The sequence below is a fragment of the Polypterus senegalus genome, chromosome 7 (assembly GCF_016835505.1).
Source record: "Polypterus senegalus isolate Bchr_013 chromosome 7, ASM1683550v1, whole genome shotgun sequence".
Classification (NCBI taxonomy): domain Eukaryota; kingdom Metazoa; phylum Chordata; class Cladistia; order Polypteriformes; family Polypteridae; genus Polypterus; species Polypterus senegalus.
The window spans coordinates 134,777,503-134,847,343 of record NC_053160.1 but is presented as its reverse complement, the minus strand read 5'-3'; the positions used below and the strand labels follow the sequence as shown (position 1 = coordinate 134,847,343).

The window sequence follows — 69,841 nt, the reverse complement described above, 5'->3', positions numbered from 1 at the left end:
TTACCTTTCAGACAGCCATGGACTCACAATCCCTCCTAACCCATTAGATAGATAGATAGATAGATAGATAGATAGATAGATAGATAGATAGATAGATAGATAGATAGATAGATAGATAGATAGATAGATAGATAGATAGATAGATAGATAGATACTTTATTAATCCCAAGGGGAAATTCACATAATCCAGCAGCAGTATACTGATACAAAGAAACAATATTAAATTAAATAGTAATAAAAATTAAAAAATGAAAAAATAAAATAAAAAAGCAGACAATAACTGAGTAATGTTAGCATTTACTCCCCCGGGTGGAATTGAAGAGTTGCATAGTGTGGGGGAGGAACGATCTCCTCAGTCTGTCAGTGGAGCAGGACAGTGACAAAAGTCTGTCACTGAAGCTACTCCTCTGCCTGGAGATGACACTGTTCAGTGGATGCAGTGGATTATTCATGATTGACAGGAGTTTGCTTAATGCCCGTCGCTCTGCCACAGATGTTAAACTGTCCAACTTTACTCCTACAATAGAGCCTGCCTTCTTAACAAGTTTGTCCAGGCGTGAGGCGTCTTTCATCTTTATGCTGCCACCCCAGCACACCACCGCATAGAAGAGGGCACTCGCCACAACCGTCTGGTAGAACATCTGCAGCATCTTACTGCAGATGTTGAAGGATGCCAACCTTCTCAGAAAGTATAGTCTGCTCTGACCTTTCTTACATAGAGCATCAGTATTGGCAGTCCAGTCCAATTTGTCATCCAGCTGCACTCCCAGATATTTATAGGTTTGCACCCTCTGCACACAGTCACCTCTGATGATCACAGGGTCCATGAGGGGCCTGGGTCTCCTAAAATCCACCACCAGCTCCTTGGTTTTGCTGGTGTTAAGATGTAAGTGGTTTGAGTCGCACCATTTAACAAAGTCTTTGATTAGCTTCCTGTACTCCTCCTCCTGCGCACTCCTGATGCAGCCCACAATAGCAGTGTCATCAGCGTACTTTTGCACGTGGCAGGACTCCGAGTCATATTGGAAGTCTGATGTATATAGATTGAACAGGACCGGAGAAAGTACAGTCCCCTGCGGCGCCCCTGTATTGCTGAACACAATGTCAGACCTGCAGTTCCCAAGACGCACATATTGAGGTCTGTCTGTAAGATAGTCCACAATCCATGCCACCAGGTGTGAGTCTACTCCCATCTCAGTCAGCTTGTCTGGAGCAGAGGTTGGATGGTGTTGAAGGTGCTAGAGAAGTCCAAAAACATAATTCTTACAGCACCACTGCCTCTGTCCAGGTGGGAGAGGGATCGGTGTAGCATATAGATGATGGCATCCTCCGCTCCCACCTTCTCCTGGTATGCAAACTGCAGAGGGTTGAGGGCGTAGCAGACCTGTGGCCTCAGGTGGTGAAGCAGCAGTCGCTCCATGGTCTTCATCAGATGTGACGTCAGAGCAACAGGCCGGAAGTCATTCAGCTCACTCAGACGTGATACCTTTGGGACATGAGTGATACAAGATGTTTTCCAAAGCCTTGGGTCTGTCCCCTGTTCCAGGCTCAGGTTGAAGATGCGCTGTAGAGGACTCCCCAGTTCCAACGCACAGGCCTTCAGCATTCGTGGCGATACACCATCTGGACCCACTGCTTTGCTGGCATGAAGTCTTTTCAGCTCTCTGCTTACATGGGCTGCTGTAATTGTTGGTGGGGATGTCTCACCTATGCTGGTATCAGCAGAAGGATGGTTGGAGGATGCAGTACTCCGAGGTGAGAGTGGGTTAGGGTGATCAAACCTATTAAAGAAGTTGTTCATTTGGTTTGCTCTCTCCACGTCTGTCTCGATGGCGGCACCCCGCTTTGAGCTGCAGCCAGTGATAATCTTCATTCCATTCCACACTTCCTTCATGCTATTGTTCTGCAACTTCTGCTCCAGCTTTCTCCTGTACTGCTCTTTTGCCACCCTGAGCTGGACTCGGAGTTCCTTCTGCACGCGCTTGAGCTCATGCTGATCACCACCTTTAAAAGCCCCTTTCTTCTGGTTCAAAAGGCCCTTGATGTCACTTGTAATCCATGACTTGTTGTTAGCATAGCAGCGTACTGTTCTTACTGGAACTACAATGTCCATACAGAAGTTGATGTAATCAGTTGTGCATTTAACAGCCTCTTCAATGTTTTCACTATGTGACCCCAGCAATATATCCCAGTCTGTAGTTCCAAAGCAGTCTCTCAGAGCCTGCTCTGCTTCAGGGACCACTCTCTGAATGAGCGTGTGGTTGCAGGTAGCGCCTCACTCTTGGTTTGTATTGAGGCTGAAGCAGAACCAGGTTATGATCTGCTTTCCCAAGCGCAGGCAGCAGGGTGGTGCTGTATGCGTCTTTAACGTTTGCATACAGTAGGTCAATAGTCCTGTTTCCCCGAGTGTTACAATCCACATACTGGGAGAAGGCAGGTAATGTTTTGTCCAGCGTTACATGGTTAAAGTCTCCAGCGATTAGCACAAGTGCCTCAGGGTGCTGCGTTTGTAACTTAGCAACTGCGGAATGGATGATGTCACTTGCCATCTCTGCGTTCGCTTTGAGGAGGGATGTAAACAATAACAACAATCACGTGTCCAAACTCTCTGGGCAAGTAATAGGGACGCAGACTTACGGCCAACAGTTCGCTGTTCCTGCAGCAATTGGAGATTTTAACATTTACATGTCCTGAGTTGCACCACTTTGTATTGACATAGAGAGCGAGTCCTCCTTTCTTCTTTCCGCAGGTACTTGCGTCTCTGTCCGCTCTAACTGTGCTAAACCCAGGTAGCTCCACGTTAGCATCTGGGATGGTAGTTGTTAGCCATGTTTCACTAAAACACAGCAAGCTGCATTCTCTGTAGGTTCTGACATTTTTAACCAGCACAGCCAGTTCGTCGATCTTATTTGGTAGTGAGTTCACATTTCCCAGGATCACAGAAGGCACCGACGGTTTATAACGCCATTTTCTCTCAAGTTGTCTCGATTTAATCTTATCTTTTATCTTTTCGCCGGCTCAGCTGCCCTGATATCGTCTTCTTACCTCGTCAGGTAAATAAGGAACCACACCAGCATAAGCATTTCTTCTCAGTGCTTTAAGCTGACTACTTGAATAGGTGATTCTCGGAGTGTAAAAATCCATGTCAAATAGTAAAAAATATTAAAAAGTGTCCAGGGAGCAATTCCACATAAAAGAAAGTGGTAGAAGTGATCAGTGAAATAGAGAAAAATAGAGATAAAAAGGAAAAAGATAAAGTCATATACGGAGCTGCTGGAAAGGCTGCCACTTGGATGCAGAGCCGGAAATGAAAAAGTAATGAAAAATGAAAAATAATTAACAGCTGTGTTTGGGGTTCTTCCAGAGGGGCTTAAAGTGGAGAAAGACAAACAAATTGTGATTGCACTCACTACACTTTTGGCACGCAGACTGATTCTGATAAACTGGATGAACCCAAACTCTCCTCTTTTAAGTCAGTGGGAAATCGATGTGTTATATTATTTGAAATTGGAAAAAATCAAATACTCAGTTAAAGGACCCGTACAGACTTTTTTCAAAACATGGCAGGATCTAATCAGTAACATTTTAAAATAAGGTCATGAAGCACAGAGAATTTATTAATTTAGGTATGTTTACAAGCCTTAAATTTTACGCTGTTTGGCTTGCTCTCTCTCTCAGGGGTGGGGATCGATCTGTTCTTAACTCAATTTTTCTTTTTGTAAAAACTTGATTGCTTTGTATGGATTGCAATAAAATTAATAAAAAATACAAAAAAAGGATGTAAGTATAAAACACTTGTTATCTAACCAATACAAATATCTGAATACAAAAAAAGAAAAACATCTCCAAATCTGGTATAAGTAGCTCACGCATAATAAATAAAAAAGGGCCATTTCAAAAAGATAAATAACTCCCAATTGTGATATGTGGCCCTTAATGAATAAAATATCCTATGCGTCTGTTGAAATCGCCTTATTTTAAATACATGCAGAATAAAGTAAAATAAAAAGGTGTAATAACTTACATCTTTGTGACACCAATATCATTTTAACCCCATGACTGAATATGCAGTAAACTAATATATGGGCTTGTTATGTCTTAACACTGTGTTCATTTTTCTGTTCTGTGTTCATTAATAACCTGTCTAGTTCATTTATCAGCATTTATAAAAAATCATTTATATTTAAAAAGTTTTAAGAAATAGCAATCAAATGATATGAATAATCTACAACACCAGAAAAGAAAAAATAACTTTAAATATATTAAATATGAAAAAAAGCTAATTAGCATGTAAGAGGAAAAGGTAAGCCTTAAAAATATCCCTTCATCCTATTGTCCCTTTGCATTTAGCAGTGAAAAAGACAGAGTTAACACATTATATACTATAGCTCCTGACCAGTTTCAGTTCCATAGGAGCATGGCAAAGTCTTATGTTTTCTCAAGAAAAACTGGGAAAATGTTATACATGAAGATGAATTGCCAGTTTGCAGTTTGACTAACTGTTCTGTTGTATAACAAATCAACCCTGAATATAAAAATATTGCAAAGGTATTAAATATATCACAGTTATGTAAAGGTGGCATCAGACATGTAAAGGAATGAAAGACAAGGAGTGAGGATGTTTTGGGTAGCATATAAAAATGAGGTATACTTGAGGACTACAAAAATGACTAACAGGAGTAGAAGAAGGACAAGATAAGTATGTTGATTTATAAATTACAAAGGTGAAAAATTACCAGACCAGAGGAGGAGGAGGCTGATGAGAGGAGAAAGACTAGGTTATTGACCAAGGGTGGGCAAAGTCGTTCCTGGAGGGCCACAGTGGCTGCAGGTTTTTGTTCCAACCCAATTGCTTAATAAGAAGCCCTTACTACTCAAGTAACACTTCTGCTTCATTTTTATTGTGTCACTCGTTAGGATTTTGAACCTTTATTGCTTATTTTAGGCTTAAACAGGTGAATCCTCAATTTTTAATTGCTCATTAGCAGTAATATCCAAATGACAAAAGAAACCAGCAGTCCTCCATTTAGCTTGTTTCCATTTACCACTGTGTGTATTTATCATGCACTATTTGGGTTATTTAAATTAATTTTATATATAAATGTCTATGTGTGGAAGTGTATGTATGTCTGTCCGGCCCAGAAGTGAGAGACCGAGACCTCCGAGAAAACAGAAAAATCGCTTAGCCACACAAGTGAGGCCAGCAAGTCAGCAAAATGAAACCTCAGTAGAAAGACAAAGTTGCTTAGCCACTAACATCGGAAAAACTGTATGCCTTTTACTTTTGCACAAGCGATGCAAGCACGTCAGCAAAACAAATTATCCTAGGAGAGAGATGCCCAGAGTAGTTCCTTTCAATTACCTGACATCTCTACATTTCAATTTTTTTCTGACGATTTCAATAGTTTCTAGGACCCTGGCCTTTTTACAGCATGGGCTTACACAGCTAGTCACTTATAATTAAGCAACCGGGTTGGAACAAAAACCTGTAACCACTGAGGCCCTCCAGGACTGCCTTTGCCCACCTCTGTTATAGACCATGGCCCTGAGGAATCACTATAAAAACAGTCATTAAGGGAAAGTGTTGTGAACAACATAAAGCTGAAATGAAGAATTACATAAGGTAGCAAGATGGTGTGGAATAATAAGTATCAAGCTAAGTTACAAAAATAGATCACTGCTACCACTGTATCCAGAAACTCACGGAGTATAAGAAAGTCTGTGGAAGAATGAGAAAGCTGATGGTCTTGCAGAGTTCAATAAACAGAACCCATTTTCTTTTGCAGAGCTAAAAATAAAAATGGAAATGATTGACTTGTTTTGTTGAAAAATGGTCAGCACGTCCAGAAGTCCTACAGAGATGAAGGAATTTAGGTAAGTGGAAGTAAAATCAAATTAATAAGAGTTAGAGATCAGTCTGTAACTGATGTGGGGTCAGCACAACCTACAAAAATAGCTACTGGAAGTGAAAATGATGATTAATATGAGAAAATAGCAAAAGATAAATTCACAAATGGGCATATTATTTAAAATGTATCTGTAGTTGTCAGTTGGAGATGAGTCTTCTAAGCAAACGTTCAGTGTCAGGGAATAGTGACAAAAGACTTAATTAAAATGCTCAAAAATATAATATTGTTGTCTTTCTTTGTTCAGTTATTTTCATTGTCAGTGATTTTTTTTATTTTGCTGGTATAATTCACCTGTACTGTGTGGCAGTGGTAAATCCTGCTGCGTTACAGTTCCAGGAGCCAAATTCTGATTCTCAGACCTGTCACTCCCTATGTGAAAACTTTGTGTTTTTCCTCATCTCCATCACCAGTGGGTTTTTGTATGGGTAGTATGGTTTCCTCCAACATCCTAAAGAGTGTATCGTGAATTAAAATTTCTTATTTTAAATATTATGACTACTGTATTTAAAATAGTGTTATCTATTTATGCTTATTTGTTTTTGTATCAAAAGTATTGTCCCAAGGTTGCTGAGAGCCCAGAACCCCATACATAGAGCCCAAACTCCAGACACAACTCAACCACACAAAAGTTAAAGATAAAATATAAATGTTGTTTTTTTGGTAGCAGCATCTTGTCACAATAACAAACAGGTCCAGTACCATACCAACAACCAATAAAGCACCTCTGTCACCCTTTGTGGTTCCTCTGTGATTGTCTTCCAGCTTCCTTTCAACTCTGACTCCCCTCGTGAAGATGTCTCCTTTTATGGTGGACCCAGGAGCTCTTCTGGTGTTACAGCATTGCATGCCGGAAGCGTTTCTGGGTTATATGGAAGCTCCCAGAAATAGGGAGGTTCATTCTTTACAGTGTCCCCTAGTGGCAACCAAGGACCTGATAGGGTCACCTTTCCGTACTACAATTCCCAGGCAACACAATGTGTGTCCAGACTGGGCTTCAGCTGGGGGAGCAATGCCACCTCTCTTGCTATGGGACAAACTATTTAAAATATCTACTCATCCCTCATCCATCCATTATCAGGGCATCCCAACTGGAACAGAAACCAAGGACTATTCCAGACAGGTTTTGCCTCTATACCATTACGGGCTCTTGGCTGGATTAATTAACCCTAATTGGGATGCCCATCCATATAGTCCAGCTGTTACAACATATATAAAATGCAAAGTTGATGGACAGTCCCACTGACTGACCGACTAACTGACTCACTCACTATCTTAGTCACACACTCACTCAGTCATCAACAAAAACACTATTTCCCATTTAGTTAAAAGACTGAAATTTGGCAGGATGGTTCATTTAATGTAGTAAGTATCCACTAAGAAAGGACATTTTGATAGATCAATATTTAGTAGTCAACTTTTCCCCACAATACAAAACCTAAATACCCAAAAATCTCAAAATGCCTTAATGGATTTGACTGAAATTTGGTGACATAATAGAAAAAAAATAGCCAACACATGTTTTTTATTTCTCGATATTTGTCTGGAAAAAAACTGTAACAAGTGGGGTGTCCCTAGGCAGTCCTTTTTTGCTTCAGTTGTGATCGTGTGCATAAATGGGGATTACAGTTTATGTAAATGAACTACTGCATGCAGAACAGTGCCACCATACAAGCTAATAGTCACAAAGAGAAAAGGGGCTGACGGTGAGTGAAACAGGACAGCTGTCCTGCACAAGAAAAAGAGAAGATGCGGCAAGCTACATAGAAAATGAGATGCGAAGTGGACGAAGAAAAGTTAGGAGTGTTAGCAAGTGGCCTCCTTCGTTATATGTAGTACTTGCTATTCTGTGGGCTTCCTCTCACTCCTCACAATGAGGTATAAAATACATTCAAATTAATTCTGGAGTGAATTGTCAATTGATACTGGATATATAAACTGCTCAAAAAAATTAAAGGAACACTTTGAAAACACATCAGATCTCAATGGGAAAAAGAAATCCTCCTGGATATCTATACTGATACAGACTGGGTAATGTGTTAGGAACGAAAGGATGCCACATCGTTTGATGGAAATTAAAATGATCAACCTACAGAGCCCTGAATTCAAAGACGCCCCAAAAATCAGAGTGAAAAAATTATGTGGCAGGCTAGTCCATTTTGCCAAAATTTAATTGCAGCAACTCAAAATTGTACGCAGCACTTTGTATGGCCCCTGTGTTCTTGCATACATGCCTGACAACATCGGTGCATGCTTCTAATGAGATGACAGATGGTGTTGTGGGGGATCTCCTCCCAGATCTGGACTAGGGCATCACTGAGCTCCTGGACAGTCTGAGGTGCAACCTGGTGGCATTGGATGGACCAAAACATAATGTGGTGTTCTATTGGATTTAGGTCAGGAAAGTGTGGTGGCCAGTCAATGGTATCAATTCCTTCATCCTCCAGGAACTGCCTGCATACTCTCGCCACATGAGGCCAGGAATTGTCGTGCACCAGGAGCCACTGTACCAGCATAGGGTCTGACAATGGGTCCAAGGATTTCATCCTGATACCTAATGGCAGCCAAGGTGCCTTTGTCAAGCCTGTAGCGGTCTGTGTGACCCTCCATGGATATGCCTCCCCAGACAATCATTAACCCACCACCAAACTGCTCATGCTGAATGATGTTACAGGCAGCATAATGTTCTCCATGGCTTCTCCAGACCCCTTCACTTCTGTCACGTGCTCAGGGTGAACCTGCTCTCATCTGTAAAAAGCACAGGGCACCAGTGGTGCATCTGCCAATTCTGGTATTCTATGGCGGATGCCAATCGAGCTGCATGCTGCTGGGCAGTGAGCTCAGGGCCCATTAGAGGACATGGGGCCCTTGGGTCACCTTCATGAAGTCTTTCTGGTTGTTTGGTCAGAGACATTCAAACCAGTGGCCTGCTGGAGGTCATTTTGTAGGGCTCTGGCAGTGCTCATCCTGTTCCTCCTTGCCCAAAGGAGCAGATACTGGTCCTGCTGATGTGTTATGGACCTTCTATGGCCCACTCCAGCTCTCCCAGAGTAACTGCTTGTCTCCTAGAATCTCCTCCATGCCCTTGAGACTGTGCAGGGAGACACAGCAAACCTTCTGGCAATGACACGTATTGATGTGCCATCCTGGAGAGTTGGACTGCCTGTGCAACCTCTGTAGGGTCAGGTATCGCCTCATGCTACCAGTAGTGACACTGACTGTAGCCAAATGCAAAACTAGTGAAGAAACAGTCAGAAAAGATGAGGAGGGAAAAATGTCAGTGGCCTCCACCTGTTAAACCATTCCTGTTTTGGGGGTCATCTCATTGTTGCCCCTCTAGTGCATCTGTTGTTAATTTCATTAACACCACAGCAGCTGAAACTGATTAACAACCCCCTCTGCTACTTAACTGACCAGATTAATATCCCATAAGTTTTTATTGACTTTATGCTATACTCTGATTAAAAAGTGTTCCTTTAATTCTGTTGAGCAGTATATATATATATAAACTGCTCAAAAAAATTAAAGGAACACTTTAACACATCAGATCTCAATGGGAAAAGAAATCCTCCTGGATATCTATACTAATATAGACTGGGTAATGTGTTAGGAACGGCTAGTCCATTTTGCCAAAATTTAATTGCAGCAACTCAAAATTGTACGCAGCACTTTGTATGGCCCCTGTGTTCTTGTATACTTGCCTGACAACATCGGTGCATGCTTCTAATGAGATGACAGATGGTGTTGTGGGAGATCTCCTCCCAGATCTAGCAATGACACGTATTGATGTGCCATCTTGGAGAAGTTGGACTACCTGTGCAACCTCTGTAGGGTCCAGGTATCGCCTCATGCTACCAGTAGTGACACTGACTGTAGCCAAATGCAAAACTAGTGAAGAAACAGTCAGAAAAGATGAGGAGGGAAAAATGTCAGTGGTCTCCACCTGTTAAACCATTCCTGTTTTGGGGGTCATCTCATTGTTGCCCCTCTAGTGCATCTGTTGTTAATTTCATTAACACCACAGCAGCTGAAACTGATTAACAACCCCTTCTGCTACTTAACTGACCAGATTAATATCCCATAAGTTTCATTGACTTTATGCTATACTCTGATTAAAAAGTGTTCCTTTAATTCTTTTGAGCAGTATATACAGTATATATATATATAATATATATATATATATATATATATATATATATATAAACTTCAAATAATGGGGGGTTGTTGAGGCAGCTTGATGGTAAAATACATGCAGTTTTGTGGAGAACTGGGGTGTCCCCTTTGAGGTCAGACCACAATGTGACTCTACACTCCAGCTCACAAAGCAGAAGTTGAGAACTGCTGGTACAGTGAACCTCCCCACTCAATGCCCTGTGAAAAACAAGTAGAGAGCAACGGCATGCCTTGGTCAGTTAAAATGATTGCACACCTCATTAAAAGCATCCCCCATGGACAGAACATAGAGGAGGTTAACACTGTACATAGTTCACGGTATTATTTCTTTTCACTTGTTCTTATCTGTACAATGCTTAAACCACTGAGTTCAATTCATGGGACATGTAAATATCCAGCCTGCAAACGTCAATGCTGTATGTAATAAGCTAAAGTAAACCACAAATGTGTGTACAGGGGGTCCTTGTGTTACAACTTCTCGACATACAACGTATCGAGATATCAACGTTCACTCCCATTAAAACTTCAAAAAACTGAGACGTGAGAAGGAATAAATGAGGATTTTTTTACACTTATTTTTTCTGTTACTACAGTACAGTGTACAGTACAGTATATTTATGTTCTTTTCCTTTTTCTGTGGCTTAGTTGTGTTTTTATGTTCTAGATTATGATTTTGCAAACGTGTTAGGATAGGTAAGTGACTTAGGCTAGGGTGTGTTTCAACCAAAATTCGGGTTACATCACTGTTGTAGGAACAGGACTGTATCGTAACCTGAGGACCCCCCTGTATATTGCTTTTGATCTAAACCCTCCTAAACTTTGTAACAGTACAAGATTACAGATCAAAGTGTTACATTCAAATTTGACTGAAGCTACCACTTTTATAGGATCTGCTACAGGATGAAATTATATTTTTAACCATAATTCCCATTATTAATACTAATTATCTGTTTGAATTCAAAATAATACAGTTTCCTCTAAAATTGTGTTTAGCAATGACCGTCAACAAAAGCCAAGTCACTAGGAAAAGCAAGAATTGATCTATGGCAGTAATGTTTTACTCATGTGCATTTGTATGTAGCACATTTAAGAGTGAGTGACACGTTGATGCAGTGGTAGTGTTGCTGCCTTGCTGTAAGAAGACTAGGGTTCACATCCTGGGTCCTCCCTCTACGGAGTTTGCATGTTCTCCTAGTGTTTGTGTGAGTTTCCTCCTGGTGCTCTAGTTTCTTCCCACAGTCCAAAGACATGCAGGTTAGGTAGATAGGAGAAGCTAAACTGGCTGTGTGTGTGTTCACCCTGTGATGGGCAGGTGCCCTGTCCGGGGATTGTTCGTACTTTGTACCCTATGATTACTGGGATAGGCTCCAGCTTCCTTTGACAATGCTAAGGATAAAGCATGCTTAGAAAATGGCATTGTACAGTATATTCAAGAGTAATGAGCATAAGTAAACTAATAATATTATCTCCTGAGTGGATATTAGAAAATATTGTATACAGAAAAGTACTCAGATTCTTACATAGTACATTGCCTCATAACATTAGCTAATACATAGTATATATAATATAAAGTTGACTGACTTTTTCACTCATTCACTCACTCACTCATCAACAAAAACACTATTACTTGTTTTAGTTACAACGCTGAAATTTAACAGTATGGCACATCTAGCGCAGTAGGTGTCAGATAAGAAAGAACATTTCAATCAATTTTTAAGGGTAAAGCCCCCATTACAAATGACAAATCAAATACCAAAAAATCTCAAAAATGATTTGGCAGAAATGACTCAAATGTGTTGAGGTTATAGAAAGAAGTAAATTAGCTGATATGTGATTTTTTTTTATTTGTCAATAATTCATTTATATTTATTAATATTATGCTAATTTACATACTCTGTGCTATACTGAGTGTTTTATGCAAAAAAAGGACAGCAGAAGTGATTGATGGGCCACATAGATATAAATAGCACCTGTAACCAATATGATGGATGCACGACTGATCACTGGATGGTGACCTGGACAGGAAAAACAAGGTGTGGTGACATTGTGAAATGGAAAGTGAACGTTTGGTGAAGCTCAAGGAAGGAAAGCTCAGTGGTTAGCAAATGCTGTTTTTCACTGTTTACTACTCTTAGATGCATACCGGCTTTCTTCTTAGTTATCCATTCTGCTATGTCAACCTCAAACCCCAGGCCATAATGCTAAAAACTACAAGGGGAACTCTCCACCTCCATGCTCTTTGATTGCGGTGCTTAAGCCGTGCAATACCCTGGAGTCATTCTTAGACAGTGGCACTTACATTTCTAATGGGGAAGCCACAGAAATTCTGTTGTGACGCTTGAAGCTACTGCTATGCGCTTCTTGCTTTTTATGTTGATAAATCAGCATAATAAACAGTGAACCGCCACTTATGTACATCTACTGTACATCAAGCACTGTTTTGCACATGCATTCACATCTTTGGATTTTAAAGGGGGACTACATACAACTTACAAAAAAACACAAAAAGAATTACTGAACTTTAGCGAATGTAAATGAAGATTGTTAACATCTAATAATGATAATAATATTCAATTTTCACATTGTTCCTACTGATTACCCATTTTAATTCAAAAGAATACACTTTCCTGTAAAACTGTGTTTTGCGATGACCATCAACAGAAGCCACATCACCAGAAAAAGCAAGAATTGATCTAATGCAGAAATGTTTTACTCATGGGAGGTTGTGTATAACATGTTCAAGAAAGCAGCTCCAGTGAACTAATAATATTAATATTATTACTTATAATTAAGGTATCTTTTTGAAAGGCGATTTGCAACATGTGAGATACAATTGGTTACATTACCTTTCATTTTCCAAATGGAGGACTAGCAGGTGAAGTGACTTGTTCAGGGCCTCACAGTGTCAGTAGCAGGTTTTGAACCCACAACCTCAGGGTTTGAAGTCCTAGGTACCAACCTTTAACTACTATACAACACTGCCTGCCAGTAATACTAGTTAAAAAAAAAAGACACACATTGTGCACATAAAAGCATCTCATCAGTGCATCCGGAAAGTATTCACAGTGCATCACTTTTTCCAGATTTTGTTATGTTACAGCCTTATTCCAAAATGGATTAAATTAATTTTTTTCCTCAGAATTCTACACACAACACCCCATAATAACAACGTGAAAAAAGTTTACTTGAGATTTTTGCAAATTTATTAAAAATAAAAAAATTTATAAAGCACATGTACATAAGTATTCACAGCCTTGGCCATGAAGCTCAAAATTGAGCTCAGGTGCATCCTGTTTCCCCTTGTCATCCTTGAGATGTTTCTGCAGCTTAATTGGAGTCCACCTTTGGTAAATTCAGTTGATTGGACATGATTTGGAAAGGCACACACCTGTCCATATAAGGTCCCACAGTTGACAGTTCATGTCAGAGCACAAACCAAGCATGAAGTCAAAGGAATTGTCTGTAGACCTCCGAGACAGGATTGTCTCGAGGCACAAATCTGGGGAAGGTTACAGAAAAATTTCTGCTGCTTTGAAGGTCCCAATGAGCACAGTGGCCTCCATCATCCATAAGTGGAAGAAGTTCAAAACCACCAGGACTCTTCCTAGAGCTGGCCGGCCATCTAAACTGAGTGATCGGGGGAATAGGGCCTTAGTCAAGGAGGTGACCAAGAACCCGATGGTCACTCTGTCAGAGCTCCAGAGGTCCTCTGTGGAGAGAGGATAACCTTCCAAAAGGACAACCATCTCTGCAGCAATCCACCAATCAAGCCTGTATGGTAGAGTGGCCAGACGGAAGCCACTCCTTAGTAAAAGGCACATGGCAGCCCGCTTGGAGTTTGCCAAAAGGCACCTGAAGGACTCTTAGACCATGAGAAACAAAATTCTCTGGTCTGATGAGACAAAGATTGAACTCTTTGGTGTGAATGCCAGGCGTCACATTTGGAGGAAACCAGGCACCGCTCAACACCAGGCCAATACCATCCCTACAGTGAAGCATGGTGGTGGTAGCATCATGCTGTGGGGATGTTTCTCAGCGGCAGGAACTGGGAGACTAGTTAGGATAAAGGGAAAGATGACTGCAGCAATGTACAGAGACATCCTGGATGAAAACCTGCTCCAGAGCGCTCTTGACCTCAGACTGGGGCGGGTTCATCTTTCAGCAGGACAACGACTCTAAGCACACAGCCAAGATATCAAAGGAGTGGCTTCAGGACAACTCTGTGAATGTCCTTGAGTGGCCCAGCCAGAGCCCAGACTTGAATCCGATTGAACATCTCTAGAGAGATCTTAAAATGGCTGTGCACCGAAGTTTCCCATCCAGCCTGATGGAACTTGAGAGGTGCTGCAAAGAGGAATGGGTGAAACTGGCCAAGGATAGGTGTGCCAAGCTTGTGGCATCATATTCAAAAAGACTTGAGGCTTTAATTGCTGCCAAAGGTGCATCGACAAAGTATTGAGCAAAGGCTATGAATACTTATGTACATGTGATTTCTCAGTTTTTTAAATTTTTAATAAATTTGCAAAAACCTCAAGTAAACATTTTTCACGTTGTCATTATGGGGTGTTGTGTGTAGAATTCTGAGGAAAAAAATGAATTTAATCCATTTTGGAATAAGGCTGTAACATAACAAAATGTGGATAAAGTGATGTGCTGTGAATACTTTCCGGATGCACTATATATAGTACTTCTGATACACCCAATTAACTGACAATAATATAAATGAGGTCTGCTTACAAAATTTCCCAGGCAAACCCAGGTAACTCAGCTAGTACTGAATAAGAATTGATCCAGAAATTTAAAAACATTTGTAATATGGTACTGAAGCATTTGGGACATGTGGGATACAATAATTAGTGCATTAACTAGTAAACAAAATGTAATATTCTCTATTTATTTTAATATTCAGAAACATCTTGCACATCTCATAACATCTTTTGGTTGGCCTGAAGCCCATTTATTATTATCACTGTAATACTAGTAAAATATTGAACAAAGTGGTGTGCGTCCATTAGCATACATTTGCCAGTTATCATTTTTACATTCTACGTAAGTTTGCTTTGAAATGTATTTATTAAGTCTAATTTCTAATTATTTTCACTAAGTATTTTTTCAGTGTTTTTAAAATTTTACAGTAATTGGAGAGAATTGGTACAGTATATTTGACTAGGTATTCGTAACATAATTCTTATTTTTTTAGGTATTGCATGAGAAAGTGCAGTTTGTAATTTATGGGTTGCCAGTTCTTCTTGTGGAGTCTCGTTTTTATGGCCTTGCTGTGGTCATGTAATTTACATCTGACCGTTTTTTCAAATTTCATTAAGGTGTTATGCCAAATCAAATTATTTTTGATTGTCTAATAACTATCCAGATTATGTTATTATTTTCACTTCTGTGATTTCAGAATGTTTGATTTCTCCCATTTTGGCAGCTGATATTTTTTTTCTTAGCCAGCTGGCTGAGCTCCTTAAGGTTTTTTTTGAGGGGAGTTAGATGTGGAACTGTGTGCCACTTTGTAAGAACTCAGGAGAACAATCTGCCAGCTGACCCTGAAGTTCAGCACTCTCGTTTGTGTGTAGTGAGGGTGGCACGATCAGTAGGTGCATTTTTCCTTGTAATGTAACTTTTTTTCCTAGAAAGTTTAACCCTTATCTTTTGCACATTGACTGTTAGAAAACATTTCAGACTGCACTACGTCAGTAGCTTTAAATTCTACCTCTTTGGTGGGCAACAGCAAAAGAACAACATAATCAGAGAGTCAACACTTATACAATTAAAGGAAAAAAAAAACATGATTTTTCTCTTAAATACTGTCGGTGGTTGCAAGATTATTATCATGAGATATTAAAAGATCTAACATGATTTGTCTAGATTTTGTCTTTTAAAAATGAAAATTCAGTAATGGTGTATAGACTTTTGATAACCACTGAATGCGTATTACATGTTCATGTGCAGCTACTGTGTAGATAAAATGGTGTGTACTTTGCAGTGATGGCTGACTAATGACAGCTGATAAGCAAGGTATGAGAGCTGAGCAGCTTACAGTGACTGCCTGCTGGTGAGAGATGAGAAGCTAGTGATGTTTGTCTCCTTTGGAGACTCAGATCCATTAATCTCAACGTTAATGTAAAATTTTACTTTATCTCCAGTAATTTGAACTGCCAGCTGTGAGAGCTGTATCCAAAATTGATCAATTTATCCTTTACCTCCTTCAAATTTACAATATACCCTTTTGTCATAGTTTAATATTTAAACTTTTTTAGACCTTTGAAGCTCAATCTGATGGAGTTTGCTGTTATAATTCCCTTACTTTAGTGAATGGACCCTTTAATAGATGGATATCCTGTCCAGGGATGCTTCCTGCCTCATTAGAGAGACTTTGCCTTCTCACAACTCTATATATAAAAATGCAACCCTATATATAAAAATGCCAAAGTTAAAATAACTTTCATAAAAATGGCTAAATGGAAGCTTTGTGTTGACATGGACATTTTAAGGATTACTGTCGATTTTGTAGTGTAAAAGATTAAGCAAGTTCGGGAAGTAGGTTTATTGCCTGAAGAAGGGGCCAGAGTTGCCTCGAAAGCTTGCATATTATAATCTTTTTAGTTAGCCAATAAAAGGTGTCATTTTGCCTGACTTTTCTCTACATTCATAATGGCTAACACGGTACAACACCCTAGTACTATATACTGAGATAGCAAATGTTGCCAATGTTTTATTGCAAAAATAAGAATTGACTGATTGAAGAATTGATTAACACTAACTAGCATTAATAAGTAATGTTAATAATCTTTTCTAATTGGGCTGCCCCAAATCTCTATAGCCATCCATACACTTTAATTACAATAGTTTCAACTCCTTAATAACAAATGAGATATTATGCTACAGCAACTCTTGTTGTAACTGCTTGATATATTTTGACAAACACATCTGAAGGAAGCTCATCAGTTAATATAAATGTAAAGTACTTATTCTTTGACCAACAAGTCATGATGGTAAATGTATTAAATTACCAAAACGCATCAGAAAAAACAAAGTACAAAGCCAAACAGCAGACACCCAGAGTCTTTTTAGTTTCCCAAGTGTTTGAAACTTTGTCTTGCAGGAAATATTGGTCTGCAACTTGCTTACCTTTAAAGTTTCACAAAGCAGTCCTAGTAACTCCTCCTCCTGCCTCCGAGCAGTCTTAACAATTCTTCTCACAGCTTTCAGCTCAAAAAGGAACTCTGGCATGAGATGAATATAAGCCCCCTCTCAAATTTACTTCTGATGAAGACCAATGGTGAATTTAGCTCTTTGACTTAAAGGTCTCCACTATGTAACTCCTCCTAGTGGTCCCTGGCTCACCTGTACTGTTAAACCTGGTCTGTAATTTCTCACTCTTGGATTGTGTTCTACCTCTTACAGGCCACGAGATCTCTGACTTTTCACAAACAATGCATGGCCCACCTACAGTGGTGTGAAAAACTATTTGCCCCCTTCCTGATTTCTTATTCTTTTGCATTTTTGTCACACAAAATGTTTCTGATCATCAAACACATTTAACCATTAGTCAAATATAACACAAGTAAACACAAAATGCAGTTTTTAAATGAATGTTTTTATTATTTAGGGAGAAAAAAAAATCCAAACCTACATGGCCCTATGTGAAAAAGTAATTGCCCCCTGAACCTAATAACTGGTTGGGCCACCCTTAGCAGCAATAACTGCAATCAAGTGTTTGCGATAACTTGCAATGAGTCTTTTACAGCGCTCTGGAGGAATTTTGGCCCACTCATCTTTGCAGAATTGTTGTAATTCAGCTTTATTTGAGGGTTTTCTAGCATGAACCGCCTTTTTAAGGTCATGCCATAGCATCTCAATTGGATTCAGGTCAGGACTTTGACTAGGCCACTCCAAAGTCTTCATTTTGTTTTTCTTCAGCCATTCAGAGGTGGATTTGCTGGTGTGTTTTGGGTCATTGTCCTGTTGCAGCACCCAAGATCGCTTCAGCTTGAGTTCATGAACAGATGGCCGGACATTCTCCTTCAGGATTTTTTGGTAGACAGTAGAATTCATGGTTCCATCTATCACAGCAAGCCTTCCAGATCCTGAAGCAGCAAAACAACCCCAGACCATCACACTACCACCACCATATTTTACTGTTGGTATGATGTTCTTTTTCTGAAATGCTGTGTTCCTTTTATGCCAGATGTAACGGGACATTTGCCTTCCAAAAAGTTCAACTTTTGTCTCATCAGTCCACAAGGTATTTTCCCAAAAGTCTTGGCAATCATTGAGATGTTTCTTAGCAAAATTGAGACGAGCCCTAATGTTCTTTTGCTTAACAGTGGTTTGCGTCTTGGAAATCTGCCATGCAGGCCGTTTTTGCTCAGTCTCTTTCTTATGGTGGAGTCGTGAACACTGACCTTAAATGAGGCAAGTGAGGCCTGCAGTTCTTTAGACGTTGTCCTGGGGTCTTTTGTGACCTCTCGGATGAGTCGTCTCTGCACTCTTGGGGTAATTTTGGTCGGCCGGCCACTCCTGGGAAGGTTCACCACTGTTCCATGTTTTTGCCATTTGTGGATAATGGCTCTCACTGTGGTTCGCTGGAGTTCCAAAGCTTTAGAAATGGCTTTATAAACTTTACCAGACTGATAGATCTCAATTACTTCTGTTCTCATTTGTTCCTGAATTTCTTTGGATCTTGGCATGATGTCTAGCTTTTGAGGTGCTTTTGGTCTACTTCTCTGTGTCAGGCAGCTCCTATTTAAGGGATTTCTTGATTGAAACAGGTGTGGCAGTAATCAGGCCTAGGGGTGGCTACGGAAATTGAACTCAGGTGTGATACACCACAGTTAGGTGATTTTTTAACAAGGGGGCAATTACTTTTTCACACAGGGCCATGTAGGTTTGGATTTTTTCTCCCTAAATAATAAAAACATTCATTTAAAAACTGCATTTTGTGTTTACTTGTGTTATATTTGACTAATGGTTAAATGTGTTTGATGATCAGAAACATTTTGTGTGACAAACATGCAAAAGAATAAGAAATCAGGAAGGGGGCAAATAGTTTTTCACACCACTGTATTTGTTGCCTCTCTCTTTCTCTAAGTAGCAGATCAGGTGGATTGATAGCACACTAGATTTCATAGTGAATATTATCACCTTCCTACACAAACAACACCATATCTATCTTTCCCTCTTTCTGGTGACTTAAGGACTAGCATCTCTGGTGTACCCCCACTATCCAGTAAAATTGCAATCAACAGATATTTGAAGGAGTATAGCATGGTGTAGCAGTGGTCAGTACAGTATTGCTGCCTCACAGTTCTAGAATCTTGGGTTGGTCCCGACAGTATCTGTGTGATGATTGGCCAATTATGCCACATCTGTGTAGGTTCTGGAGTGACTGCATGCATGTGCATGAGTATGCCCTGTGATGGAATGGCTTCCCATCCAGGTGCTACTACCTGTCTTGTGTCCATGGATGCCATGATAGGCTCTGACCCCACACAACCCTGAAGTGGATCAAGCTTGTTTAAAAATGTTATGTCATTCATTTATTAAATAGTTTATTTTCCAAACCTACTAACTAGCAGAGCAGGCTGCATGTACTTTGTACAAACCTACAGATATTTAATGAATTGTGTTTATAGAAGCTATCATCATTTTAGCCAATAAAAAGTTCTAAAATTTAATTCAAGGATTCATTCAGAAAATCTCTCATTTTAACTTAACGAGAAATTAAATTACTGCTATTTGCAATTCTACAGAACAAATATTTTTAAATGTATTACTATAATTATTAATGCTCCAACATGACTATTTGAGTCAGCATGTTTTCTATATTTGTGTTTGGATTCTGTATTTAAAAATCTGCTTTACTCTCTTTAACTGGTTTATGTGAAAGCTAATGCTGTAAACAAAGAGTAGGACTGAGTGTAGTGAAGCAATGTCATTGTATTTATTTCATGGTGGTAGACTTTTCCTTTACAGGATGGCCAACATCTTTTTTCCTCAGAGGTGCTCTGTGTTTCTATACAGTCTTGCTTCCTTCAACATATTTAACGAATCAGGTAGAAGTGTATGTTGTTCTTTGCTTAGTTACAAATTTTCTCCTTGGTAACACATCAAACATTCTCCAATCTGATATTTTAAAACCTATCTATTGTACTGCTGATCCCAAGAGCAATGCCACTGCCATACAGTTTTGTAAAACTGACCTTAGCAGCCAAACAATGCGCTAACTGTTGAAAAAGTGCTCCATAGCAACAACCTAAATATTACATTATTTCGCAGTATGTTCGCAGAAAACTACATTAGACAAAAGCACTGACTGTAAAACGTGCTAATGCCTACTCACCCTATGTATTTAAAACATCAAGTCAAGATGTGAATGTCCCCAGAGTGCAAGTGTCAACTATTGTATTAGCAGCTCTTTTCCTATATTTTCTTATATATTCATCTCTTCTCTATGTGAATAAAATATTCTTTACCATTTGTATTAAATGTCCCATTAATTGGTTTCAACCTGTGCTGTTTGATTACTTTAAGGTTACTTTTCAATAGATTTTTGTTTAAAAGTAACAATCAACATTAATATTAGTTATAGCTGTCAAGAATATATGGTGTGATAGGAATACAGACCTGACATTATGAAAAGATTTGGGGCAGCCACCCGTATAATATCCCTGGCTGCAAAAGGCTTTTTGAAAAGAACAGAGTTGTTCACAAGTCCAAAGCAGAACTGATTCATTGGTGGTAAGATGGCGGCTTTAAAGGCCTGTATAGGAACAGGAAGTGACATTGTCTGTACTGGAAGTGACGTCATCTAAGGGCCTGGAACCGGAAGTGACATTGTCTGGACTGGAAGTGACAGCATTGAAAGGCCCAGAACCAGAAGAGGGGCCTTTGGAGGCATCGGAACCGGCAGGATTTCTCAGGAAAGGTCTGCAGGGAACTGAGAAAGACAGCCAGTGCATCCTGCCGCCCCCGGTCGGATGTGGTATTACCATTACTTAAGCCCTTTAGCTGCCTCTTACTTGCACGTGTGTGACAATAGCAAGCAAGAATTAACATATAGAGATATCTCAAAATGAATTTTAAGATATCTAGAAAAGCATTTTAGATATTTCAAATAATAGAATTACAGATTTCTGAAAATGAATCTATTTCAAGATATCTGTGATGTGTTTCGTGATATCTCAAATAGATTTCAAGATATGTTTAAACGATGCACTGTACATTTTAAGATATCTGAAATGCAATTCAAGATATCTCACTCTGCACTCCGAGATATCTTAAAGTAAATATGTACTGTATGTGTACTGAGTTATCTGAAATGTAATTCAAGATATCTCAAAATGGCTTAAACTGCCTTTGTTTTCAATGGGACTTTCTGTCTATTTTAAGATATCTTGTAATGCATTTGAGATATCTTGAAAAGTTATTTTGAGATATTTGACATTCATTGCAGATATCTGAAAACGAACATACAGTAAAGTTATTTTATGATATCTAGAAATGTATTTGAGATACTTTAAAATGAATTTTAGATTTCTTAAAATGGTCTGGGAGTTATTTTAAGGCACCAGAATATTTCAAAAATTCATTTAGATGCCTTTCTATTGAATAGCATTTCAGATATCTAAAGTACATTTTTACATATTTTAATTTAATTAAATTTTCAAACAGATCTATGCTTCATTTCAGATATATTAAAATGTATTCAGGGATATATTGAATTTTATTTCAAGATATCTCTGTTTGTGGAAGGGTTTCCCTATCCTAAAACATAGACTTATTTATTGCTAAGTTCAGATTCTTTGTTAGGTAGGTTCACACATACAGTATGTTGTTCTCTCAGTTATTTGCCCATCCTTACATTTGCCAACCTTGGATATATACAGCAATTTAACATTGCACTTTCAAGCAAATTTACAGCCCATTACCTTCCATCAGTAGTTCTTTCAGGCTTCACCCAAGTATGATCTTCACTGTGGTCATATCAGGGATGTCTCCCCTCACTTCTGATTGACCTTGCTGAGAAAGAAACTCGGTTCCCTGCCCTCAGTGGTAAAACAGAGAAACAAGGTAAACAGGGAAACAGGTTTAGATAGTTCATTATAATCTTCAACATGACTTAATATGACTCTTAAAGATATCTTAAAACAGACAGGAAGTCACATTGAAAGAATAAAAAAATTTACAAGAAATGATTTTTAGATATCCCAAAATTAATTTGAGATATCTTAAAATGTATGCAAGGTCAACCTCAGATATCTCAAGATATAATTTATTGAAGATATTTTAATATGTAGAAGGACATGTTCTGGAAACAAGTTTCAGATATTTTAAAAGACTAAATTTTAAGATATGTAAAATACACTTAAGGGATATCTGTAAATGTTACTATGGTTTGGGCTAAGAATGTACATAATTCTATTATGTTTACCCTTAATCTCTTTTTGTTAAAGTGAAATGCATTCACATTGTTCAGATGTTCCCCATAGCCCTTACCTTGGAGGCATCGAAGAAGACTGAATCTAGTAATGCAAGGTAAATTTGAAAATGTTCTTTTCAATCTGCTTGTCCAGGTATAGCTATTTTGCCATCTTCGTTATATGCAATCAAAGTCATCTTCCAAACTTGTGCCACTATAATTCCTAATATGACTGTGCCATCAGGCTCCTCTGCATGTCTTATTTATTCTCAGCTACATTTATCACCTTAAAAATGCTGGCAAGACAAAAGATGTTAAATGCCCTGTGTTATATTTCACCCAGGTTCCCTCCCTCACAGGGGTTCAGGTGCTTTATTTTCATCTATATGGTTCTTCATTTTTTATGTTATTAGAGTGGATTATTTAGTTTTCAAGTGTGAAAGTGAATTCTGCTGTGTTTGATGTGTTTTGTAGGTGGTTCAATAAGAGGTGAGGCCTGCATTCACATCACCACAGGGAACTGCAGTCTACAAAGGCTAAAGAAAACCCGCAGTCTCTTGCGGTTCATTGAATGTGCTCATGGTGGTGGGGAGTTCTCCTGTGTATATTGTTTTTTGCTTATTTGGTGAATTACTGGAGTTTTGATCTAGGCTCTGTTTTTGACTTAATTTACTGGATTTGTGGCTTGGACTTGTTTGTCTTGTATTGCCTTTGCCTATTCAAGCATTTTCTGCTGTGCCTTTTGTGCTATTCATAGCTTCACTGTTCAAAAGGGCTTTATTTTGGAAAATAAATATTTTATTATTTTATAGATTCTTCATTGCTATTTTTGTGCAACTAGCCAAAGTTTACGGTTTCCCCACTAATGTGTGTTTTGAATCATTGTTCTCAGACTTGATGCTTTAGAACTCTCCAGTTTGCAATACCCTGCCCTTAAAGTATTGTCCCTCTACATTAAATACACTCCAAACAACATGTGCAAAACTCCAAAACTGTTGACTGAAAAATGAACACTGAAAATCAGAAGCAGACTTAAAGGAATACTCCACCCAAAATTGATATTTGTATATCTAATTTAACCCGTATCTTAATTTCGTAGTGGTGGCCAAGAAAAAAATGGCCATGCAAAACAGAGAGAAAGAAGTTTATGACATGCCAGAACTCAATGGTCCCAGTTCTGTGTAACAGCAAACACTGCTAAAAACATCCATGGAAAAAAAAAAAAAAAATTTCACATTACTCGTGTCTCATAATCCACATATAGACATGACTGTTACAAAGTCGCTTGCTGAAAATGTGCCTAATGAACGCTTTTTTTTTGCTAAAATACTGTAAAAGAAATACTTCCAAAATTTTCAAGTGTATACATATTCAGTAAACCAAAAGAATCATGGGAAAGACTTTTTGAATTAACAGGACCCTTGATAGATAGATAGATAGATAGATAGATAGATAGATAGATAGATAGATAGATAGATAGATAGATAGATAGATACGTTATTAATTCCAAGGGGAAACTCACAAAACCAGTGAATAATAGGAACAGACAGGTCTTCAAGTCAATGTTATACCATTTACCTGTATTATTTGATAAACTTATTTTTTCCATTCTGCATGAAAACATGAGATTAGAAACATTTTCTTGGCCACCACTACAAAGCACGTGAGGTAAATAAGATTAAAAAAATATCATTGTTGGGGGAAGTATGAACTTTAAGTGCCAATACATTTTTTGATACACCTTATTAATTCCTGAGGGGAATTGTTTTTTTTTTTGCATGACTTTTGGGGGTAAGAGCACAGGGTCAGCAATTGTAAAGCAACCCAGGAGCAATTTTCAGGTTAAGAACCTTACTTAAAGACCCAATGGAGTAGTATCCCTTCTTGCACTATCAGGATTTGAACCAGCAACCTTCTAGATACCAGCACAGAGCCTTAGCTGCAGAGCCACCACTCTGCCCATGTTCACTAGATTGAAGAACTTGTTTCCAGCTACTAGAGGGTGCATTGACATTGAGTACTGCCACATGTAGTAAATGCTTACTACCTGTAAAAGTTATACCAAACATAATATCTCATCTTCTGTATTAACACCAACCTTTATATGTATGCACTGTATATTGACAATTGTGATATTGATTAATCTAATACAATAAATTTACTGCCTGTTACAAATGGCAAATTACATACAAGTGGACATTATACTGTCCACCTTAATAAAAGGATAATTGTCTGTGTGTCTGTCTCTGTCCCCATGCTGTTGCTATGTCTCTGTCATTCTAAAAGATGGTACATCACTAACATTTTAATAATACAATGCATTGCATTTGCCATCTCAATAGATGGCACAACACAAACATTAACACTGCTTTTATGAATCTCTTACCAAAAACTATATAATAGAGACATACGCATTGTGTGGTGCACTGCAAACATTAATGCTGAGGTCTATGTTGATTATTTAGATTTCAACGTGTCTTAAATGGGTAGCACAGCTAGTTTATTAATATAAAAGTAAGATAGCTTGCTTAACAAATATCATATATCCTATTTCTTGAATGTGCCTTCACCCACTATCATTCAGCACAAAGACTGATTTTCCCATAGAAGTTGTATCAGTCCCTTTTTTATTTGAAGGAAATAACATTCTATATGATCTACACTCTACAATCAAGTTAGACAAGTTAACAAAACAGAATTCAACCCAAAATCATGAGAAAGACAGGAAAGCCAATAGCAAGAGCAAATTTTTAAAAATAGCAAAAAGAGTAAAAACAGTGCATCTGATAACTATAATGGTTCATTCAATTAAAATTGTTTCTCAAAACAAGGATTCTTGCTGAAGGACTTGATCATGAATACAGTAAACATACATGTATGCTTTATCACAGTATTCTACTTTAACTACTATTAAATTCATCAGTCCTTTATATTGTGCCAGCGGTGTAATCTCTTAAAACACTAATACTGTAATTTGTGTTTACGCATGTCAAATTATTTCCATGGGTTTGGGAACCTTTGTGCTTATTTAAATTATATAAATTAAAGCTGTGCTGTTGGATACAATTATCGCAAAAAACAAACAACAGACCACAAACTTATGATACACTAAACCAACAAATGTGGTTGTGTGTGATCTGCACTTTTTTATCCATCTACTTTTACATAAAAGACTCACTTTTTAATTGCTATACTATAACTTGTTTTGAGATTAATCTTCCACAGCCCTGGGATTACCTTCCTGCATTTTTTACCCAATAACTTTTTGTATGCATAGGCAGCAAATAAATGTGCTAGAGATTCCACATAATTTTCACAAAATGCACATAAAATTATATATTTTTTAAATATATCTGGAAAGAATCAATCTTAGAGGATAAATTCTGTGTATGATTTGAAGTTTATTCTTTTTTATTTTGTGAGGCAGCATCTACTTGGGATTTTTCAAATTTTCATATCTGCATTTCAAAAGGAGGCCTTTGAAGTAACATAACATGGTAACATAGATTCTAATATGTTTGTTATTTCGTTTGCTGTCTTGAAGCTGTATGCCATTTATATACAGATCCACTAAAAGTAATAAATGCACATCCAAAATAATTAATTTGCATAATGCTGATTAAAGATAAGTCTTTATTACGTATAGTACGAAAAACAGCAACAAATTATGAGTCGGGGGACATGAAATGTTTTCAAAATATCAATGTAAGAATGTTACTTACCACCCTCATTTAACTGTTGTGTTACTAAAAAAATATTGTTAACTTTCCACATTTGCAATAAGAAAGCTTGATTTTTAGATTTAATGTCCTTATTATTCCAAATACTGTATAGTATTATGTGATGAAGAAATGTGTGTATAAATTAGGTTCAAGAAACAATTACCTGCTTTTGAAAACTGGAAAGTTTAACTGGAATTCTGTTTATGTCGAATTTGTATCTTAACAAGTAATTCAAAATAACATCATTTTTACTTTTTTGTATACAAAGTATAGGGAAAGTATTGTAATCATCCAAAGATTTGATGTCGAGATTTTGATGAATCTAGATGTTTTACACCTCCTTGAGTCCAAAAAAGCCATTTTTGGAAATATGTCTGTGTGTCTGTTTGTGTGTGTGTGTATGTAAACATGATAAGTTGAGTATGTTTTCACTTAAGTCAACCAAATTTTGCCTACAAGTACTGAGTACAAAACATAAATTTCTATCAACTTTTGGGCTATTTCCATTAACCGGAAGTGGTATTTTACCTTTTACTCATGCAGCTGCAGAGTCTTATTTATTCAACTTTACTTTTATAATAATTCAATATATTAATTTGATTTGTTGTTGATGGTTCTTTAATGTACATAAGTATACAAGAAAGTCTAGGGGAGACCTCTCCTGGTTTTTTAACTAAAGTTAAAGGTCTCCGGTTTTGTAAAATTTTCATATTAACCAATCATTGGTAATGCACTGGTGGTGCTGATGCCTTACAATAAGGACACCGTGTTCTGGGTTCTCCCCATATTCACTGGGTTTCCCCTGTGTGCTCTAGTTTCCTCCCACAGTCCAAACACATTCAGGTTAGTTGTACTGGCAATGCTAAATAATGGCCCTAGTGTAAGTGTGTGTGTCTGTGTGTGGGGGGCACCCTGTCATAGTGTTGTCCCTGCCCATGCGCCCAATGATTGCTGGGAGAGGCTCTAGTTGCCCTGCAACGCTACCTTTTATAAGTGGGATCAGAAAATAGAAGGATGAATGCATGGTCATTTGTTGCTCATATTTTTTAAGCAATAATCCCAGCTGTTTTACATATAGAGGCCAAAAGATATCTACATTTGATTCATATTGCTTTCCCGAAAATTATTTTTGATAAAAGTCAGTAACATCAACAACAACAACATTTATTTATATAGTACATTTTCATACAAACAGTAGCTCAAAGTGCTTTACATAATAAAGAACAGAAAAATAAAAGACACAATAAGAAAACAAAATAAGTCAACATTAATTAACATAGAATAAGAGTAAGCTCCAATGGCCAGGGGGGACAGAAAAAAAAACTCCAGACGGCTGGAGAAAAAAAATTAAATCTGTGGGGATTCCAGACCATGAGACAGCCCAGTCCCCTCTGGGCATTCTACCTAACATAAATGAAACAGTCCTCTTTGGATTAAGGGTTCTCATGGAAGAACTTGATGATGATGATGGTCACGTAGACTTCTGCCTTTTAATCCATCCATCATTGTTGGAGCATAATGAAGCTTTGAGTAGGTGGAGGTGGCGCAGGCCACCACCACAAAGAAACCGGAAAAAAGAAACAGAAGAGAGAGTAGGGGTCAGTACCGATTTTAGAGCCACCATGAATAGTTATTATGATGAATTGAACATATAGAGTATCACAATTAAGTTAAATTGAAGAGTTATAAAAAGGCCATGTTAAAGTAATATGTTTTCAGCAGTGTTTTAAAGTGCTCTACTGTATTAGCCTGGTGAGTAACAGTAACATGTCTACATTTGTCATGTAAGTAATTTGTACATAGTTCCCTTAGTTAATTGACTTTCTAGTTTCCCTCTTCTAAATTACTAAAGTATCTACTATATTTTTCATCTTACTCTATCCATTTTCTTTAAGATGTTACAAATGCTTCTTTTGCTTACTTTTCACAAATCTATTGTAGCAACCAAAGTTTTTCATTTTCTTTTCAGGTATTTTTAAAGATTTCTGTTTGGTCAATTACTCTTTAATAAGGTTGTCTACTTTCCTCTTTTTTACAAATTGTGACAATGTTTTAATTGCAAATTATCTTCACTTATAAATTCCCAATTACTACCAAACATGGTATTATAGGAAGCATTTTGATAACATTTCTAAATAGTTATTTTAGCTTTCTCTATAAATTGAAATTTCCAATAACTTCTATTTGAAGGATTTAAAGCAGCAAGCAAAAAATACCATTATGATCTGTCAAGACTGCTGGCTGCATATGGACATCTATGACAAATGTTTCAATTTCTTTGCTTTATATTTTCTAGCGTGCCTGGTCCACTATAAATCATGGACAATTGATCTAGCATTTAAATCTAAGTGACAAAGCATCAGCTAAGCTTCCTTTAATTTTAGCTAAATTTCTTTAACCTAAAAACAAGTTTCCTTTAACTATAGCTCTCAGTTACGTATGCAAAAATTAGCTTATATAGACACATAGACTGTAGATAAATGGTGTGCCCAACTTAAAAACATTAAGTAATTGATTTCATTCCACCTTTCATGTTAGCTCAACCTCTAAGCCTTTGTTCTACATAAAGAAAACTTTCAATTGGCTCAGCAAGCTGTGAAAGTTGGCCAAAACAGGTTCTGCATTGCAGTAGAGCAAGTAATTTACAATTAGGACAAAATATGTCTTTTTGCATTAGCAGTAACTGGTCACTAATTTAAAAAGTGGTTTGAATGATAAACATGAAACCATGCAGGCCCACCAAGATTACATCACTAGACACTTTATCTGTGGTTACTGGTCATCTTATATATCACATTTATTGAACCTATTATATTACTGTGAGATTGCACTGTATTTCTTACTGTGGATTGGTATACCATACACCACTATTTTTGGAATTTTATGTTTTTGATGTATCTTATATATTTTATTAGGTCATTTAGCTATTTAATCTATATGTACTTGTTTTAATTATGCTGTGAGCCGATGCAATAAGAAGTCAAGCAAAATTATACCTTTTATTGGCTAACTAATATGCAAGATTTTGAGGCAGCTCAGACCCCTTCTTCAGGCAAGATGTAATACAGAAACTGGAGTTCCCTCTGTTTATATAGACACTAGGACAGATACAGTATTGGAAAACCTTTAAATGAGACATCTTAGATGGCTAAGATTTATTAAGCAAGAGAGGAGAACAATGTATAGTCAAGATCTTTTGATAAGATAACTGTCCAACAAAGTCTTTTGAAGGTTTTTGATGAGTTTTTCCATACAATGTGAATCTGTTGTCAGGTTGTCTTGGTCAGTCAAAGAGGTGTAAACAATCTTCATATCCAGCCATAAAACTCTTGTCTCTAATTAAACCATGCTTTAATGTGTTAAATTTTAGTATTATTTTAATTTCCCATTCTTTTCACTCCTGCTATGTCTAGAAAGTTCTTCTCACAGTGTCCATGGCTGCTGAAGTGAGCTCCTACAGGAACATCCCTATTGCCATGCTTTCATGCCATGCTGTTAGCTGATGGAACACTTAAATTTCCCTTCTAGCATAGTAAAGTATTATCTTACCTTATCTAAGTTTGACACTTCTGTGCTAAGATAACAATACACACTGGATCTGATTGAAATGTGTATCTTTTTAAGTACAATCAGCCTCAGTCTCAACCTTAGTGTGTTTAAAGCATGGGATATAAACATGCAGTAAAACTGGGACTTGTCTGTCGGACCGAAAATTAAAATATAAATAGTTACTTCCTATTCCACCTTCTCAAAGCCTATATAAACCTAAGTGGTGGTTAAACTTTTTACATGCAAATCCTACAAGTGATAAAAGAATAATAAGTGATTAAAATTGATTGACTGTATTTCTACAAACAGATGATACCAAAACATTAGATTGGCACATTATTGCGAACTATTTTCAATGTAAAGCTGCTAACACATGCTCCAAAACTTGCCAGAAGTTGTGATATTATGTCATTACCTAATTTGCATAACCATATTAAAGGGGAACTAATTACAAACCTTTACTGAAATGAAAATATCCTAGTCCATACAAATATAATTTCATGAAATTCGCTTAAAATGCAATAAACTGTGCTGTATAAAGCAAAAGGACTAACTTAAAGTAATATTAGTGTATATTTATCTCAAATGATACATTCTAAACCAGATCAGGTTAAAAAAAACAGCACTCATACAACACATAAGATAAGCTTTCCAGTAATTATACAAATTGAACAGTAAAAAAATCACTATGTAGATTATAGACCACTAATTTAAAAATGTTTGGATAAAACGTTTATTCACCAGTGAACATTTATAAACACTTGTTCATTGGCGAATGTTAAAAAAGTCAGTATCAGTACATATTAATTTAACGTAACATATGCCATGTAATTTGATGACCTAATGATGAAATACCATGCATACAATTACAATATGGTGGAAAAAACGTTTTGTATTGCGTGTTTATTTCAAATGACCTAAAAATAATAGGATAATTACTGAAAATAATTTATTCTGTAATGTCTTATGTACAAAGAAATGTTATTCCCAAGCTTGTATCAAGCAAAGATGTAAAGTTTTAAAATCTTTTGTCAGATATGAATTTAACAGTTTATAACTTATATGAAAGGGATTGTTTTTCTGGAAACCATTGTGTAAAAAAACACTAAATTAATTGCCTAGTCTATTTTGTGTGAGCAGTAATCAGTTTAAATGGGGTATAGTGTCATGCTACCTACAATCTGACCATGAATTATAAATTGTATGAATTGTGTAAATCGGAACATCAAGAAAAGAATCCATACCCCTCAAGACCGTTAAGCTCATTGCTTTGACTCCCATTCCATTTTATCATACACTTTGGCAAATACAATAAAACTTTCAATGGGGCATGTTCAACCAACGCCAACCCATAACCTATCTTTGAATGGGCCTTTTGTATTTGAAAATGTGCGTTATTGACTTCACGCAGAATAAGCAGGAAAATGGAAAAGAAGTAAATCGTTTTCCTTTTGACCACTTGTAAAATTTATCAAAGTTATTAGCTAAATCGTCAAGTTTAAAACGAGGAAAATGCAATTTCCCGGGCGGAACAACAGTTGCACGTAATGATTTGTCGTTGGCCACTGTCTGTCTCGAGCAAGCTCATTTGTGGCTTAGAATAAACACTAGGTAAGTGCGCTCTGATGAATTGCAGCAATAAGTTGTTAGCAACTTGCGAAAAGAAAATCGCTTATGTCAACTACAAATACCCCTAAGCTATTTTAAAAAATAAAACAACAGCTACATACAGCGACAAAAGAGCCATTTGGCAACACCAAACAATGGGCGTATACCGCGCTTACATCCTACTGCTTCCGGGCACGTGAGTTTGCAAATACAATGTTTATTTCCGATTTGTCGATGACGACATCACATGGCGACCATTGAGTCTGATTTTCTGAACTCATGGCTGACTGTATCTGAAACTTGCCCTGTGTAGAAAAGTAAGCGGTTCGTCAGATTTATTTACATTATGTATATACTAATGTGTTTTTAATATTTGATCCTGGGGGATGAAATGAATGTCTTACACTTCGCAATCTCAGGGAAAATAATACTTAAGCATTTTAAACCAATATTTTTTTCTATTTGTGTGTATGATATCAACCGGTAAACGTATTATTTTGATGTACATGGAAAGCATACTCTTTTAGTTGAGTTTCGATAAAATCACATGTTTAAGAAGTGTACATTTAAGGCATTAAGCATAATCGATCTAATTGCTTTATGCTTCACTGTTGAGTTGAATGATTCAAAATACAAAATATTATCGTCTTTCGGCACATTTAATAGTCTTTTGACAATTATATGGAATTTTTTTTAAAGTGCTGAGCATATTAATGCTAGTTCAAGTGTTAAAGGCGTTTAATTATATAACATACATTCAGCCGTAAGTTAATATATAAAAGCACGGTGCTTTTCAAGAACATTTATGCAGTGAGCTAACCTTATATTTACTTTTTATTTTGCTTTTGTTAATATGAGCCATGTTTGTAGTACATGGCACACACCTGGTAACTTAATGTGTGTTGTCGTTTTAAGTTTTTTTGTTGTTGTTGTTAACTCTGTCTTCATCTTTAGATAAAATTTGATTAGAGCCACATCATTCAATTAACGAAATTAGTGAATCCAGTAAAAGGTAAATGCTTATTTAACAGAAAAGTTTTTACACGAAACAATGTGTTTGCTATGAAAGACAATAGGTGTCTATTCACTTTTGGGATCTGTATTGTTTGGTGTGTAAGAATTTTTACAGTTTAATTTTTTTGAATCAGATCAATAATAAGACAAGAATCTAGAAAGAGAATGATAATCTACTATCTTGTGTGATTAAAATGAATAAATCTTGTTTTAAAAATCATAATTTTTATGTAGGTGCAATTCAGCATCAAACACTTCAATAAATGGCAACTATTCATCCATAGCTATGCTATGTTATTTTATATATGCAGTATTTGTATAGTGTTAAACCAATGCTGCTTACAATAGAAAGTTTCAGTCTTCCCTGTGAACATGTTACAACAAAACATGATGAAAAAAAAGCTTTATATTTATTACTCTTCATGCATTTTGGAGCAAAAGTTAGAATATTAATAATTCTTTAAAAAATTGTGCAAGGTGGCTGTACCCTTCAACCAAATTGAAAAGAAAACACACTATATGTTCCTACAGTGGCTCAGCAAGGGTACACCTCTGGGAAAAACATGTTTGTGTTTTTGTGTTTAGGCACCCTTGCTTAAAATGTCATCTAGTTTGAATAATTAAGTGAGCAGAAGATGAAGTGATCACAAAAAAGCATAAAGTTTAAGATGACATTTTTCTTTTCAGCATTTTATGCAACATAAGTGTATTGTTTTTGTTTTGTACATTTGTACAGTGAAAAAAGGAAAGGAGCACCATGCAAAAGTTTGGGCACCCCAAGATATTTGCGGTCTCAGATGACTTTTACTAATGTCTCAGATCTTTATTAGCTCATTGGGGTGATGGCTTGTTCACAGTCATCTTTAGGAAGCCCCCGGTAATGCAAAGTTGTATAAATTCTCTGACTCCTCAAACCTTGTTGCAACAGGCGGCAGCCTTGGGCTTCTCTAAGCAGCTACCTAGCACTCTGAAAAATAAATAATTGGTTCTCACAAAGCAGGAGAAGAGTATAAAAAGAGAGAGTTTGAGAGCATGCGCTGATTTTACAGTGCATTGCTGCACCCACAACATGACAAACCTCCCGGATTAAGACCTGAGTGTCTTTCCAGGTAGTTGTTTCTTCAGTTCGTAATGTTATTAAGAAAAGGCAGTTAACAGGAATGGTACAGGACAAGCTGAGGTCTGGAAGACCAAGAAAACTTTGTCTCAAAGAACTGCTTGTTAGATTTCTAGAGTGCCAAATAAAAACTCCTGTTTGACTGTAAAAGATCTTCAGGAAGATTTAGCAGACTCTGGAGTAGTGGGTTACTGTTCTGCTGTACAGTGACACCTGAACAAATATAACATTTTGTGGTACAGTCGGCAGAAGAAAACTTTTCTTGCATCAAAACCCCAAACTTAAGTGCCTGAAGCTTGCAAATGAACATCTAAAAAAGCCTGATGCACTCTGGAAACAAGCCCTTTGGACTGATTAATTTAAAATAGAACTTTTTGGCCACAATGTGCAAAGGTATGCTTGGAGAAAAAAGGGTGTTGAATTCCAAAAAAAAAAAAAACACCTCTCCAATTGTTAAACATGGGGGTGTATCGATGATGCTTTGGGTTTGTGTTGTAGCCAGTGGCACATGGAACATGTCATTGGTAGTGGAAAGAATTGATATTATAATAAATACAAAGAAATTCTGAAAGCAAACATCACTTTATCTGTAAAAAAAAAAAAAAAAAGTTGATGTTAAAGGATGTGTCTTGCAACAAGACAATAAACCAAAACACACCTCAAAATCTACAATGGAATACCTCAAGAGGTGCAAGCTGATGGATTTGTCATGGCCCTCACAGTACTCCAACCTAAACATAATTTGAAATCTGTGGCTAGATCTCAAAGGAGCAGTATGTGCAAGACGACCGAAGAATCTTCTTGAATTACAAGCCTTTTGCTAGGACAAATGGGTAAAAATACCCCAAGTAAGAATTAAAAGACTCTTATCTGGCTACAAAATGTTTACAATCTGTAATATTTGCCAAAGAGGGTGTTGCTGAGTACTGACGAGGTGGGTTCCCAAACCTTTGCTTTAGGCCCTTTTCATTAGTTTAACTTTATGCCTTTTGGAGATCAGACCATCTTCTGCTCTTCTTAACTATTCACAGTAATAGACATTTTAAGCAAGGGTACCCAAACATTTGCATGCCAATGTACTCGGTGTGTGTATTGAGACTCCATGTGAAGTCTCAGAGATCAAGCATCCTAGGTTCTAATCTTTTGCATGGGATTTATGCATGTGGAGTTTGCATGCTGTTTACATTACGGCGTAAATTTTCCTCCAAGAATTCTTAATTTTCTCCCAAATTCTTAAAAATGTTCAAGTTAGGTTAATTGGTGATGATAAATTTCCCTTATGGAAGTGAGTCCAGCAATGAAGTGGCACTGTCTAAATCTGTCTCCTGATGCCAAGATAGACTCCAGTCTCCTGTAACCCTGGATTTGTGAATATGGGTATATGTAGGCCCCTTTTCAGAGTTCCTAGCAGCTTGGTAATTGTTCCTGTCTCACTTTCAAAATATATATGCCATTATCTTACGGAACAAAATGTGATATAACTCTGTCTTGAGAGTTTAAATTTTAAATTCTAAAGATCTTGTTTCTGTTTAGAACAGCAATGTATCACAACAGTTCACAGAAAAAGTACTGGACATTTATCAGTGAAGATGAACTTGTCAGGTTAAGGGTTAAAGCAAATGAGAGGTTTCGTTCCAAACTACTAGCAACAGAACAGGTATTTTTATTTTATTTATTTATTTTGCAAATGCCCGTATTTTTCAGAAAATTGTTTGTGTCTTTTCTAGTTTAAGAGCAGTCCTTGCCTTGGCATCTGAATTTTTTCTTACAACTTTAGCAAATGTTCGTATATTATTATAAGTTATTTTGAAAGATGTTTAGATATGTTTATGTAGATGGATAGTTATGGTTATTGTCCATCCTAAATGTACAAGGACTAAATGATTTTGCACTAGATTTTATTGTTTGAATCATCTTTTTGTGTTCTAGGTCTTTATTGTCATTTTTAAGTAGGTTAAAGATGGTTAAAATTCCTGGCCAGTTTTCTGACTTATTTATGCAGTTTTTAAATTCAGAGGAAATGGGTCAGCAGTTATGTATTCTGAAAAGAACATCTATATAAGAGGAAAAGGAAGAAAAGATAGCGATTGTTCCCACTCTGGGGGGAAAAAAGAAAAGGAAGTTTGTTAGATAACATTTCAGCGGTGTAGCTTTTCATTTGTTGCGTGCCAAGTAGCACACCTAATGAAGGTTACACAGCCAAAATGTTGTGTCTCCAACCTTCTACATTCAGTCCTTCGTTAACTTCACTGAACGTCTATATAGTCATGTCTCATATCCTTTTTTTACAAAAAAAATCAAGGTTAAATAGTAATCGATATATTACCCAGGAAAGGCAGTTGCATTAACACTGCCACTATTACATTAAGAATATATATTTACAATTATATGAAATGCTACAATATTAAATTCATATAGTATTATATAGTGTCTTCTTATTCCTAACATTATTTTCTTAGTTTTTTTAATCAAGGTTATTCTTGTTTGGAGCACATTGTATTGTTTTTCTCAGCAACAAGTATTTACTAAATTCAATCTCTTTTTTTCAGGTAGGGATCAACGAATCAACATTTTTACAGCCCCAAGAAGAGGCAGTATTGTATAAGCATTATGAAAAACGGCTTCTAGACTTCTGTGCTGTTTTTAAACCAGCTATGCCCAAATCAGTTGTGGTGGGTATCATATTTTTTATTTAAAAATGTTTATACTCCAGTAAATTATTTACCTAATATATAGAAGTTGGCAGCTATGTGGCCTACATCATTAACACTGACCCCACCAGAGGTTAATTTTTTCAAGGAGTGTGTTTTCTTGTTGCTGCATTTCAGTATTTATATGATTGGAAGTTAATGCTTGCATGATTTAGTTAATAATTAAAAAAAATAAATCTGAATTATGTTTTGCTACTTATCTTGGTATTTGTTCTTCTGTATATACAGTAAATGTTCTTGTCTGTTTTTTTATATCTGTGTTCTTAATTATATAGGAATTAAATTAATATCCAAAATTTTGAACAGGCAGCTGTTTTTAATCCTAAAGCAGACTTAGTGGTTTAATGTAATTGTTGAATTATGACATGATTCAAGCACATTGTTGTGTTGAGGTTCTTTAGACATGTCATTTCATAACCAGATTTAGTAATATATTAATATATTTGATTATGGTTCCAGGCTCAGTCTTTTTCTGTGCAGTTAACTCCCTTAATTGTATCTATTAGAATTTTGTAAGATTTGACACAAGATATTTTCCATCTGAATGTGCTAAATATTAATTAGAATGTAGCAAGCAGTTATATGTGTTGCAGGAAATAATTTAGAGTTTTTAGTACTGTTTTAAGGTTTTCGTTATTATCATGAGTATGATATTCATTCTGCTGTCCTACTTGGTCATTTATGCTGTTATTTATTAGTGACCATGATAGAGGTTCTGACAGTAAAGTAGCCTTTTAGCATTCAATGGCATTTGTCCTGGTGTCTGCTCTGCTCATTGTTAATTGTCATGAGATCACTAAAAAAGGTAAATTAACAGGAAGATGATAAGAGAGAGTTACACTTAAAAGTACGCCAGTTTTCTGTGGCTACATGTTGTTATTGTTTTCTAAGTCATGTGGAAAGGCTTACATACTTTATCATTGTCTATTGACCTAACAATAGGGATGCTTTTTACATTTTTGAAATTTTATATACACTTAAGTAAACCAGTTTGGAGGAAGTTTAAATGTAATCATATGTTTCTTTTAAGTCAGTGTTTTAATAATCTTAATTTTTATGTTGGTTCATTTCAACATCTTAAACTTCAATACCAGACAGTTATCTTTCCATAACTATGGCAATTATGTTTTTTTTTATATATATTTAGAATTTAGGCACTGCATACCCAATGCTGTACAGACTAGAGCAAAACTTTCATTCTTTTGTGTAGACATGTTACACCAAAACATCATAAAAAGATTTTGGGGCAAAGTTGATAGAATGTTAGTAATTTGGTACAAATCTGAGAAGAAAGCTATCTAAACTATACAAAACAGATCAGCTAGGATATACTTGATTTGCCATCAGGGAAAATACTTGTAAAGAAAAACTAATGTTTTAATCGTGGGAACCTGTACTTTGTAGTGGTGGCCAAGTAAACATTTTTAATCTTGTGTTCAGGCAGAATGAGAGAAAACAGTTTATGATTTAATGGATAGATCTTCAGTGTAAATGCACAATATTATGGGAATGCATTTCCTGTTTAGGATGTGTGCTAATCTTTCCAGACACAAACATGTAATAATTTTTTTGCGAAAAAAGCATGTTTTTTGCATAATTTGACAATACGACTGCATAACAGATGTGGATTATGTGACATGACTAATATCAGTTGTTTTTTTGTTTTTTTTTTGTCTTTTTTAGATAGACATTTTTTTACATTGCTTGCTACTGTACGGCATTAGTTACTATTGGGTTCTTTTATATCATAAACATTTTCCTTTCTCTTCTGTATGAAAACATGAGATTAAAAATTTTTCTCAGCCATCACTACAAACTGCATGGGGTATATAACATAAAAAACACCATTTTTGGATGGAATATTTTTAAATATATTTTTTTGTTCCTGCATTCACTTTATTCAACTAAAAACTATTTTTTTTCTACAACTCAAAGTACTTTTGCAAACTTTTTGTTTTTATAAGATGAAATGTTTTTTTCCTTCCTTAAGTTCTGTTCCTGATACAGCTTGTTAGCTCCTATAACATTGCATATATGGAGCTTTAATCATTGTTTAAAAGTTTTCTGTTGAATTTTATTAATCAGTTTAATTTTTATTAGGGTACGGCATGCATGTATTTTAGAAGATTTTACTTGAATAACTCATTAATGGAATATCATCCAAGGATAATAATGTAAGTAGCTGATATTTTTTTCTTCACTTTGTTTGTAGCAGTTCCCTGTCTTACTGATTGCTGCTTTCCTCTTGTTTAAAAAGGCAATATGTAAATCTTGTTTTACTACTTATGTTAGAAATGGAAAATCTTACTAGCCAGATTATGGTATTTTTCCTTTTTTCCTGATATCCAAGTACACAGTTGAGGTACTTTTACGGAATAAATTTTTAATGCATTTTTAAGTGTAGGTTACAAATAACTGTAGTGCATTTTAGATGATGAATGTGTTAAAGCTTAATAGATTTCAGCGCTATATATATTCATTTGACTTTCCGGTATGGCAGTCAGAAAGGTGGTACATTAGTTGATACTGCTGCCTCACATTTATAGAAATGTAATGTTTTTTCCCCTTCAACTAATATTCCTATGATGACCGTGTAGTACTTTTTATAAATGCTTTTCCTGCTCTAGTATCAATAATCTGTTTTAGACCAACACAAGGCCAAGTTTTCTTGTAGTTCTGAATGCATAAAGCCTCCTGATCTTCATAGGCAACCAACACAATGTACTGGTTTAATAGTATGACACTGCTTTATACTCTTATGTGATACAGCCCACAAACAAATACAATTATTACTAATCAAACAGAAACCTGTGTTAAGGGGGTAATTTTTAGTTGCCTTATATCCTGGTATTATCTCCACTCGTGGCCTCTTGCTTTCACTCATGCAGATTAAGGTTTAGTCATATTTATCTATTAAATTTGCTTCTGCATCCAATAACTGACTAAAAATAAAGAGATATAGTGAAAAAATGGTTAAATGTTTCACGCAAATTCCAAATGTTTTTGAATTTAAGAACCACCTTTCTCCTCATTCATTGTTTGTTAATCCATAAATTCAGTACTTCCAGGTTTTGCATCAGCTGTATTTGAAAGTGCAGTGTTGTGTTGATCTTCTGTTTGTTAAAGTGTAATTCCATGTGAAATCATCACACTTTTGGACCTCATTATCACAGATTTTAACAAAACTTGGTATGCTGATTTGGTCATATGAGTAACCCATGGAACTGAAATTGCATGTGTCTTGGATCGATATTAAGAGAAGTTTAAGCTAACAAAGTTTGAACTGATTGAAGAGTGATTATGACTGTCACTGGCTGTATCTCCCTAAATATAAGTTGCATAGAAATGTTTCTCATATTGTTTTAAAGCTGTTTTCCAGCTCTATATTTTACGCAAATACTATGCTATTGAAAAAAACTTATTTTAAAATTGGTCAACAACTCAAAAACCAAAAAGACCAAATTTTCTGGAGATGAATTTATAAGCTAGCTTTAGTAAAAAAAAAATAACCAATGTTAAAGTACAGACAGTCCCTGGGTTACATACTAGATAGGTACTGTAGGTTTGTACTTAAGTTGAATTTGTATGTAAGTCGGAACAGGTACATTATTTTAATAAATGCTATTTTTGACTGACTGTAACCAAGTGCTTTGCCATTGAATGACGGAGGTTTACCTCTCTCTGACCTTTTTATTATTTCTACTTTATTTTCAATGGTGATGGTTTTTCTCTTCTTTACTGTATCGCCAGTACTTGCCTCAGATTTGTGTTTCAGAGACATTCTTGAAGGGTGAAGACAAAAGGTTAAGATGAGCTCTTCTGCATAGCATTGTACACGCTATCACAGCAGGAAGGTACCCGTCTTCAACACGTCTCATGTACTGACAAGAGACAACTTCCTGCTATGTCCGTAACAGTACACGCAGGCTTGCTATTGAGAATGAATGGGGGCGACGAGGGGTGATTCACCATTCGCCCACCACACAGTCACCTCCACTACAGTATGCTGCCTGCAGCATCCGCCCACCGAGAACGAACACGGTGTGGCCAAAGGCAGGTAGTGAATCGCCTACCACTGCCCCCATTCAACAGGCAGCCACCGGAGGCACACTACAATGCTGCCCTTCGCCGCCCCGTTCACACTCGGTGGCATCCGTTCAGCCACAACCGGGTCACCACTTGCAGCATTACCAGCCTCCCACCGAGAACAAGTGGGGCAGCCGTGTGTGGTGGGCGGGCAGTGAAACACCCCCCTCCGCTCCATCCAACCTGCGTCTAGTCAGGAGCAAGTAGCTGTGGTGGCATAGTGGGCGGGCAGCGAAACGCCCCATCAAGCGTCCGTCCTGCACACAAGCGATAGCTGTGGCCCTGGTGACTATGGACCACGGGTCACCAGGAGCCACCTGAGGGACACTACACAACGCGAGCAGTGAAATTGCCTTCCTCCAGCCTCCATCTAGCCACCACTTGCAGCGTCCCCAGGCCGAAGATGACGGAATGGCAGTTACTGAGGCGCATGCATTGCAGCTCCGGCCCTGTTCGTAAGTCATAGGTTGGATGTCCGGAACCTTGGGACTACCTGTATTGGTTTTTTGCTATTCAGTTTTTAATATTATAATCACTTATATATAACGTGGTATTTTTCATTTTAGGGATAGCATAGTATTCAATCAATCAATCAACATTTATTTATATAGCACATATTCATACAAAAAAAATGTAGCTCAAAGTGCTTTACAAAATGAATAGAAAAATAGAAGACACAATAAAAAATAAACATAAGTCAACATTAATTAACATAGAATAAGAGTATGGTCCGATGGCCAGGGTGGACAGAAAAAACAAAAAAAAAACTCCAAAGGCTGGAGAAAAAAATAAAATCTGTAGGGGTTCCAGACCAAGAGACCGCCCAGTCCCCTCTGGGCAATCTACCTAACATAAGTCAAACAGTCCTCTTTGTATTTAGGGTTTTCATGGAAGGACCTGATGATGATGGTCACGTAGACTTCTGGCTTTCAGTCCATCAATGTTGGTGCATCATGATGCTTTGAGTAGGTGGTGGTGGCACAGGCCGCCACCACAAAGAAACCGGAAAAAGAAACAGAAGAGAGAGTAGGGGTCAGTATGGATTTTGGAGCCACTGTGAATAGTTATTATAGTAATTGAACATACAGAGTATCAGTATTAAGTTAAAGTGAAGTTATAAAAAGGCCATGTTAAAGTAATGTGTTTTCAGCAGTGTTTTAAAGTGCTCTACTGTATTTGCCTGGCGAATTCCTATTGGCAGGCTATTCCAGATTTTAGGTGCATAACAGCAGAAGGCCGCCTCACCACTTCTTTTAAGTTTAGCTTTTGGAATTATAAGGAGACACTCATTTGAAGATCTAAGGTTACGATTTGGAATATAACGTGTCAGGCATTCCGATATATAAGATGGAGCGAGATTATTTAAGGCTTTATAAACCATAAGCAGTATTTTAAAGTCAATCCTGAATGACACAGGCAACCAGTGTAGTGACATCAAAACTGGAGAAATGTGTTCAGATTTTCTTTTCCCAGTTAGGATTCTAGCAGCTGCATTCTGCACTCGTTGCAAATGATTTATGTCTTTTTTAGGTAGTCCTGAGAGGAGTGCGTTACAGTAATCTAGTCTACTGAAAACAAAAGCGTGAATTAATTTCTCAGCATCTTTCAATGATATAAGAGGTCTAACTTTAGCTATGTTTCTTAAGTGAAAAAATGCTGTCCTAGTGGTCTGATGAATATGCGATTTAAAATTCAGATTACAGTCAACGGTTACCCCTAATTTTTTACTTCCGTCTTAACTTTTAATCCTAGTGCATCAAGTTTATTTCTGATAACCTCACTGAATCCATTATTGCCAATTACTAAAATTTAAGTTTTCTCTTTATTTAGTTTGAGAAAATTACTATTCATCCATTCAGAAATACCAGTAAGACATTCCTCCCCCACACTATGCGACTCTTCAATTCCACCCAGGGGAGTAAATGCGAACATTAATTTTATTTAAATTTTTTTTCATTTTTATTACTATTTAATTTAATATTGTTTCTTTGTATCAGTATACTGCTGCTGGATTATGTGAATTTCCCCTTGGGATTAATAAAGTATCCTATCTATCTATCTATCTATCTATCTATCGATCGATTGAAATAGTCGGAGTCCTCAGGTGCTATAGATAAGTACAGCTGTGTGTCATCAGCATAGCTGTGGTAACTCACGTTGTAACCTGAGATAATCTGACCTAACGGAAGCATGTAGATTGAGAATAACAGCGGACCCAGGATAGAGCCTTGTGGAACACCATATCGGATATCATGTGTCTTTGAGATTTGATTACCACAACTCACAAAGAATGTTCTCCCTGCCAGGTAGGATTCAAACCAATTTAAGACACTGCCAGAGAGGCCCACCCATTGACTAAGGCGATTTCTAAGAATATTATGATCAATGGTGTCAAATGCAGCACTCAGATCTAAGAGGATGAGAACAGATAAATGGCCTCTGTCTGCATTTACCCGCAAGTCATTTACTACTTTAACAAGTGCAGTTTCTGTACTGTGATTTGTTCTGAAGCCTGACTGAAATGTATCAAGAATAGCATGTTTATTGAGGTGGTCATTTAACTGCATAATGACTGTCTTCTCTAGAATTTTACTTAAGAAGGACAGGTTTGAAAAGGCAGAGGGGTCAAGATTATTTTTCTGACATGGTAGTACCCTAAATCATCTTGTATATGCATAAATACAACATATTTTTCACATCACTCTCTTGAATGTTGAATCTGTAATTGTACACATCCCTACAGTGCTAATAAAAAGTAAAGTTGGTGTTAGCCTGTAAATGAGCTATTACTGTACAGAATACCTTATTGATAAAGAGGTCTTCAATTTAAGTGCCCACTTTTGTTAATGTAGGGGTTTTATGGAAATGGTTTATTAAACAATATTTTAGCCATAAATATGCATTAATAATGGTTTATAAGCATGCGACTAGATACCTGACATGGATTATGCAATTTGAGTAACTGGAGATTTTTTTTCATGGGCATTTTCATATTGTTTGCTGCTGTTCATTGTTATTCCCCACTAGCACACTTTGTATCCAGAATCTTGTTATCTCCATTCTCCATAACAGTTTTCTTCAGCCGCAACTACAATCAGCATGAGATATTTAACAGATTAAAAAATGAACATTTTTAGGTGGAGTATTCCTTTAAGTCAGATGTTATTTATTTAGTTTGTATGACTTCCAGAGAGAAAGAGTTCTTTTTACTCTAATTTACTAAACAGTCTATTTGGTGGAAGTAATTTTTTAATTCTTCCTAAATATATGTTCTATAACCATGGTTTAATTAGTGACAACATAAAGTGAAGGGGCTTAAAAGCACAAGGTGAACTCAGGTATAAGAACTTCATTTAGTTTATCCCATTCATTCAACTACAGACCAAGAAATCCATTCTGTTTAGCATCCTTGTACCACTGCTTCTGACTTGCTTAGCATGCTTGAACGAATGACATGTACATTTAGTGCTCTGGTCAAAAAATGATGTACTTTCCTATTATTAGCATTAATGTGTTATATCTTTGGTGTAAGTCTGTGTCACAGATTCATTAAGATCCAGTGAAACTTCAAAAAAGAAGTGATGAATGGTTATTTTATTAATGTAATGTATTGTGGCTATTGCCCTTACTATTCATGTGTTTCTGTCATTTTTTAAGTGTATTTGAGGACCTTAAAAAAGAGAGGGTATTGAATTTGTGTGCTTTCAAAATAACCTTTAACCTTTCTTTATAATTAATAAACATAATTTGGAGATTGTATTCCTTCTCAGAAAATGTGTAAAAAATCCATCCATCCATCCATTATCCAACCCAGTGCATCCTAACTACAAGGTCACGGGGGTCTGCTGGAGCCAATCCCAGCCAACACAGGGAGCAAGCAAGAAATAAGCCCCGGGCAGGGTGCCAGCCACCTGCCAGGTGTAATAAATTTTGTTCTTTAAAAGTGATTTAATTTTCATGTAATTTTTTTTTGTGTGAATGATTAGCAACAGTGCCCAAACAATTCTCAAACCTCTGTATTTGCTTAAGCAGCTGCACAGATCAGTAATCTAGGTGAACATCAAACCATACTTATTTTTTTTACTCTAGTTTACCAGGGCATGAAGGAAGTTATTTATTGCTTAAATTGGAAATAGTTTTAACTAAAATGGGGATATGCAGAAAGTTGGTGCTCTGCCACTTATGCTGTGAGTAATTTACTTAAATTGTAAATGCGTATAGATTTTTTTTCAGGCTATATATAAAATATGTTTTGTGTATTCTATAAACAGTGGTAAGCACATGTGACACTTTTAACATACAAGGTTTTTTAGTTACTGTAGTTTTTCCTCCTCTTTTGTAGAAGGTTGGTGCTCCAGTTTCCTCTTGCAGTCCAAAGAAATGCAGGTTATGTTGATTTGCAATGCTGCATTTTTAAATTCCCCATACTTAACAAATTGCCTTTTCATTCATATTATTGCAAATTTTCTATCAGTATTGAACTAAAGAGCATTTTTGTTCACTTTTTGTGAAAAAAACGCCACAGATTTCAATACTACATAAGGTTGTGATACTTACATCTGTCTGCTTTGTATGTGTTCACAAATGTATTAAAAAATCAATGCCTAAAAATTTCCTGGAAAAATTTTTTTTTTCTTTTGAGTAGTCAGTTATTTAACTGTACAACATACAAGTAATCAATGATTTGTATTTAATGTACTTTTAAAATAAATATCGACCTTATACATATTTTGCATTGCTCAAAAAATAAAAAAATCAGATAGGGTTTAGATTCTGCTTACATTGAAATTATGGCATATATCTGTTTTAGCTTTTTTCTGATATCTCGCATATCATGTTTAGTAATTTAAAGTTAGTACTGAAGTTAATGTTGAGTTATGCCTGTAAGTAATTTAGGTACACATGAGTGAAAAGATTAATGATGCTGAAAAACACCTTACCTTCAGTGTGTTTATTTATCGGCATGGGTTTGTTATAAAAAGCAAAAAAAAAACAAACGTTTTATTATAAAAATTATGACTGAACTAAGTTTAACACACATGCTTTTTTTTTTTTTTAAATTTCTTTATGACCAATATATGTGCATGTAGAGCAGATTCGGTGTTAGCTTATTCCAGTTTTTTATCAGTTTACAATCACTTAAATGGTGACTACACAAACAATTTCTGCTTTTTTTTCCCCCCTTCATTTTTTTTTTTTTTTTGTGTTGTATAATTTATGTATGGAATAACGATTGGTCAATGGTAAGACAGAATTGCATACTTGTATTTATAGCTTTTCAAGTGCGACTTATTTATACGAATGTGGCACGGGAGTTATGGTAGTTAAACAAGAACTGGAAATGGAGTGATACTGAAATTGGCCATGTCTTGAACTATTGTCTAATCATTTCATTTTATACAGTATCAGACAAGCAAATATTGTCAGGGATGTCATTGTTTCCCAAAATATCCTGAGCATATACAGTATATACTTTTTAGATTTAGGAAGAGTTGTTGTGAAGTAAAATATATAGTTGCTGTTACTTTTATTTTCCAGCAGATGTCAGTGAAAACCAAAGTATTTTAGAACTGTGAATTATAGTGAAATGTAAAAGTGCAAACCCCTGTCTAACCCCCAGTCAAGAGTTTATTACTATGTGATGTTTCAGATATTGTGCATTGTAAGTTTCAGACATTGGATTATTATAATACAGATGTAAAATATATACTTAATTTTAATTAATGTACTGGTCAGTCATTCAGTCATTTTCCAACCCGCTATATCCTAACACAGGGTCACGGGTGTCTGCTGGAGCCAATCCCAGCCAACACAGGGCACAAGGCAGGAACAAATCCCGGTTAGAGCACCAGGCCACCTCAGGGCACACACACACACACACACACCAAGCACATACTAGGGACAATTTAGGATCGCCAATGCACCTAACCTACATGTCTTTGGACTGTGGGAGGAAACCCACGTAGACACTGGTAGAACATGCAAACTTCATGCAGGGTGGACCCGGGAAGTGAACCCAGGTCTCCTTACTGCGAGGCAGTGCTGCCACCGTGCCGCCATAATGTACATGTTCTACTGTAAAATGTTCAAGTAAAAAATATTGAATATGTTAATATATAAGGATAAAACTGAAAAAGCTAATCTGATAAATTGTCCACATGCTTTTTAATAAATAGCTTAGGCTGGCCCTGTTAACACTTTTAACAGGAAAAGTAGTTTTTTCCTTAGCCTAATATTTCAGGGGTACTGAGGGATAGATATTAACGTTCATGGGCACATATGTCTTCACATATTCTATAACAATGCATTGTCAATGAACATTTGACTTTTGAGTACCAGTTATTAAAAAACTAACATAGATACACTAAAATATGTTATTTTTCATTGTATCTGTTTATTATTATAACTGCTTTAAATTCCCCATGTAATTAGCTTTTTCAGTGTCTGCAATGCTCATTTTCCTACCTGTCAGTGTTGTTCCTAAATGTCAGTGCTATTCTATATAAAGTTTTTTGCATTGAATTTTGCTTTTGTTTTTATAAAACCATGTTTTAAACATTCAATCTGTAGGTTGACCTGTTGTTTTCTGGCCTGTAAAGTAGATGAGTTCAATGTTTCCAGCACTCAGTTTGTGGGAAACCTGAGAGAAAATCCGTCTGATCAAGACAAAGCACTGGAACAAATCTTGGAATATGAACTTCTGCTTATTCAACAACTGAACTTTCATCTTGTTGTCCATAATCCATACAGACCATTAGAAGGCTTACTTATAGATATAAAGGTACCACTTTTCACCTAATTTTTTTAATGCTTTACTTGTTGCTACCCTAAAGCTTGTTAAGCATATTTCAGAAATCAAACTTTATTTATACAGTTCTGTCCAGTGTTAAATAAAAGCATTTCAGTGTAGTATTTACTAGTTTATGTTTTTCCTATTTACACCCAAATTTGGTTTACCCAGTCTTCATTTAATACTAATTGACCAATTATGTTGTTTTGAAATTAAGGTGCCTAACTCCTCCAGTATTTGTTGCAGAATGGTTTCATTTTGTACGTCAGTACAGGGTAAATAACTTGTTTTTATTAAAGTTTCTTCATATAATTCATTTTTAAGCTTATTTAACATTTCAATCTATTCCCAGACAGCTTTTGGATTATTATGTGGCATTTCTTAATGTTATTGGCTGCTTGATGGAATTTGGAGACCCATGTCCTATAGAATTAATTGTAAAAGTCTGGGACTGGCTATATATTTTTTTTAAATTTGTTGTAAATGTAAACTTCAGAACACAATTTTCTGTGATAAATGCATTTTGACCATGTTTCTGAAGAAATTATTTCATCTTGAAAAATACCAGACTTATCCTTTAACTCTCTGTTTATGATACACCCACTCCTGAGATGCAGTGAAGATAAGCTCATTTTCTGCCACATCTTATTTATACGTTTTACAGAAAGTCTCTGTATTATTATTGTGAAATGGGAAATACTGATGAAAGATAACAGATTATTTGTAAGAGAATGTGTCTGCAGTTGCTGAAGGGATTTTGACTAGATATTTATATAATTGTAATTTGGTGGTGTGATTAAATATAATTCTAGTGTTTTTGCTGAAATACAGATTTACAATCTATATATGTGTATATGTATGTATGTTTATGCATGCCACGTAAACCTCCCAAAATACTGGGCTTAATCTTAATTCTACAGTAGAGCTTATTCCATGAAACGCATAACACGTCCCATGAATTGGATGGCAGACTGCATTGGCCATACATGTAATTTGGCCTCTGGACCTTCTTGTGGCTGAGTAAGAAAAAAAAAACAACTGTGCATGCATGTGAAATGACTCACAGGACAAGAAGTCGGGCAACACTGCTGATGATGAGGCACGCTGCATAGGCCAGTCAGACACACATCAACTAAACACTGTTATGCCATGAAAAACAATACAATGCTTGAACTCGGCTCGACATTAAGCCAAAATCGAGAGCTGTTTCACTGATGATAAATGAAAAATGACTAGACAGTGGGACTCTGGCCCTCCTACCTAAGCAAGAGGTCACCTTGAATATAGAGATATTGAGCCACGGTACAGACTGCAGAAGAAGAACAACAGCAGCACCTTCTGTTCAGCATCAAGTGCAACATACAAAATGTCAGCACTGACCAGGAGCGACAAACAACGCATTATGACTTCCTCAGAACTTGCAAGAACAAACTGTTAACAACAATAAAGTTGTCAATATCACATGTATAATGGATTGCGTGTAATGCAGGATGCAGATTGCAGATATGCGAACATCAGAGAGATGCATGCTGGCAAACCAGCAGTATTTTAGACAATTCATTAGCACTACTTAAGAGCACAAAAGAAAGTCATACATTACCAAAGAATTGGCGGTGCGGGCTGCCTCTGCCACATAATGGCACTATGGTGCCTTCATGAGTCCTACATTCTGACCGCAAAAGACAGTTGTACGTACTAATAGGGCATGAAAAAGATGGCAGCACTCTTAGCAGAGTGACCTGGGCTGCTTTGTTTTGTAAAAGCACATGAACCTCCTTTTTTTGGAGAACAGGAGCTGTGAGTGTTTCCTAATTCATACTAAAACAGTAAAACTCTCTTTGTAATCCCTGTAAAAATCTGCTCTGTTTATGACAGTGATGGAAATATTCCTTGTAGCATTTACCAAACTAAACAGAAAAAATGTCATTAGATTTGAAAGTACCTTATTTTGCTAATATTGTGTAACTGCAAGAATCTCTTTTGGCTTTTCAAAAATGAATACATTCTATTTAAAGCAAAACATTTTTAATCAAGTCTTGTAATTTGACAGATCTGAAAATGTTTTGCAAGGAGGAGTGGGCAAAAATCACCAAGTCCAGTTGTGCCAAACAACATGAAAAGACTGAGTGCTGTAATAAAATCAAAAGGTGCTTCAACTAAGTACAGCATTAGTTAAGGAGGTGTGCACACTAATGCAACCAATTTTTAGTGTGTTTTTCCCCCTTTTTTCACTTAACAGTTTCTGATTTGTTTTCCAAAATTCTGACAGGATTTATCTTGGTTTAATTTTTATTACCGTAGATCCCGGAATACAGGCCGAACCGGTATATTAGCCGAACCCCTTCTCTACCTGCTAAATTACATGTATTTGCCGATGACCGGTATTTAAGCCGACCCCATTCTCCAAGCAAAATTTTCTAAATTTCCTTAAAAGTGTCTCTTCGGGCATATTTATAATGTTTATCGGCGAGAATTTGAGACTGCCGGCATTTTTGATATATAATATAATGTGCATAATTTACCAAAACAATCATTTTTTGTTTTTCATCACATGCACAACATCCCAGACAACATAGCGAGACCAGCAGGCTCTCCGTGGATTGTTGTCGGGTCTAGGAGACAACACAGACGGAGGAGGGAAAGAAAGCAGAAGCGGGGCCGCAGATCTGGCGTTATGCTAAAGCTAAAAAACAACCATACAAGCCCTATACAGAACTTTTTTCTGCACTGAAGGAGCTGCTTTTAATCTCATTGTATATGCGTATAGTGACAATAAAAGGCATTCTGTTCTAGAAACAATTTCATTCTGTACTCACCATTTAATTTGACATCTTTGGGCTGCAGTAAGGGAGGAGATATTTCCACACAATGTCCATCTTCGTTTCGATTGCGATCGCTTACTTTTAAATTCTCTTCCTTCCTTAGCAATTATGTGTCTTGCTTGCATGGTCTTAATGAATTATATATATAGGTAAATCGCTGCAATGACGGAAATTACATCCACAAACACATGTATCTGGGCTCCGACTGACGCTACTAACGCTCTCGGTTGTTTGTTTACAATTGCAAGCGGATACACGGACCGCATCCGTTTAACGCAAGATGTTGATCGTAAATCAGAACAAAAAATTTCATTTTAAACTTCCCGATAATTTATTATAAATTTTATTAATAAAATCAACAACTAAAACACTTTTTTGAATAAATTCTTAATTTAATTTAAAGTACCGGCATGCAAAGTTACTTCTTCATCTGAAAGATGGCTCTGTGGTTTCGTCATTATTCCGTATTCATCGGCAAAACCGGCATTGCGCTGGAAATCTTGAATCTGAAACGATACTCGTTGTATAAACCGACCCCCAAACTCCAAGCCAAAAACGAAATCCTCGGCTTATATAACGGGATCTACGGTACACAAAATCTGAGATCTTGGCAGGGGTGTGTAGACTTTTTATATCCACTGTAGGTGGGGAAGGATAATAAATTACCTATGTCACATTTAGCTGTCACACTGAGCTCTGCATTACATGATTGCTTTGAATATTCGTGTTACATTTTACAAGCCCAGAATTGTTTAAGAGGGCAGGTAGATAAACAAAGCCTCACAGAAAATAAATGAAAATCCCAGAGAGAGGCATTGAACAGAGAAAGACTATAAGGAAAATTGGAAGAGTGAATGTGACTTCAAAAACAGTGCCATGGTTAGTTTTAGTGTAACTGTTAATTTACAATGCGTTTCTGTGACCATAACAACAGAAAGGTGATTCTTCAGAAAGTATGGCTGTGGATCATTCATTGTTAAATAAGGGGCCCAGTATCAGGCTTTACTGTTATTTGATGCGTGTCTCAGTCTTTCCATCTTGGTGCTCGTATTATTCTTGATATTGTTGCAAAGTAGCAACAATTACATGCAGCTTAGTGCAGTATCCTATGTTATTATGTTTTCCTCCTTCTTTGATTATTATTATTACTGTTTATTATTGTCATTATAATCTTTGTTGTGAAGTCTTAGAATCAGAAAACTATAAAGCATCATCCTGAATACCAAGGAGATTACAAAACATCATCTTAAGTACCACTATGTGGCTCGGGTCCAATAAAATTAAGTGATTCATTCATTGTAACTAACTGCAGGATGTTTCATAAATGCTTCTAATGTCCCACTCGGTGGTAGGACAAATTCTTATCCTTGGCAGACTTTTAGTGAAATTCCTAGGAGTAATTATGAGACACTTGATAAATAGGGGCACTGGGTTCATTCCCCATGGAGTCTTCTCTGATTAAGACTAAAAGGGTGTAATTCTGAGTCTGTCAGAGTACTACATGCCCTTAGGTCCTAGGATGTACTTGATTCATCTCCTCTGCATAAGGTCAGGTGCTTCAATGTCTTTTCTTGTAGCATGGTTAGCAGAATGGAAAACACAGTACTGTAGATGCAGTCTTATTATTGCAGTACATAGTCTGAGCATAACATTCCTTGATTTACTTTTTAACAGTGTTTACAATATATGCTAACATTTTAATTGCCTTTTTAATAAATTCTGTGCATTACTTAGATCAGAAAAATGTGTCAACATAAACTCCTTAAATCCTTTTCAGAGATTGCATCCATCAGTGCCATCCATCTTTTATAATTGATGTTCCTTTTGCCCACTTGTAGCAGTTTTCTGCAATAAACTGCGCTTCCCAAGTGTTCTCCCACTTCTGTAGCTTATCTAAATCCTTTTTATATTGTTTTTGCTGCCTCATCTGTGTTTGCCATTCCTCCAGTTTTAGTATCATTTGCAAATTTCACAAGTTTACTAACTATATAAAAACCTATGTCATTACTGTAAATTAGAAGAAGTAAATGTCCTAAAATAGACCCCGAGGGGCTCCACTGTTGACCTCATTCCACATGGAGCATTTTTAACTGTACGGTTTGTCTCCTGCCAGTTAATCAACTTCAATTCCAGTTTTGTAGGTTACCTCGTATGCCAGCAGCTTCTGGTTTTAAAATTAATCTTCTGTGTGGCCCTATACCAAAAGTGTTTTGAATTACTTCAGTAAAGTTTGTTGTATGCCTTGCTTTTGTCAACTACTGCAGTAGACTGCTCAAAAAAAACTAAAAACTTGGTTTGGCAAGGTATTCCTTTCATAAACGCATCCTCGCTGTTATTTAGTATGTTATTTTCATATAGTCGCTTTTTAAAAATGCATTTCTTACCATTTCTGTAAATTTGCATGGTATATTAGTAAGACTTTTTGGTCTATAATTACCAGGATCCATTGTGTCTCTCTTCTTCTTGCAATTTCTTTCTAATGTTTCTCACATTAAAGTATAAATACTGTAAACAAGAAAAGCTACATATTGCATTTTGGTTAAGTTTCTCTAGGTTGGGTTGGTTGTTTTTTGTGTATCCTTCAGTACCAGCCATCTGTGTTTCAGAACATTGTGAATCAGGATATTTTTTCTGATTTCTGAAGTAAATCTACATTTGTGAAATGCTTTACATTACCTGGAAAACTAAAACATTTCATACCATAGCAAAATTGTCTCAGTGCTTGTATTTGAATCAGTTAATTTGTGTTGTTGTTATTGGTCTATGGGTAAAAGATGTGAAGAGTGCACCAAGCTATGACATATTTCTATCCTCTTCCAGACAAGATATCCAGCAGTGGAAAATCCAGAGATCCTGAGAAAGTCAGCGGATGACTTCCTTAACCGAGCAACGATGTCTGATGCCGGTCTTTTATTTTCACCATCACAAATTGCACTAACATCCATTTTGAATAGTGCCATAAGGGCAGGACTAAATATAGAAAGGTTTGGAACTGGTTACTTGACACATTTGATTTTTTATAACACTTGGTTTTAGGTACTACCGATAATGTGTTCTTAATAGCTCAGCGTCTCTCTGCTGTATGCCATGCTAAGAGCATGTGATATGCTAGTAAGAGTACTTGTGAATATGAAAATTTCATTTCTTCTTATGAAACATTAATTCAGGATTCACAAGGCTCATAGTGAAATATGCAATATTGAGAGTCATATTGTGTCCTACTTAAGCAACCTCAGATCATTTGAAATTGAAGTTAAGTTCTTTGATGCTTTTAAGTATACTTAAGACCCAAAAACGGCCTGCAGTATGCAACTAAATAGATGCATTATAGGAAGTAGCTAAACTAAAGTGCTACTAATTTTTCTAAATTGTTTCAAATTCAGGAGATGTTTGTTTTCATGGTCATACTACTTTATACATGTTAATTTATTTTATTAATTGAAATTCTTTTTTATCCACTTTTTGATTGCATTTGGATGAAAGGGTCTGCTTTTCCACATGAGAGAAACCCTCAATCTTCTTTTTTTTTCTTTATGCAGTTATTTGACAGAATGTTTGGGACTAAAGGAAGACAGGAACACATTTACACAGATTATTGAGACAATGAAAAGTAAGTACATCTTGGTATCCAAAAGTATTTTAAAAGCTTATTCAGTTTTCCATTACTCTAAGTCATAAGTTACAGCTAATTATAATCACAGTTTTAAACAAGAAGTTTTTAAACAGTCCATACGATTCTATTAACACTTCCTTAAATCTCTGGTTTGTCTATGTACTGAAAAATGTATTTCACTTGGTTTATATACCCATGGTCAAATGTATCTCATTGCAGCATGTGGCCCACTAGCTCAATTCCACAGAATAAGCAATCTTTAGGAGTACTTGTATATGTATAGGCTTTTGATTAAAAAAAATAATAAAGTTCAGCTTGGCAGTCTGAATTTTCAAATTATTGATAAATCAGTTTGTTGCCATCTGCTTTGAATTCTAAGACTCAATTTAAAGAATCAGCTGTGCATTTTTTTCCTTTGAAATATGTTGACATTTTTCTTGCCATTATGAAGTTTGTGTTTTTTGAACAACTGCGTATGTCCTCACTTCCAGCCATGCCTCTTTTCTCTGCAAAATGATGACAGGAACTCTTCAACCATTCTATAATTTAGCAATGTACTCCATTTAGATGAAACTTTTTTTTATTCCCACTCTGAAATTTGCTTTTTACAGAAACTCTTTAAATAGATAAATACATAAATACGTAGATAAGTACACATTTCTTTTTTTATTCCTTTGCTACTACCTCCAGGGGGCCAAAAGTGTGTCCTGTAACTGAAGTTGCCCTTTTTATTTAGCCTGTTGATTCAGTAGGTCTCTCTTGAAGTGATGTTACCAGCCCAGCACACCAGAGTAGAAAATCACACTGACCATCACAGAGTTATAAAAGATAAGAAGGGTGCCACATCCCACATTGAAGGAACACAGTCTCCTGTGGAAAAAGATCTTGCTCTGCACTTTCTTACATAGTTCCTCTGTATTCCCTGACCAGTCCAACATGTCATTAATGTGGGCCCCCAAATACCTGTAAGGAGTGGACCACCTGTACATCCAAAATTCCCTTTCCACCTAGAAACAAAGTACCCCATCTGACTCCTTTACTCTGCCTGCAAGTGACATGAGCTGCTGTTATGTTTGTAGTAGGTGGTGTACAGTCAAGAGAAAAGAAGATTTGGACTGTTCTTTGTGTTGCTTCAGTGTTGCTCACATCTGTTTCACAAATATAGTCCTTGAGTCTCACATACTATGTTCTGCCCGACAATCTATTATCCAGAGAACCTAATTAACCTGCATATCTCTGAGTTTACCTCTGATATCTACTGTTGCAAGAAGAAATTTGTGAATCCTTTTGGAATTGCATAGATTTTTACACGACCACATTCTTAACAGTGTGGTCTGATGTTCAAATAGCTCATAATAATTTTTTTTGTAATAATATTTTAATGTAATACTGTTATAGTAATTTTTATTTTTGTATGTGTATTTGAGGGTTTGTGGTTTGTTGTATTATTATTATTTTATTTATTTATTTTTTAATATATATTTTTTATATATAACTTTTTTCTCTCTCTCGTTTCTCTAAAGTTTTAATTTCCCCCTGGAGACAAAGAAAGTATGTAACTAGCTAGCTAGCAAGACCAGCACAGTCCGTTTAAACCAGTAACACACTAACAATTGTACATATTTTTGTGAATACTGAACAAATTATTTGAACTTTCTTAGTCCACATTCCAAAGAGTATGTGAGCCTCTTGACTAGATGTTCCATTCTGTGAGATAGGGAAGAGGTATGATTTGGTGGTCCACTGCACTTTATATATAAAAAAAAAAAAGTCACACAAAGTTTGTTTACTGACAGTGTCTGCTATTCTGAAGAAAAACGTGTTCAAGTAAACCACGCCTTATCAGAAGAAGTATCAGAAGTCCTTGTGTAAAGCTGGAAAATTAAAAAAGGCCTGGGTGCTCAAAAAACACAGGAAATGAAATTGTCTAATAATGCAGGAAATTTAACACTGCTGCTAATCTCCCTATGAGTGACTGTTCTGCAAAGATCATGGGAATGTAGAAGGAGATAGACTCCATTGCTGAAGTGTCTTATGTGTTCTGCCTTTTTCTCTTCCATTACAATGAGAGGATGAGAGAGGCCAGAAGTTGTCGAGAAGGCCCCAGATACAGTAGTGGCAGGATCAGTAGCAGCACCAAGATTAGCTGTAAGAAATGGTTTGACGACTTCTCATACCTTTCTTTTGGACAACTGCCTGTAGTACTCAACAGGAAATTCCACCTTGATTCATATAGCTGCAAAGAAGATGCTTTGTAATAAATTAAACCCATCTTCAAAGAAAAAATATTTAATTTGAATCTCGCTGTTTTTGAAAATACAGTGGAACCTCGGTTCACGACCATAATTCGTTCCAAACCTCTGGTCGCAAACCAATTTGGTTGTGAACCGAAGCAATTTCCCCTCATAGGATTGTATGTAAATACAATTAATCCGTTCCAGACCGTACAAACTGTATGTAAATATATATTTTTTTAAAGATTTTTAAGCACAAATATAGTTAATTACACCATAGAATGCACAGTGTAATAGTAAACCAATGTAAAAACATTGAATAACACTGACACAAACACTCAGGCTCCCTGTTCAGCTGCACGCGCAGGCTGGCTCGCTCGCTCTCTCTCTCTCTCTCTCTCTCTCTCTCTCTAGCACGCACGCAGGCTCCCTTGCCCTCTCTCTCTCTCTCTCTCTCTCTCTCTCTCTCCAGCACGCAGGCTCGCTCGCCCTCTCTCTCCAGCACGCAGGCTAGCTCGCCCTCTCTCTCTCTAATATTGCAACAGTTCGCGCTATAGCCTTGCAAGCCAATCGCTGTATAAAACACTTTTTTTTAATTAGTTTTAAGCACTGGGGGGAAGGAACATTTGAACAAATCCGAACTTTATTTAAAAACCAACCACAAGCAACCAAGAAAGTAACATTACAGGAGTTCACACTATAGCCTTGCAACCATTCACTGTATAAACACTTTTTTAAGGAGCTTTAAGCACAGGGGAAAAAAATGAACATTTGAAAAAACTGTAATTTAATAAGCTACCAAAAAAAGTAACATTGCAACAAATCTCGCTACTAACCACTCGCTGTAAACACTTTTTTAATGAGTTTTAAGCACTGTTCAAAAATGAACATTTGAAAAAAGTGAAAAGTAACACTGCAACAATTCACGCTACGAACCGAAAAATGAACATTTGAAAAATCCGTAATAAAGAAACCATAAACCACCAAGAAAACTAACCTTGCATGAGTTGAGTTCTGGCATGAAGTGAGGAGGAACTGGGTGGAGAGGAGGAAGAGTTTGGCTCCGCAATGGAGGGATGTTTTCCTTCAGGTGTTTTCTCTCGTGTGATTTCTTGGGTTTCTGGTGTTTTTAGCTGTTTAGCTGGTGGGAGCAAAAGCCTCATGCAGCCATTCCAAAAATAAAGTCCTTGTAACCCAACCCTTCGTGTTTGCCCTCCACATTACTGGCAGTCTGGCTTTGTTTACATTGTGCTGCTTGAAAGCACGAGGGTTCTCACATTGGTAAATAAGTAAACTGGTAAACAGTTTTTCCACCTCTTCCAGCACTTGAAGCTTCTGCCTGGTTAACACTGTAACTCCTTTTACAAAATCAGCTGCTTTAATAGATTCTTTCTGCTTTAGAATAGTCGAAATCGTAGATTTTGACTTCTTGTACTCGGCGGCAAGATCAGTAACACGAATGCCACGCTCATATTTTTCAATAATTTCTTTCTTTACTTTGATTTCAATTTTCTGCAAAACTTTCTTCTCACCACTCTTCACTTGCTTAGAAGCCATGGTTAACTGTAAAAGCACACGAAATACTGTAGAGCACAAAGAGATCACAGATAAAGCACGCACGTCTGACTGAGAACAATGAAGCGGCTCAACACATGCTTAAATACAGTAATCGGCGCGTACTAACCGGAAGGGAAATGAAATAGAGCACAAAGAGTTCACAGCGAAAGCATGCACGCATGTGCGAGCACGCACGTCTGACCGAGAACAATGCAACACGTGCGGAAATCATCAGCGTGCACAAACGGAAAGGGAAACTGGCTTGTTCATATACCGAGTGTGTGGTTGTGAACCAAGGCAAAAGTTTGGCGAACGTTTTGGTTGTAAACCTAGTTGTACGTGTACCGAGACGTTCGTGAACCGAGGTTCCACTGTACCTGTATTTGAAGAGTAAACTTTGAAAACGTTTGAGAAGTGTTTGGATGAGATATTGGAACTTGTTCAGCTGTTCGCTAATCTCCATGGAGGGCTGGTCTAATTTATGAGACTTTTGATGTTAGGAGTCATCTTAGGAATACCAGGAAGTAATTCCTTTTTCTAATGATGAAATATACTGTATCTGTTTATATGCTCTTAGTCTTACATAAAAATAAAATATACCTTTTTACAGTGAAGTCTTGTCTGCTCCCCCTCTCTTACCAGAGAAAACTGAGAAAGCAAGTGAAGATGAAGTATGTCATATATATATATATATATATATATATATATATATATATAAAAGTACCAGGGTAGATGAGAGTAGTTTGCTCTTGGCAGAGTAATAAATAGAATTTGGAAATGTAGAGGGTGGTCAAGGAAAATTATGACAGAATTATTGAAGATAACAATACAATGTGGCCAGTTTAGAGGAGCTCTTGTGTCAGCCAAAACAGGAACCAAGAGACAAATGAAATATAAAAAAAAAATTGTAGTTTTATTAGAGAAGTAAGCACATAAGGAAGAGTATACGATAACTTGTAAATTATAATACATAAGTAATGAATATAAATAAAGGCAAACCTTCAATAGAACACCTTACCATTATTATATGAAGATGACATATTTAGCACACTTAACCTACAATATCACAAGCATTGCTCCTCTAACTAACTTTTTAACCACCTATGGGCTCCCCTCCTCTTGGCAGCTAGCGATTTCTCTGACCTGCGCCGCTTACTGCAAGCTCAAATGACCAGTGGCCTGAATGGATTTTTTTTTTAAGCCCCACCATACATCTCTGGAGTCAGCACTAGGTTAGGAAATTTATTTGAATTTGTGCAGCTTATCTGCCATTACTATAGGTTTCAGGAATCCACTTTATACAGTAATGAATCTACCTGCTGTTCCATGGCATACTTTGCAAACCTTCCATCCTCCTGGCGGAATACTACATTAATACATAATTATACAGCATAATACCACATGGTGTTGGTAGCACAGTTTCACTGACATGGTGGCGTGTTTCTGGTGCCAGATGTTTGTCTGCTAGGGTATCTTAAGGAACAGTTACTGCATGCTGTTAAGCTCCTTGCAGCTCCATGCTTGGCCTGGTCCCCTTTTGTAACACAATGAAATAATGAGAACAAAGGCAGGGTAGTGGTAGGTATGTAAGGTTTCTCACAAAGTGATGGGCTAAATTTACGTACTGTACATTTCATCTTGTTATCTTTGGACAGTTTGGTTACAATAATGAACCCAACAATGGCTCTTGATTGTAAAGTTATTACGAGAAATTTCCACCCTTACCGCTATGAAAATGGCTTTTACTAACAAATCTCTCACCATCTTAATAGACATATTTTCCTCATACAAACTGCAGTTCCTTACAGGGGATGCACTCTTTCCAGTACGTGTGTTTTGAGATGATCAACATCACAAAGTGCAGAAGAGTTTCTAATTTGTAGGCACATAGAATGGGAAACTATACTAGTTGTAATTTTTGGTGGCAAGAAAAAATATGTTATGGAGTCTTTTATACACATTTCTGCCTTCAGCACAAGCAGAACAGTCATAGTAATTGAGTTTGAGTTCAGAGGGTGGACTGTGGAGTAGTAACCAATGATGAGTTTTAATTTTACTGTTCAAAGTATGTAGTAGTTATGTGAATATCATCAGCAAGAAAATATAGGTATTGTCCAAACGTATTGATTAAAAACATATTGAACACAAAAAAGAAAGAGGAAGATTACATTATTAAAATTAACAGAGGGAAGAGGATTAAGAGTCATGGGGAAGTCAGAATGCATAAATAAGTAGTGAAAGAGCTGTAAGATGGCTGAATTTAAATATTTTAACCCCTGAATTTCTAAGTTACAACTTGCATGATACCTTTGCTTCTGTCAGTTTTGTTGCTTTGCCTTTGTGCTTGGAATAGTGAAGAATGATGTGAACGTATGATGTGATTAGGAATATATTTGTAGGGCAAACTGAGCATTACCCATTCTGCTAAGCTAACATGGTACACCAGGTCATCTGTTAAGAAAGCAGATTTACCATCCAGCTTCACAAAAAAACTGAACTCCAGCTTGTACCTTTGTCTTCGTGGACTTTATCTGATAACAAAGGTTAAATTAGAGTGGCATTGATATCTCTTCATACGCCACTCTGCAGACCTATTAAGACAAGGCACAAAATGGACTGAAGCAAGGACAAAGATATATAATTCAAAGGCTGACATCTAAAATAGAAAGAAGAACTGACTTCAATCCAATCAGGAGAAGGTTCAACCTTTCTTTAAAAGTCTCTCTCTCTCTCTCTCTCTGTGTGGTATACTCACTGGACACTCCCTGAACTCCCTGGGATTCTTGCGGTTCACCCTTTCTGGGATGCCCTCAGGAAGGGGGAACTCACCTAAATGACTGAAAACGTCTGAATGCCAGCGGGCCAGTCAGGTTTGTGCTTGAATGGGGTAGGGCTGGGAAAGGGGCACTCTTTAGAACTAAGCAGAGTAGTGCGAGTGGCCCTGTTCTGCAGTGACTCCCTTCTGATGCCAAGGTACTGACTGAGGGAGACTTTTGTGGCATTCGGAGGAGGGTCCAAAGAATGCCAAAGGATTGGCAGTAGAACCCTGAACATGGGATTTAGTGGATGACTGAACCTCAATGAGCATTTCCTCATGCTGCAAGGTCCTTTTGGGATAAGCTGAGGAGACGGCAGATTTTGGAAAGAGGCATTGGGACTTGTGTCTGTTTTAATAGAGACACCTGTCCGGGTTTGTAACCTTGTTTTTTATTGGACTATTCAAAGCCCATGAACTGTAATGATCTAACGACATGTTAACAGTTCATTTAAACTGAAGTCAGCAGAAAGAAACTCATTTTAAAATGTATAACAACATAACATTTTGGAGCATTTTATGAAACGATCATTTCAGGAGGAAACAGGGAAATCTCCCTGCTGCAGCAAACAGGATGGGAAGGGGCAACAAACTACAAGCTGCCCACAACTCACTATGCAAATGCACATAAAATTACATGGGCAGGTTTGAAATCCTAACCCCACCTGTGTATGTGCACACCTCTCTGAGCTCTGCACCTCACCTCCCTGAGTTCCATTTCCACCCTCAGTAGTCATCGATCACAGTTCACAACAGTCCTGAAAATGAATGATGAACAGCAGAAAAACACTAGAAAGGAAGATTTGGTTTTTAAAAGAAAGGCAGCGTCAGTCATAAGGAATTATTTTGGCCACATAAAGGATGGTGTAGACTAAAAACAGGTACTTTGTGGACAGTGATTTGCAATTACAGTACACCCCCAAAATTCGCGGGGGTAACGTTCCTAGAGCACCTGCGAATTTTGGATGTGGTTAAAAAAAATGCCTATTTTCATAGTTTAAACCCTAAATATGCCCCCAAAACACTTTAATTTCAAAATCAGCATAATACATTACCTACAAATAAAAAATTTAAAGGTAAACCTGTATACTGTACTGATAGGTCTCCCGCAGTGCTAGAATGTAAAATACCGATGTTAGCGTTATTTGCACTGTAATTCATTCAAGTGCGTTTTCATTGCCAGAAGCCTTAGAAGGTGCAGGGCGTTTCGTCGGCATCTTGGGGCTTTAACCCTTAAACTGCCACATACTTGGGCATTAATACATATTTTCAGCAAGTGGCAACATTCAACGTTATTGTCTTAAGCCAGCAATGGTAGATAGACTGGTATTCTTTGCTAGAAACCTCTAAGCTGAGTGGTCTGTTAAGAAATAAACCAGATGTTATACAATTGAGAAGTTTCATTTCATCTTCTTCAGTCATGATGACCAACACTTTGTTGTACTTGGGCACTGTTGCTAAGAGAAATTAAGTTTAGAAACAGTTTATATGACAAAATGGTTCTGTGTTGATGTGCGTTATTTATTAAAAATTTATATTGTTGTTTATTATTTCTGCGGTGGGCTGTCGTCCTGCCCAGGGTTTTTTTCCTGCCTTGCACCATGTGTTGGCTGGAATTGGCTCCAGCAGACCCCTGTGACCCTGTAGTTAGGATATAGCAGGTTGGATAATGGATGGATGGATGTTTATTATTTCAGTTTAACCTTTTTAAATTTATTTCTTTTATAAATTACATTTATTTTAAGTTATATTTCTGAAATACACTCAAGGGACTGGTGTATAGCAGTTATGTATTTTTAAAACTTTGTTTAAATTGCGTTTACTATTTTGGTGTTTACCAAAAAAAGAGGTTTAATTTTGAAAAAAATGTTAAATGGCATATTTTATTACTCATGTTAATTTGCTATGTGAAAATGAAGCTTTGTTACTCCTTAGTTTAATGTTCTGTTTTAAATAGGAGTGCAGATACATAGCCTCCTATAATCCCTTCTAGACAGCATACTGCTTCATTGACTGATGGGTAGTGATGGGCAGATGAAGTTCATGAAGCATTTGCTGTAATTTTCTGACTCCACTAAATATACAGGTTATATTAGAGATAAAGACCAGAAGGTGACACACTCGAAAGGTTTATTTTAGAGTCATTTTTCTTATTTTCTATATAGCAGATGCACTTACCTTCCAAGATCACCCCAAACATTCTAGAATGATTTATTCTTTGAAAATGGAGCTATTCAGTCATCTGGTGAAAAATCCTGGATTTTTTTTAATATTGCAATATATATCACCGAAAAAAATATTGCAATGTCATTTTTTTCTAATATCATGCAGCCCTAGTTCCAGGTTTAAGAGGGTCCCAGAAGCACTAAATAGCATGGAGCCATCCCAGACCATCAGACTCATACATTGTATTTTTATTGTTATGTGCTTAATGTGATCAGATATGTAGAGATTTATGTTATATCGAATGAATTGTTTAAAAATTGGTGCCTATGGGCTCTCTTTTAATCTTGTTTGATCATTAGGGTGCACTATGCACTGTGAGAATGGCATATAATTGAAATGTCTGGTGAAAAGTCATACAGATATTTCAGATGTTATTGATCTTTTTTCCAGTGGCAATGAAAATGGTAAAATACTAAATTGCTTGCAGTATGGAAGCCTTAAAAACACTTCTGAAGCTAATGACAATAACTACATTTGGCTTCATTTGATATAATTAGCCATTCAGTCACTCTTTATTTTATTATCAATGTGTAGTAGGAACAGTCTCCGTTATATTCCACAGAATTCTATTGTGACATGATCTGCTTCAAAGATGACCTAGTGTCAGGCATGCCTTCAACATTGACAGCAGATGAGGTTGCTGACACCAATGAACACATTGTAAGTTAAATCAAAAAATGATGGTGTATGAGAAAACAAGCATTAAAGGGATTAGCTATGGGTTAGATTAAATCATAAAAAATAAGTATAAGAAACGTCTGAGTATTACAGTATCTGATGTTCTAAGGAGAACCTTGACCTATTAAATATGGACTGGGAGAAAGTTGGGAACATTTAATAAGTATGAGTGTGTCATGGATACATCACTATGATTCCATATACTTTTTGAAACAAATTCAATATGGTGGTCAACAAGAAAAAACATTCCAGGTCTAGGCCAGTGCCAACAGAATTATTCATACATTAAGTTTGAGAATATAGTTTATATCAATTACATACCTCAAATGGTCCAAGTAACTGGTCAGTACTGGTTTGCTGCAATCAGTTAGGGAAAAGTAGAGAGAAAGGCAGTCTGTCAGTCATTCTGCTTCAGAACAATGTCTCTGCTCACACTACATGGGTTACAAAGGCTGCTCTGGTAGAATGAAATGAAGAGATGCCATACTCACCTAATTTTTGAGACCTGCTTTGGACAACAATGTTCTCTTGTTGGAAGGGCTATCGTCGTAGGAAGCACCACACAAAATATCAGGGGTACTATTCAACTAAACTTTTTAATTTGTTTTGGACTGTTTAAGGTATTAAAAACCTGATTAAAAAGTATGAACCTGCTAAAACTGAAGAAGTAAATCTCCTCAAGCAAAAGCTGGAAAAGATCCATAATGAATTTTCAAAAGTCCTAAATCAGTAAGTATGTCTCTTATGGTCATTCATATGCCGTGGTGTATTTTTTAACTACTCAATTGCAAGATAAATTGTATGTAGCAAATTAACTGAAAAGTCACCCAAGGAACTGAAAAACACAAATTAATAACCGATAGAAGACTGTGCTTGTGACATTTGTAATTTAACTGATAACTACACATTGGATTTTCTTTCTTTTTTTTTACTTAAAACAGAGCTATTCTAATAATTATATGGGGGGGGGGAAGTTAGAATAATTTGCTTGATTTTCTTGAAGCCTCAAAATGAGTTTAGTCAGTTATAGTTTTCTACTGTAATGGTGGTTCCTATGAAAATATCCAGAGTAGAGAATTGCATTTGTGCAAATATAGTGCAGTATAGATATAGTGCAGTATATATCCTGCAAAGATTATTATTATGGAATTGGTATGGAAGGAAGCAACAGAAAGTTAATATTTTGAATATACCACAACCAGAGCATGCCTATGTAAGAAGTTATTTTTTTGTGTGTGTGTTTTTGATTAGTAAGCGAAGAAAAGGGTATGAAGAAGATGGACATGTGACAAAAAAGGCAAAAACTGAGGTATGTGTATTTCTCATTGTGGTGTGCCATACTTAGTAGCCCGTCTTTGTTTTATTCTCTAGATTCATTCAAACTGATTTACACTGATGTTTTTTCCCCCCCAGGAGGAGTGGACTGATGATGACGCTATAGATTCACTTTAATACTTTTGTTATTTTGGATATTTGTTTCAACAATGAGGATAAATGATTGACAGCTTTACATGTTCTCATTTAATGAATACTTATTATTATGTGGTTATTATTTTAAATAAAGTATTTTTGTACTTATGCATTAAATCAGCATGTATACATTATTTAAGAGTAAACAGTGCCTTTATAGACTGTTCATCTAAACATCTATTTTTTGAATTTGTTTTTTCACTATGGGGTCACAGGCAGCTGGTGCTAGCCTCTGATATCGCTGAGATAAGGTGGAAAGATGCCAGTCCATCAAAGGGCACATTTACACTTGTAGCCTTACTCGTACATGAAACTGTTTATGTGATTTACTTTTGATGTAGTGTATGCTCACACACTAGCACACATATTGTTCACACTTTCAGTTACATATGAAGAAAAATAAAAACTTCTGCTCAGTACATCACTTCGGCTTAGTCTTGGGAAATATCCAAGACGGATCACTTAGTGCTTCTTGCAAACATTTGACATTTTTATATCCTCTGCTTCTATTTACTGAAGGGCAGATCAATTTTTTTCCGGGCATCACCACTGAACCCACCTTTGTTTGACATTGCTGCTGTACAGATGTTTGTGCTTATACAGTACATGTTGGCTTTGCAGTGTTCTTCGTTTGTGTTAAACTGAGAATGGCTCAATTAGTTCACTTCCCCCAAACCACCTCCTTACTTATACACCCATAAAAGTGAAACTTATTTTGGACATTTTTGTTGTAGTCAATAGATTACTTAGCAGAGAGTAAACATAATATTTGTTGAAACCAAAGACAACCTTAGTTTTGTTCATCATGTGTCCGAGCAGCTACAGGGTGAGCCAAAAAGAAAACCAACATTTCAAACGTTTATTCTACAAAAACACTACAAGATAAAATAAATTTCATTACGACACAAGAAAGGGTACACAAAATAGATTTTTTTCACTGTGTTTTAAAACTGATGTCTTCAAGGTGGTGGCCATCATTATCTTTCTCTTCAAAGGAGTGCGCGCCAGGAGCAGAGAATGACCGAGAGAGAAAAGCAAACAATCAAAAATCAATACGTACTGTTGGGCTTTTAAGTATGCGAAGTACCGCGATAAAGCGGCCGCAAGGATGGGAGCAATGTGAAGGTAGTCTTTCAGCATTTTTTAGAGGAGCATCCGTATCCTCTAGGCAAACAGCCCCTCTGCTCACACCCCCTCCGTCAGGAGCACAGAATGTCAGAGAGAGTGAGAGAAACAGAGAAAAGCAAACAATCAAAAATCAATACATGCTGTTAGAGCTTTTAAGTGTGCAAAGCACCGCGCGGGAAGTATATCGTATATCATTGAGGAGTTTTATTTAATACGTAATACGTGCTCTGATTGGGTAGCTTCTCAGCCATCCACCAATAGCGTCCCTTGTATGAAATCAACTGGGCAAACCAACTGAGGAAGCATGTACCATAAATTAAAAGATCCATTGTCCGCAGAAATCCGCAAACCAGTGAAAAATCTGTGATATACATTTAGATATGGCTACATTTAAAATCCGCAATGGAGTGAAGCCGCGAAAGTCGAAGCGCGATATAGCGAGGGATCACTGTATATCTTTGACTTAAGATAGCCCAATAAGAAGAAATTGCCCGGACAGGTTAGGTGAATGTGAAGGCCACCTGACATAATCGCATATTGAGATCAGCTTCCCCAGAAACGTTTCCTACAAAACTTGCATGGACCTCCGTGCCATATGAGCTGTTGCTCCATTCTGTTGAAACCAGGCATCCACCACATCCATTACTTGCAGTTGGGGCCGCAAAACGTTCTCTAGCATTTCAATGTAATGTTCTGAAGTGACGATGACCAAGGTGATTTGTTTGACAGATACTGTGTAACATATATGTGATATGCTTCTCGCAACTGAGATCATGTGGCAGATGTTCGCTGACTGGTCGACCAACCACAAATGTTACCTGGTTGGGAACCACCCAAATAATTGGACTGCGATTCAGACCTAAGAATGTAATACTCCGAACTTCACCCTGTAAAATAAGCAAACCAGCCACTGTGCGCAATGTCAGAGGTTTGATCCCTGTAACAGGATACAAAATTGTGTACACCTGACGAGCCCTAATAAGAATGAAAAACGTATTGTGTACTCCTTATATTATTTAGAAGATTTTACTGTATAACATTGCGATTCAGACCTAAGTATATATATATATAATATACGCAAGAATATATTTAAAACACATTGGCACCCTGCCTGTGGTTTGTTCCTGCCTTACGTCCTGTGTTGGCTGGAATTGGCTCCAGCTGACCCCTGTGACCCTGTGTTAGGATATAGCGGGTTGGACAATGACTGACTGACAACAGCCCACCATGCTGATACCCAATAAGGCTGCAAGTAAGGGATTTTAAAGTTTTGCGTGTTTAATCTGCTGTAGTTTGTATGATTTTACAGGATTCTTTATTAATTCTATCAATAGACAGCTCAGAAGGAAAAGAGTACAAAACACAGTGTTGAATAGTCATTGGCCTGGGGGAGTTTCCTTCCACTAGAAACACTTTGTTTTCAGAACAATTAAAATTCTAACGACCATTAATATGGTGAAAAAGTGGAGAAAACTGATTTTTCAGAAAGGAGACAGCAGAACAGAAAACAAAAATATTAGTAAACTCCCATAGCATATTGAGAAAATTACCAGGAATCCCAAGGACACAGGAATGCCACAAAGGAGCAAACCCTGGACCCAACTAGTGATGCCTTCTAATATTAAGGTATGTTCTTTCAGTAACCTGCATTTGTGTGAACAGATAGCTGGAATCTTTAATGGTAAATGTTACATGTGCAGACACAAAGCTTCACAGTGGTTATCCTAACCTTTAAGGCTTTTCCCATGTTCTGTAAACATCATCAGTCACTCTGTATTATCAAGTCTGCTGTTCTTCAATGTTGTATCCATTAGGGTTCACAGTATGCCAGAAAATATTTGTTTATATAATGTGACAGCTTTTCTGTTCAAAACTAAACGGGAGGAGGGGTTTGGGAAGAAGATTTTCATAATAATAAATAGACTGTTTAGACAGGGCTATTACCTCGAGGGACAGACTTCAAATAATAAATTTGCCGGACAAAAAGGAAGATTAGACTGTGAACAAAAAGCATTAGTTCAAAGAGGTTCAGTGGAGCTGAAGACAAAAGAAAATTGAAGTAAAAGAGAGCTTGAAGTATGCAGGTATAGACAGAAACATCCACAGCCCAGCATCATTAAAAATATGACCAAGTGAGGTAAGTCCTTGGAGTGACTAAGGAGGGTATCAATCAGTGCAAATGAATGAGCAAATACAGATGATTAGTTGTGCTACCTTGTTATGAAGGCAAGTCATTACTCAGTTGAATGCTGGGTCTGAACACCATGAATCATAACTGGGCCAAAATGGAGTCTTCAATACTACTATTAAAATTGAGAGGGCTCAGTTGGTAACCAAGAGTTAGAAAAATTTAGGGAATTTAACTATACTAACAGGTGTTAATAACAAAAACCGAATGATAAGATTCAAAGCCAGAGGAAGACAGGCTGGCACCATCTTCAGCACAAGTATTGTACCATGAAAAAGACTTAGCCAGCTTAGATGTTTTATGTAAACTTTGTCTTAAAAGTTTTTTTCTTCTGCATTATGTTGTCAGTAGGAAAAATGCAAATTTCATATTTTGAAAGATTGAGTTGCTAATTGTTGCAGACTAATTTGTTCTAAATGTTACAAATGTTATTTATTTATTTTTTTTGTTAAAATGTTTATTTAGTATAGTATATAGCTCAGTGCATGATAAAACAAAGCTAACAAATAGGTGCTAATGATGAATGACATAATGACCTGATTGATTTCTTTTACTCGCAATTCTGTTTCAGTTCAAACTAGGTGAACCCAACTAAAAAGTAAGGATGTTGAAGACATGAGAGTTTAACCTTCAGATCATCAGCTTGTAGACCATTGTAAGAGTGAGCATAGAAACAAGACATATGGGGTTCATCCTGCATCACCAAAGTCTTACTCATGCAGAATCTTCGTGGCAGACAGGAGTTTTAAGATATTTTGTCCAAACTCTTCTCAAGAAACACAAGGAAATGGGCAAAGTTGAGAACCAGAGGTGTAGTCCAGGGAAACGAGGTGCATCCGACAAGAAATAATATAAAAACTGACAATTCTTTGAAATCCATTGGTATCAGCTCTGAACTTATAGTGTCTACTGCAACCCAAGTACAACATTCTATAATATAGAGAGGTCTTCTCAGAGTTGCTTCTGAAAAGCCATTTGTGGAAGAGGAGGCAAAAATCTCACCTACTCAGAAAAACAGGGAGGAAGTTTGTCTGCAGAATAGCTGGGCAGTGCTAAATGGTTGAGTTTAAACAGCCAATGAAACCCAGTAGATGTTCTCTGTAGTTTTGGGGTGCATTTCTGCAAATGGAGCTGATCATCTAGTCAGAATTAATGGAATCCTCAACACTGAGAAGTAAAAACAAACTCTCAGACATCAGGGCAATGACCCCAAACACATTGGCAAGGTCATAAATGACTATTTTCAGCATAAAGAAGAGCAAGGAGTTCTGCAACAGATGAACCGGTCTCTACAGAGCCCTGATCTCAACATTAGTAAGGCTGCCTAGTATTACATGAGTGGCAGAAGCAAATGAGACAGCCAAAGTCTGCAGACGAACTGGGCCAAGTTGTCAAAGATGACTGAAACAAACTTCAGCCAATTTTAATTTAAAACTGTGCAAGAGTGTACAGTATCTAAGGGAATTGAAGGTTAGTTGCACCAAATATTGATTGATGTAGTTTTTGTATTATTATTTACTGCTCTTATAATAAATGTTTTGAAATGTGCAACCGTTTCATTTTAATTATTTTTGATAGCATCTTCCTTTTATATTTTTTAGATGTGCCAAAAACGTTTGCACTGTCGTGTATAATATACTTTAACTGAAGTTTCCTACAATTACCCATGTCCGTGAAGAGCAGGGACTTGATAGTAGGAGAGTAGAATATAAGAAATTTGCCAAGCTTGTTTGTTTAGACAATAGCTAAGCTATTCCAGTATCTCATCCAGATACTTCTTAAAGGTTTTTAAGGCTTCTGCATCAATTACATTGGTTGGTATTCCAGATTCTCACCCCTCTTTGCATAAAGAAGTGCTTCCTGGCTTCAGTCCTTCCTAACTTTTCTTAATTTCCACTGGTATCCTCGAATATGTGATCCATCCTTAAGTTGAAAGAGTTTTGCTGGATCTACTTATCCATGCCTTTGAGAATCTTGAACTCTGAAGAGAAGTATACAGAATATGAT

General features: G+C 36.7%; 1 protein-coding gene and 1 long non-coding RNA gene across 6 annotated transcripts; both read left to right on the top strand.

The window, feature by feature from the left end:
• Positions 1-31,598: 31,598 nt before the first annotated feature.
• ccnh (cyclin H) lies at positions 31,599-64,680 on the top strand. 5 transcript variants are annotated; one of them, XM_039759311.1, is made up of 11 exons: positions 31,601-31,702; positions 32,340-32,397; positions 35,055-35,173; positions 36,066-36,188; positions 38,328-38,401; positions 46,884-47,094; positions 52,746-52,909; positions 53,465-53,535; positions 63,669-63,777; positions 64,300-64,357; positions 64,462-64,680. In XM_039759311.1, exons 3-11 carry the CDS (start codon positions 35,057-35,059, stop codon positions 64,498-64,500), a joined length of 966 nt encoding a protein of 321 aa, XP_039615245.1. In that variant the 5' UTR covers positions 31,601-31,702; positions 32,340-32,397; positions 35,055-35,056; the 3' UTR covers positions 64,501-64,680. The 5 variants fall into 5 exon arrangements, with proteins under 5 accessions (XP_039615243.1, XP_039615245.1, XP_039615244.1 ...); XM_039759310.1 differs by having other exon boundaries at positions 35,050-35,173; XM_039759309.1 differs by lacking the exon at positions 32,340-32,397 and having other exon boundaries at positions 31,599-31,702; positions 35,050-35,173.
• A 2,112-nt stretch (positions 64,681-66,792) lies between these two features.
• Positions 66,793-69,382, top strand: LOC120532864. Its single transcript, XR_005634389.1, has 2 exons — positions 66,793-67,272; positions 68,406-69,382. It is a non-coding gene; the product is annotated as an uncharacterized LOC120532864 (long non-coding RNA).
• The last annotated feature ends 459 nt before the right edge of the window (positions 69,383-69,841 follow it).

What these genes read in the sequence shown, in the direction of transcription:
- ccnh (XM_039759309.1), top strand. Translation starts at nt 35,057, where the DNA reads ATGTATCACAACAGTTCACAGAAAAAGTACTGGACATTTATCAGTGAA. An exon ending in GCTTACTTATAGATATAAAG is followed by an intron (nt 47,095 to 52,745) that starts GTACCACTTTTC and finishes ATCCTCTTCCAG; the next exon opens with ACAAGATATCCAGCAGTGGA. An exon ending in GATTATTGAGACAATGAAAA is followed by an intron (nt 53,536 to 63,668) that starts GTAAGTACATCT and finishes GGACTGTTTAAG; the next exon opens with GTATTAAAAACCTGATTAAA.